The sequence below is a fragment of the Anthonomus grandis genome, chromosome 2 (assembly GCF_022605725.1).
Source record: "Anthonomus grandis grandis chromosome 2, icAntGran1.3, whole genome shotgun sequence".
NCBI lineage: Eukaryota > Metazoa > Arthropoda > Insecta > Coleoptera > Curculionidae > Anthonomus > Anthonomus grandis.
Window position 1 is genome coordinate 21,901,686 of NC_065547.1, and position 67,301 is coordinate 21,968,986.

Consider the following 67,301-nt stretch of genomic DNA (forward strand, 5'->3'; position numbering starts at 1 on the left):
GAGCAAACACTTCATCGTAATCTACGCCGAATTTTTGGCTAAAATCCCTTGCTACCAGTCGTGCCTTGTACTTCTTCGAGTTCTGATCCTCACCGGTTTTTAACTTGAATACCCATTTACATGACACTATATTCTTTCCCTTCGGTGCTTGTATTAAATCCCAAGTTTTATTATTTTTGAATGACGTGATCTCTTCTTCCATAGCTTGCCTCTAGAATTTTCTATATCCTCTGTGTTTTCAAAATCTGCTACCTCTTTTTCTTCTACTGTTTCTGTCTCCTCCTGTTCCATCATAAACTCGATGGATTCTTCACTTTCTCTTTCTTTTTCTCGACACATATTTTCCTATCAGAAAACACTACACTACGGCTAATTGTAATACGCCCTGTATCTACGTTTAACAACCTATATGCTTTATATTCCTGAGAATAACCTACAAATATTAATAACTCAGTTTTTTGATCAAATTTATTTTTACATCTTTCCTTTGGGATGTGACTATACACTTTAGATCCAAATATTTGCAAAGTCGACACATCTGGTTTTACTTTATGCCATAACTCAAACGGTGTTTTTTCTTTTGACTTCGTAGGTAGGTGATTTTGCAAATAGTTGGCTGTCACTATTGCTTCCCCCCAATATTTCTTTGGTAAATCCGTATCGATTAGCATGCACCTAGCCATCTCGACTTAGCGACCTATTTTTTCTCTCTGCAACCCCATTTTGTTCTGGAGAGTACCCCGCTGTATATTGAATTTTTATACCTTTACCCTTTAAAAATTCCCTTAAATTATTATTAACGTACTCGCCACCCCTGTCTAACCTAATTACTTTCGGAACCCTGCCTAACTGATTACTCGTAAATTCTATAAACTCTTTTATACATTTTACAGTTTCATTTTTATGATTTAATAAATATATAGTTGTATACCTTGAAAAATCATCAATTAGTGTTAAAATGTATCGTTTACCCCCTGAAGTAACAGTCTTCATGGGACCGCAAACATCTGTATGTATTAAGTCAAGAATATTAAATGTATTGCTTTGAGAAAATGTCGGGAAACTCTTACGAATAATTTTACCTTTTACACAGCAGCCACAAGTTTCCCTAATCCTACAATCCTTAATATTAATCCCGATTTTCCTTTCCATTAAGTGTTTAACTGCATCCATGACACAGGGGTGTCCAAACCGTCGATGCCATGTATGCTGACAATCACTGGAATGCTCAAAAACACTCAGTGCATGGTCAAAAAGTCTCATGGTCTCGAAAGCTTGTATAAGTCGGGTGATGGCATCGCACTCGCAATCACTTTTCCGCGTAAAGCGATTTTGCACTCATTTTTATCGAACTGCACATCATATCCCGCACTTGGTAGCTTTTTCACAGATAGTAAATTTGAATCAAATCTCGGCACATACAAAATATTATCTATTTTTAAATTTTCTACTCCCGCACCAGTCGCACACTTAATGAGTCCTGTTCCTATACCCTGAACCTCGGAGTGCTGTCCTTTCCCCGCTAACCTCACAACGCCCTTTCTGCTACCGTCAAATTGGGTATAAAATCCTTTGTAGTTAACCATGTGGCTCGAAGCTCCCGAGTCCACATACCACGAAGCAGAATTCATTTTTTCGTCATTTGAGCTATCATTAACCATAAAACATGCATCATCAGTATTACTTTCAGTGACCTTATTGGCCTTTTCCTTTTTAAACGCTTTGTACTTAAAACAATCTCGTTTAAAATGGCCTTTCCTGTTACAAAAATAACACTGCTTTACTTCTGTGCTTGCAGTACCATTATTTCTGTTACCCTTATATACTGATTTCATAACTGACTCATCCTGGTTTCCTCCTGAAGCTCCCTGACGCCTCCTGTACTCATCGATTAATTTACTCTTTACGAATTCCAGTGTAAACTCATTCGACGACTTACTTTCCAGCGCTGTAATTAAAAAACTGTACGAGTCTGGAAGACTTCCCAGCAAAATTCCTGCTGCGAATCTGTCCTTAATTTCTTCCCCTAAGGCGGCCAATTTATTTAACAACTCTAGGAATAAACTGATATGTCCTTCCATATCACCTATCTATCTCCACAAACTCATATCTCCTTCTCCACTACCGTTCGCCTTGCCCGATCACCTCTTTCGTAACGCATTCGCCAGCTTACTCCTCAACTCAACCGTGCGTAAAGTTTTTCTTCAATAAAACGACTGAATATTATTTTTACACTTTTATTCGACAAAATTGAGGTATCAATTGATAATGATGGGTGGTGTTTATTACTCACAAATTGGCTTAATTCCCTTCTTTATTCTCTGTTTGTTCTTTTGTTAACTTTCTTGTCATAGAGTTTAAAATTTAATAGGTCAATATAATTACAAAAATCCATCAATTATGTTGCATTTTCCGATCGATCGGGTAAATTAAAATCACCACGGTTAAAATTTTACTACTGACAAAATCTTCAATTTAATTATTAACTAGACTATTAGGAGGAAAGTAAATTAAAGATAAAAGTATAAACTCGTCTTTGAACCTAATGTTAGCAAATAAACATTCAAGGCGTGACAGTCTGGATTTGAAATTTTAAAATAGGGTGCTATGAATGCTTTGAAAGTTTTAATTTTTTAATTATTTAAGTCACATAAATAAACGCATTTAATTAATAAAAATAGCATAGAAGGCTTTGATTCCTTGAATAGGCTGCGTTTTCACGCGTTCTTCAATTAGTTGTCAATTGACATAATACATGACATCTTGTTAAGCGCAATTATTATTTGTTATTTAAATATATTTGCTAATATTTTAAATGTATACCAATGAAGAAAAAGTTGATATGCCGTACGCTATATTCCCGCGCATACGTACTTTCATTAGATATGAAGGTGGTTATTTCTAACAATACATGTAAAAAGTTTATATTAAAATAATGTATAAACCTCATATTTTTTCTGTTTATTTACCGCTGGTGTGTACCTATGTTATGTTAGGTAAATGTTAAATAAAATATGTAGTATCAAGTATTGTATCAAGATACTGAAAAAAATATTGCATTGAAAAATTTGTTCTTTTGTACTCGAATAGTAATATGACGTTTGACAAAATATGATGTGTTATGTCAGTTGCAAAAAATAAGCAGGCGTGTCATTACGATGCTTCCTGTTCGTTCATTTTTGTTAATTAGTTTTTTTCTTATGGGCTTATTTATCAACCGATTTAAAAAATAATCATATCAAATTATTGGGAAAAAGAAATCGCATTTCAAAAGTGGTTGTTCCCAATAATGTGCTATTTAAAAAAATAAAGTAAATGCCAAAATTAATAGTTCGAACATTTTAAATAGGCATGTAAACGATTTAAGTCATAAAATGCAATAAAAAATATTTTTCCGTGATTACTTGATTAAAAACTAAAACTTTCAACGCATTCATGGCACCCTATTTTCAAATTTAAAAAAATGATTTTTTCTATGAGTATAAAATAAAAAGTAGCAAATAGAGTATCATTGTTTTCAGAACATCATTTTCTATCGAAATACGTAATAAAAATAAGAAAGTTAGTCTCTTCCTGTTAAACCGGAAGTGATGAAAAACAATAGAATATGTCAAAAGATGCTCTTATCATTATTCTATCAATATACCAAATTTCATTTGTTTATCTTGAAAAGTAAAAAAGTTATTAAGTGTTCCCTTTTTTCTGTGTCACTCGGTATATCAAACTCATTTGATAGGTTACTGATATAAAATTCCTGCTTTTATCCTTATTTTCTTAAAAAAAAAACTAGAATTTAAGTTTATTATGTCTTTACATTTTAATGAGGATCCCTTTCTTCTGCGAGCTGCAATGGCACCCTCTTCCTTATGAAAACTCTGGATACAACAGCACCCGCTGGCCAGATTTCACTTTCCTAAGCCATTCTAAACTGATTGAAAAAAAACAAGTCAATATTTTTTTAAATTAATCTATTGAATACAATTTTTTAAGGAACTCATCTATAACAATAAATTCGATAGACCATCCCCTGAACGATAAACTTTCAGAAGAACCTTCCACATTTTTCTCAAAAAAAAAATAAATAAAGCTTCTGTTTAACTATTTAACAAATGTCAGTCTACTTGCATTTTTTCACTAACCGATTTTGTTACCATCGTTTCATTTTGCTGGTCGATTTCATCATTTTTTTCGGTTTCCGATTTTTGTGACTCTTCTGGCATAAACGCCTCCGTAGTAATCGTTATAGTATCTTCAAGAGTGTCCTCTTCATTAAACAAATGCACCTCTTCGTGTGTTTTTTTCGGCTCTACACCTGTATTTTCTTCTTCTTCTTTTGGATTAACATCTGAGGGCTCATTCTCACTGGGAGTTACAGACTTTTCTAGATTATCAGTCACGTTTACTTCGACTTCATCACAGTGAGGTGTTTTGGGCACCTCAACTGAATTATCAGCAAAAGTTTCAGTAAATTCTGAAGTAGAATACTGCAAATAAGAAACATACTTTACTAAATAAACTGGTGAGATTTTGATTATATTTACATGTAAGCTTTCAACACTGTCCTCGAATAAAATTGACGGTAAAGTTTCCATTTTTGTGAGAGCCGGTATAGAGTAGTCGATCATTTCGGTTTTGACGCTGTCGTTTTCTGTCATCAATGGCATGTCTAGAACATCTTCCGGTTCAGATTCTGATTCCTTCTGTGAAAAAATATTAAAACTTATTATTTGGTTCAGAACACTCTGGCATTGAATATACAGTGCTGCTCTTAATTGTACCCCTCTTATCTGTTCAATGCGTTTATATAAAAATGTGAAATTTGGCACACATCATTAGCAGACTAAATATTACTTTCTGGTCCCTAGCTTATTTTGCAAAACTTCAAGATCGTTTGACAGCTTCCACTGAATGCTTTATGATCCTAGAATATTATAATAATAGTGTTGTTGTTTGTAGAGTTTGTATTTTTTGTGAATGTCATATTATTAGCATAAAAGTTACTGTTCCACGCAAAAGTTTATTTGGTTTGCCAATACCTTTAAGCGAATAATACCGTAAGGAGAGAATTTTTTTGCTATTTCGTTCAGTGCAATTTTATTTGTACCTTGATTTAATCGAGAATGCACAAGAATGAAAATCGTAATGTACAAGAGACGGAAAGCATTTTAAATATTCGCTTTCCTGACCGTCCAGTATGTCGAAAGTATATTCGCGAACTAATTCAGAAATTTACCGAGATGGGAAGTGTTGCCAGTAGGAAGAATCCAGGGCGTCCCAGCTAACTAGAAGAAAAACAGGTGGATATTATAGCAGGTATGCTAAGAAATCACAACAGCCAACTTCAACAGTTAATGACACAATACACAGAAAAAATAAATGTGTGGGCTGGCATATTAGGAAATCACATTGTTGGCTCGTTTTTTAGACCAAAATTTGATAGGGGATCTTTAAACAGGTTGAAAAATGTAGTAGAACCACTGATCTGTGAGATTAAGACAATCCTCATGAATTTCAGTTGGAAACAGTTTTTTAACAAGATGGAGCACCGCCTCACTTTAGCAGAAATATTAGAGAATATAGGGCCTACCGAGTGGCCAGCCAGTTCGCCCGATCTTACACCTCTGGATTGTTTTTTTATTAGAAACAAAAAGTCTTTGTCACCCAGCCAGAATCTATCTTCGATCTACGTCAAAGAATAATTGATTCATGCCGCAATAATGTTGTAGCCACTTTCCAAAATGTTCGTGAAGAGTTATCCAATAGATCATTTTATTGTATTGTAGTTAATATTGCAAATTTTCGACATCTTTTGTAGTGAAATAGTTAAATTTTTGTGTTACCCAAAGTTTAATTATTTTAAATAGAAATAAAAATGCCAAAAATAAGATTTTGAAAGGCTGCCATCTTACTATGAGTAGAAGTAATGACTTAATATTCAACTTTCAAATGTGTTTCATATTAAAATTTTGCTAAATGAGCTAGGGTCCAAAAAGTATATAATAATGTGTACCAAATTTCAAATTTTTATATAAATGCATTCAAAAGATAAGTAGGGGTGTGAGCAACAAATACAACAGACCAAGCAACAAACATGGTAGAACAAATCAAATACAAAAACACCCGAGAAAACTTTCTAAATCTAAAGGAGGGCGCCCACTGAATCGGATCGGCTCGGTCAGTTCGGCATGTTCGGTCCGTTCAGTCGGTAACTAGCACTCATAAAATCGGCAGAATAAAGACACGACGACGTTTAAAAGTGGTTCGACTATTCGAGCATATTGAAGTATTATGATTAAGCTCCCGTTTAAGCGTTTTTAAAAAAAAATTAGCAGTTCCTCAGATTCTGAAGAGGATGTTATGATTGCAGTAGCCTGTGCTGAAGTATAAGCGGTAGAAAAGCGTAGGAGATTTTGGATTTTTTTAAAGAGGATGGTTGTATCATTAAGACAACTGGTTTTTGCGCCATCTCAAAATTATTTTAGCTGAATTGCGCCTCAACGTTGGTATACTGTAAAATTTTAAAAATTTCTGAAATCTACTTTACGAGATATAGATAGCCGGCATTCGTTGTGGGACACCCTGTATAGAGTCAAATAAAATAAATTATAATATAACATTCCAACGTGCATTTGAAACTATGTAATAAGCTGTTTTTTGTGTATCTTTATAAAAACATAAATTATATTCAAAGCAAGAGTTGTACACCACTTAACATCAAAACAAGAACTTTCACACTCACACATTTCGCCGACCAAGTTGGCATCCTCAGATAATTAAAACTGAGTTTTAAAATCTTCTGATGATGCCAACTTAACAAACAGTAAGTAACGGAAACACCGATTTAAGATATAATAAATGACCAGAACATCCAGTTAATTTGGATATCTCCTCCGAAGCGATTTGTTTATGATACAATATTCTAAAACTGCGAACAGCTTCGATTAAAATTTCGTTTGACATATTTATCAAATGAACGGTTTTTAAAATTCTTTGAAACAGTTCTTCACTCTATGTGAAAAAATGCTAAAATAGTCGCAGGCTTTCGGTGCAATCGGCAAAAGTTGCGCTCTCCACAATATGAGATCGTCGCCGGAGAAAACCGAACCGACCGAACGTACCGAACCGATTCAGTGCATGCTTCTATTTACATTGATTGAGAAGTAAAATGCTGGTGTTTTGACGGGTGACCATTCTAATATATCGTTGCACTAGATTTTACACATAATGCATTGGAAATTTTAGAGACGTATATCTCTAAAACTATTAACTTTAGATACTTCTAACAGGTCCACCTGTTTTGTTACGGAAATACGAGAAAATAAGATTTTTCGGTCAGTCGTATATATGATAGCACAAAAGAGTTATCATAAGATTTTTACTGAAATAGTGCTGTAAGTGCTTTTGCAGACACCCTATATAGGCAAAACAATGTGGCAGGGCAACGATTGCAAAGAACAAGTGGCAAGTAAAAGGAGGTCTTTATGAATTATAAAGAGTCTTCAGACGAAAACGAGCCGTAACTTAATGACGTAATCTATGAAAGAAAGAGACATTATAACTATTCTGGCAAGGATGAGAGCCAGCCAGTACCTGACACCAATAAATAGTAAGGGACACACTTAACTACATTGTCCCCAGATGAAGGAAAACTCAACCCTATCCTATTTGACTGTTTGAGGGGTAAATAAAATTGCAATAGGAGATACAAGATAGCCAGAAGTTAAATAAAATCCAGAGTGACGCGAGTTCATTGAAGCTAAGAGAAAAAGAAAATAAATTAAAGGATACATTAATGATGAGCCAAGAAAATATAATTGATTCTAAGAATGTGTAAATGAAATAAAAAAATAATTTTAACCTTAAGACTATTTCAACATATAGTTCTTCTGATTTGAGACCTATTATCAAAGTCTGTATGTTTCAATTAATGTATAGACTTGCTTTTGAAATGTCTAGCCTTTGCTAATACTCTACTGTGACCAGATTCACTGCACTGACCTTAAAAATTAATGAGTCTTTATTCGCCGAAATATTTATTAAAAAGACTTATCACTCAACCCTGTCAATTTCATCGCGTTGTGTCCTTTTGTGGAAGAATGTAACTATTAGAAATTTTTAAATAATTATGTAGGTTTAGTACTTATATATATTTGGATAGTGTTGAGAGTGCAAACACTGTGGTTGATAAATCATGATTCTCGTTCTGTAAAAGCGGATAATGAAGCGCATAGTATGAATCATTGTAAGTCCTAGCAAAGTTTTACACCTTTTGGGACAGCATTTGAATTTAGTTATTGTATTATTATTATTATTTTTAGGAACATACATACGTAATACATTCATGTATTAAAATCATCATTTACTTATAAAGAAATAATCTCTGATGTTTATTTGTTTTCTCTATATTGGTTCATTAACTTATTATTAATTGTCTTCTTATTAAATCTATAATGTACTTAATATAACTTGTGAAAATTTCATAAAATTGGCCTACCTGCTTGTATTTACTTCCTAATGATGTCTATAATATATAAAAATATATAATAACACTAACATTTAACCAAAATATATAAAAAATCATTAAAACTTACCCTTGGGTGAGTATAAGACCTTATCAAAGGAATCTCCATGTGCAGCTTACAAGTACTATCATCAAATAAGGCTTCCACCGGAGTATTACACTCCACATCGCCGTTTAGTTTGCCGCAAGCCTTAAATAACACTTGATGAGGGTCCTAAAATTCATTTGGTAAAACTAGTTCCTCATTTAAAATAAGTAAAAAATCACCTCTAAAATGTGCTTCCGACAATGTTTGGTTAATGGAAGGGTTCTTTCACCGCATTTAACACCGCCTTGAGTAAACTGGCATTTTGAATAGTTGCTGGATTTTACCGGAAGTCCATCTGTTATCTGGAAAAATGATGAAAATACCAATTTGATAAGCATTAAATTTAAGTTGATTTTAAAAAATTAATTAGGGTGATAAGATTTAATATAAAAACGAGTTGTGGAATAAATTAGAACAATCGAGTGTCAAAATGCGTCTGGATCAGGGTGATATCATTTTTAAATATTTAGTAAGTAATACAGTGTACTCCGTCTATAACGTACATGGGATGTAACGTACTTCCGGTTATTACGTACTTATAATTCGGAACCCGCCCAAATAGTCTTGTCATTTTACTGGATATAACGTACTAACTAAAATTTTAACTCCGGCTATAACGTTCAATATTTTTGCCCGATTGACAGTAATTTTCCGGTTGTAACGTACAAAGGTACGTTATAAGCAGAGTAATTTTCCACCTCTAAATTTAAAAGAAAAAATAGACATCATTAAAAGTATTGAAAGTGGCATTAACAAATCGGAAATTGCGAGAAGGAAAAATATGGCAAAAACAACAGTTTCTACAATTTGGAGCAGTCGTGAAAAAATCAAGCAAGCAAGTGAAAATAAATCGCAAAGAATTAAGAAAATTAGGAATCCCGTACGCCCAGATGTGGATCAAGCTCTTATTCGATGGTTTGAGGTGAGAAGAACCGAAAATATTCCTATAAGTGGACCACTTTTAAAAGCAAAAGCGGAAGATTTATCTAAGGGATTACACGGTGGAGATTTTAAGTGCTCTACGGGTTGGCTCGAGCGTTTTAAAGTTCGTCACATCAATGTCGGCAAAGTGTCCGGTGAAGCAGGAGATGTTAGCAGGGAAGCTGTGGTGAACTGGTTAACCGAGAAATGGCCAGGTATTGCACAAAATTACAGCTGTGAAGATATTTTTAATGGGGATGAGACCGGACTATTTTACAAGATGATTCCAGACCGTACACTGAAATTTAGAGGAGAAAAGTGTGTGGGAGGCAAACAATCAAAGCTAAGATCAAGGCATAATAAAATGCCTGAAAACCTATTACCGTAGATATGTTATGTATCGCCTAATTCAAGCATTGGATAGTGAGGAAACGTTCAATCTAACAATTCTAGACTCGATAAAAATAATTGCGAAATCTTGGAATGAGGTTTCACAAAAAACGATTCAAAACTGCTTTCGACATGCTGGTCTAGTGAAATCAATCGAGGAGTTTGATTCAGATGATGACTTGCCCCTGAGTCAGTGGTACGAGAAATATAAAGGTGTTGATGATGATGATGATGACTGGGATATTCCGCTAAGTTATTGGTTGCAAAATCACTGCCAAGACGTAACTACTGTAGAAAAATATCTTTCTGAACTAGATAATTTTACGACCATCGACGACCATAGATAATCTGGTAGCAACGGAGACCTTAACGGATTGCGGTATTATTGCCGAAGTTATAGAATCAAACTGTTCAACGAATGATTTAAGTTCCGATAACGAAAGCGGCGATGATGATGGACCAGTGAACGAACCCATTCGAAGTTATTGTGAAGCACTTTGTGCAATTAAAACTGTTACGAATTTCTTACAATATACTGATTACGACATCGAGAATTTAAAATTGTGTAAAAAAAAATCAGCAAACAAAAATAACACGTTATTTTCTTGAAAAATCGTAACTAATAAATAGTACAGACTTATTTTGATTACATATGTATAAGGATACATATACATATGTAATGTAATAATACATATGTAATTTCAATGTTATATGTGACATATATATCTTTATCATATTATATCTTTTTTTGTATTCAATACTTAGAATTTATTTTTTGTTAATTTAGTCCTTTAATTAAAACAAATAAATCTTTACATATTTATTTTTATGAGTTTCTTTTATAGCGTACCTCCGGTTATAAAGTACTAATTTTATTCACCCTAGAGGGTACGTTATAACCGGAGTTCACTGTATATGCTCCATACTCTTTATTCATCTTACTTACATATACAGAGTGACTCAGGAGAAACTCCTGAGAAAAGATGAATTTGTGCGTTCCAGTGCGTAAGAATCATAATTGTCATTTGGTCTCAAAATATAATGATGACTCATTTGTTAATGAGTCACTGGTTATGAGTCAAGTTTTATTTATATGTTTATTCATTAATGAGTCAAGTTACGTTAGTACTGGGCATTAATTCCGGCCTCGCAAAGTTTGTTAATCTCTGACAAATCCGTTTTGTTCAGATTTTTCTGGTGTGGAAATCGTCGGCGATATTGTTGAACCACAGCTGTAGCATTTCCATTTACAAAAGCCGTAAACAAAAACTATATTTGTATATTTTAAATTTGGATAGATATGTGGCATTGTATTGCACGTGTTCAATACTAACCTGGAATTCGGTACATTCGCTTAATGAATTAAACAAATTTTTTTTCAAAAGGTTTTGGTCAAGTTCTCTAGTTGCACTTGGAATGCAATAAAAAAGTTTAGTCCAGTTTGGCATCGTTTAAGCCTCCAATATGTGGGAATTATGCCATGTCTGTTTATGTTTTCATAACAATGAAAATGTTCGTGAGTTTTAAATAGGTGAATATTTTTCTTGGAGAATTTCAAAATTGTTACATGGGACAGGGTGTTCTATTTTGGGTACTTCCGGTTTTTGTAACTCTAACTGGATGCGGTTTTCTACTTTTTTGTGAAGCTAAAGATGCCATTAACAAATTTTTACCAAATTTTACCATTTTTTAAAATGGTAAAATTTGTAGCTTCTCTCGTTATCCTTCTTTTTATCGAAAACGTAAAAAAATATTCTTATGGAATTTTTTCCGTAGAATGCAGTGGTGTAGATAATTTTTGTTACATATTCACTATTTTTGAGTCATCAAACTAAACTTATGTTTTTTAAATGGAACACCCTATATATTTATAGACTATAAAATTTGTCTTTTGTTTACCGTTTCAAAAACATATAATAAATCGCACTTTTTTTATAATCTAGCAAATAAATGTTAATGTTCTTAAAATTAAAGCATAATTTGATAGTACGTAGTTTATAACAATACCCAAAAATAAATGTCAAATATTTGTGTATCTTATCGATTTTTTGATCGACTTTTGGTCTATCCAGAACCAGTTTGTTTTCGTTCTTTTTAAAGTTTGTTTTTTTTTCGAAAATTATGGAAATATGATGCGTTGGCATATTTTATACAGAGTAATCAAAGTAATCAAAATTCTGTAGAAGCTTCAGAAATGTATTTCCAAAAGTAAGTGAGGTTTTATGACTAAAACATACAACAAAGAGAACAGCGGAAGAAAAGATATAGATCTTTTGGAATAAGTATAAGCAACATCTTCTTCATCATGTAGAAAAATTAAGAAATAAATTAGTGTGCAAATAACTGACGTTCAGTGGATCTCGAAGAAATATAATTATCATCCATACAAATTTCATAAGGCACAATTATATCAAACTGTTTTGCCAGTGGTATTTGCAGCAAATCGATGCTAGCGATTTATTTCGGACACTTATCTGGTCAGTCGAATGTTTTTAGTATTACAGACAAATAGTTTATAGGATTTTTGAAGCAGGTCTTACAGCATGTAGATAATTATATAGATATCCTTGAGAAAGTTATTCCAGAACTGCTCGAAAATATTTATTAAATTTAACTCTAGGCTCTTAAGGGCATTAGATGGCCTTCACGATCGCCAGATCACTCAATTCTAAAGTATAGCCCATAAAAAGTGAGTAGATAGTATACTCACTTTTTATGGGCTATACAAAATGAAGTATTTAAATTACGATACGATGCGCAGTGGGACAGAATTATATTGAAAAGTATTTAGTAATAAAAAAAGGTTGTTAAACGAAAAATTTAAATATTTGAAAGTAAATTCTCCAAAAAAAAATTATTTTTTAACAGTTGGTCTATTATACAGGGCATTTTATATAGCGTCTTTCAGAATGGGTCCTCTGGATACAAATATGTGAAAAACCAACCTGATTATATATTATTAATATACAGGTTGATTCAAAATTGAGTGCAAAGGTTTCAAGGGCTTATTTACCAACCAAAAATAAGAACTTTTTCTCATATAAACGTATGTCCTAACTTGCTTCGTTTTTTCGGTAAAAGTTTTTTAATAAAATCAGTATTTTATCAATTATTCAAAATCCTTTCAGCCGATTTAAATAAAATTTGGTAAGCTTATTTGTCGTCATAAAGGCCCTTTTTTGGTGGGAATAAAATAAATGTATTAATTCCAGTGGCATTTCAGGGGGCTACCTACTTGATACTTATAGGTAAAATTATGGTACGCCACCGCTTTTATAACAATTTAACTTTTTTTTAAAATTAAGCGGTCAATAATGTAACTTTCTTGCCTCTTGAGCCTTACTCGTATCTAGCTTTGTTTCCAGGAAAAAAATCAGAATCTGTGCCTGGCCCTACTAAAACAAATAATAAATTTGCATCGATTATTGAGATTCATTTAATTTCTTTTCAAAATGTAACTTAGCCTAAGTAACAGATCCATACAAAAGCAGATTTTCATAACAAAAAAAATAAATTTTATTAAAAAACTTTTACACTCTGTATCTAGAAAACGAAAGAAGTTAGGACATACGTTTTTACGAAAAACACTTCTTATTTTTGGCTGGTATAAATACGCCCTTGAAATCTTTGCAGTCAATTCTGAATCACCCTGTATCGCAAGAGAAAATCTAGAAATTTCTTTTAAAAAATATTTTCAAAAATGCAACGTTTTCCAAAATGATGAAGCTATGAAAAATCTGTACTACGAAAAAATTGTACACTGTCAAGAAAACCGCATCCCCCTAAGGTTAAAAATAATGGAGATACTTTTGCGGGCTAAAGTACCCAAAATGGGACACCCTGTACTGGGCTGGGACAGTCAGTATTTTCAAATTTGCTAAGGTTTGTCGACAAACATTCCGGAAATCAAGATGCCCCAAGATTCGAATGGCTTTGCGTTGAAAGGCATAAATACGTCGTACATCTGTGGTGTGTCCCCATGTCGGAAAGATGAGAGTGGAATAGAGAAAGTAAGCATATATCTTTAATTTTAATTATTTAGCATATAATTTGAGGAGACACAGTTTCATGTGAAGGTTTCTTAGAAGCAAGGTTTTTGCTTAGCTTTCAGCTCAATTGAGTTATGTGGGGTCGCCAAAGGAGTCGTGGATCCAAATTAACACCCAAGAATCATATCATTTTCATCCCCACCATTTTTCAATTTTGAGAACTCCTTTAGTCAAGTACTTAAACTAGTTCTTTCGGAACCCCAATAGGACTTTAAATAGGACTTAATGAGGGAGATATGATGAGGATGTGATCAGAAACATTATGTTATAATAGTTTTTAAAGGAGAATTATGTGCTTGACACAATCAAGTGCCTTGCTTAAATCGCAGAGAAGAACTGAATTATATTTCTTATGAATTATATATCTTATGAAAGGATTCAATAATTTGAGAGACCGAAACTTAATTAATTTTATATTAATTTATTATAATAATTGCTTAATTTAAATAATTACTTATAATTTCACCCCTTTTTAGTGTTCATATTGAAATAAATTATTATGTTTATAAATATTAATAATTTATTAATTACATATTACAAAAAAATATACGGATTAATAATTATTATCACCAGAATGAACATAATTACTATAATAATGTATGAATGGTTAGATGTTGATATGAGATGGAGTGATATGAGTGAATGATATGAGTGAAGATGGAGATATGATGGGTTAGAAAGACGTAGGTCTGTTTGAGCATTTTATTTAAAGAATTAATTTTTGTTCAGTTTTTAATAGTTTTAATTTTATTTCTGTATAGTGTTTAAATTTTTCTACTTTTATCAGAGCTTATAATTTATTATAGATATTTTATAATATTTTATTATAGAAGTATTAGAATAACACTTTAATTTTCATTATGCAATAGAGAGCATAATAAACATTTTGAGATTACCATTCTATATGGGTCGTATACTGAAGTATGTAAATGTATGCCTGCATCAACAAAATATTGTTTCACTATTTTTTATGCTACAAGTTTTCTCTAATATTATATTGAATCGACTTGTTATGTAAATAACTTACTTTCATTCATCCTATTTTAGAAGCCTTTATAAATACAAATAAAGTGTATTGAGGACTATTTATTTTCTTGGATCCGACATGTTATGCAATATTACAATAAATCGCTCATTATAAATGATGCACCATAAACACAACATTTTAACTTAGGATCTAGCACTTCTTCCACTCCCCTTTTTTACACTTTTTTTATATCCAATAGGTTCTGATCTTTGGGCTTGAGGATTTGACTTTTCTGGTTGAGGGCCTTTGGGACTTAAAAAAGGACAACTGGTAACTTCTGATTTCTGCTTTTCTTTTGGAGAATAGCGTTGTAATGAATTTTCAACCATCAATTAACTTACCGTTTCTAATGTTTGTCTCAACGGTTTGTTTCGGTAGCAAGGCAGTTCCGACGATTGTAAAATGTCTCTATGGCCCGGATCAACATAGTAATGGCAATTTTTGCTTTCTTCAGTAGTATTTTCTTTGGTTTATTTAGTGTAAAGTTGTTTCCCTGTATTCTGTCTCTTGCATAAATTGAGTAGTCGAATTCTTAGGCATGGTAAAGAGATAAAGCAGACTGCATGTCACCTTAATTTAGCATGCACGTCCGGTTTAAGCAGATAGACCGTAAGAGTCTAAATGACCGGTGGAAGTGTATGATTTTAGTCCGCTTGCCTTTTTGATGGTCGATAGTCGGCCCTCAACTGAGTCAGGAAAAGTGGATCTGTGACTCCGGACGCTTAATGACCATATTTGAAAACGCATTTTCGTTTGTAGAAAATTTTTAAGTTTATGTATCATCCGCTTGCCATTGTTAATACACGCTCATTTACACTCAATGGAGCTTGAATAATGAAATGCAAGCGATTACAAGTGACCTGTTTAGTCCAAAAGGTCACAAAAAACCGAAAACAAAAGTTTCATGTTTTTAAACTGCTTGTCAATTAGAAACATGAAAGTTCATATCAAAATATGAACTTTCTAACGCTATAAAAATTGGCAAGTATCGCATATTAGATTAATGGTACGAAATTTCAGGGACTTCTTGTATTTTGTAAAATTTTTGCACATAATTTGCATAATCCGAAGCTGCTTCTAACAAAGAGAAACATTAATGTGGTAATAAAATAATGTCACAACCTGAAAGACAAGCATGTATATTGAAACCATCTTATTATAAATAATAAATAAGGGTGTAAAATAATCGCAAATTTTGAACAATTTAAAACTGCTTGCCATTTCGCATTTAATTAAAGGGCGATCAGATAAGTACGTAATAAAAAAGGCAAGCATTGATGTGTAGCACAAAATTTGAATTTTTTCCTGCGTATATGACGAGTTGATGCGTATATGTCGATTTGATGTAAATAGAAAGTTTAGGATAAATGTGACTGCTTGCCTCGGCAAGCGTTTCAGCGTTGGATTCCTTCCCTAAACATTAATTAAGGTGGAGACAAAGTGTCACACCATATGATGCATCGAAAGGGAAATATCGATCGGTCTGTAAATTCGAATAACACAATATTTTCAAAACAAAATATATTGATTGTAAACAACCCATCTGCTCCTGAACTTTGTTTGCTTTTCCACGAGTGTCGTCAATAAAAGACAATGAACATATTCGTGACAATTTCATTGAAGATATGTGAAAAATGTATTAATGACGATCATATATTCAATTTTGTAATGTAATGAATATTTTTTTAGGACCAGACCAAAAGCGTTCTGCAGATGTGTCGGCTAAACTGAAAAATGTAAGCTTAAAGAAAGTCTTTATTTCTTTTTCAATGGATTTTTGGGTCTCTGTACCAGAAGTTTAGAGTATATTGACAGACAAACATGTGTTCGTCTCATTCTACAGATTCTTAAGATATACAGCTAATGAATCGGCAGTTGTGTGTGAATTGGTGCCCAATTTAAAATGTGAAGGTCACAAGGAAGCCGATACTAAAATAGTATTTTTTCTGTCCCGGCATGTTTGACATCGGTAATCATCGACGTTATTTAAATGTGGAAAATATTTAATGCATTGGGAGAAAAATATGCCGTGGCTTGCGGGCAATCCACGCACTAACCGGTTGCGATTATAACCCGGCGGTTTATCGAAAAGGAAAAACATAACCATGGCAGTTGTACTGCGCTAACGAATCCTTCCAGGAAGCATTTTCAACCTATAAAAACCTGCCCGTTAACATTTTGAACAGGCGCTTAAAATAATGCAGGAATTCGTTTGTAGATTATACTGCACAGCTAAAAATGGCTTGAGAGGCTGCAAAAGTGCAGATGAGACGCGTCTTTTTTTCCACGACCTACGGTTACAACATTGAGCCAAATGGTGAATTCCGGCAAAAGCTGAGGGACATTGACGCTTGCACTCTGCCCCTTCGCAAGCGTGAACTTCTGCAGCAGCTTTTAGCGAACTTCGTACATTAGCCATTTATCGAAAAATTCATCGGAACCAATTCCGAATAATAGTCTAGTACCAGAAAACTTTGGATGGAAAATTGAAGAAAACAACTATAGTTTCATATGATTTACAGGGGATGAATTACCTCCAATTGTCGAACACATAATTGCAGGTGAACATTTTTGTACTATTTTTAATATCATGACATTTGCATTATTAAAAAACTTATGTTTCAATAAAGGAATACGCCAGTGAAAATGAGGAGGAAGAAGAAGCAATAGACTTCCAGGCTGACGAGGAGGAAAAAGATGATTGTGATTCCGGTTCGGATCACGAATTGATCGATGCAATGGATGATAGTGAAAATTAATATAATAAAATTTAGATTTTGCTTGATTAATGTAAATTTTTTTTTGTAAGAAAACCCTTTTTATAGCAAACATACTTAACCAAATAAATTTTATATTGAAACATACTGAAAAAACAAAAGCTTGCTAAAAAAGTCCATAACACAATAATAAGTCAGTAACACCTCGATGCATGCCTTTTTTTATTACATATTTATCTTATTGCCCTTTATGTAAATGCAAAATGGCAAGCAGTTTCGAATCGTACAAAACTTGCGAATCATCTCTAAAAATAATTGCAAGGGTGATGCAAAAACTTAAAAAGGTTTATGCAAAAAACTTATTTGACGGCCGACGATCGACCATCAAAAAGACGGAAATAAAAAGCGGAATAAAATCATACACTTCCACCTGTCATGCTCTTACGGTCTAAAAGCCTAATCCGAGGTTGCGTTAACCTTGTCGCCAAGTTCTGTTTTCCTTTTTTGTTCTTGACTCTCCAGATCACATTTTGGTTATCAACCAATCAGATATAAGTTTTTAATTTTTTTAAAATTGCTGCTAACTGTCTATTAAATACGGTCTGTCAAATTCAATGCTCTCCAATCTGGTGTTAACGTTTGAAGTCTACGGTTCCTAAATTTATATCTATCATCCGCCTGCTTCTAACATAAATTGGTGATTTGTAGAGAAACTGAGAATTTGAATCGTCCTAATTTGTAGCTTTTATTAAGTTAGTAAAACACATTGTGCTTGATTTGTGTTTTTGTATTCTGGTGATACAACTAATTTGATACCGCCACCAGTTAACTACTCTTCGTCGTTTTTTCATCAAATATTTAAACCCAGGCACTCATTCATCTTTTTCCAATGAGAAGCAGCAAGCTCAGTCCTTGATGCCTGAGTTTTTTTTTCTTTTTTTTATTATTTATAGTTTTTTTAGAGTCCTAATTAATTTATCCAAATTTAAAGTTAATTTAGGTGTAACAATTTTATTTAATCATTAACTTAACTGTTTTCTTGGCCTTTTTACATGCATAAAAGACCCCGGTTTATTTAAAGTGGTCACCAGTTAACGACAAACGCAAATAATTTTTTGTCATGTTTAATAATTACGCATTCATTTTTTTGGTAGTTTTTTTCCATCATTTTTTTGTAATGAATATTCAAAGAAATATTTATCAGTCAGTCAATTAATCATCAGTGCTAATTGTCGGTTAAGCACAGGAGTTCCATGTAGTGGGAAAAAAATTGTCACAAATTAAAATAATTTTAAAAACATTTAAGATTACATATAACACACCAAGTGCAGGAGAGCGTACAATATTTAAAAAGGGAGGACGTTAGTATCCTTCCACATTTATGTTTGAGTTGTATTGTGTCATCACATATTTTTTTGTATCATCATTATTCAATTTTTTTTATATAAGCTAAAACATTAAAACTTTAACTTTTAATAACTTAAAATAGCTTTTTATCCTATTAATTGACATGTAAATCATCAATCTGATCCATCTATATATATACTATTATTACTGAAATTGATTTTTTTCTTCTCAAGAAACCTAGACTTTTCAAATCATCAATTTTCTTTATTAAAGGAAACTCATGACACCACCTTAGAACCTTAACTCTCTTTCAGCCTCCCAGATCATCAAAATATTAAAATTATAAAGTAACATGTTTCATAGTTCCAAAAAAAAACTGTGGCGCCCTTATATTTAATGGTTAAGTAGAGTAGCTATGTAAAGCTAAACTTCGCCTTTTTTTGTCAAACATATATGTTTACAAGAATAAAGACATTTATTATTATTATTATTATTATTATTATTATTATTAGCAGTGAACTTAGAGATACTTTCGCATTTTAAATTTAAGAGAGAGAATAAAGTAAAACTTGAATAAAATTCAACTCAAATTTCACCCCGACCCCATAGGCCTACTAGATTTTAAAAATACCTGAACTTTCGCGTACTAATTTGCGAAATTTTAATTGCATGCATGCGAGCTTCCATTTTTCGCCTTTGATCACCGCTTATGCAAAATTATTGATTCCCCAACCTGTATGTACAAGTCTGAGAGAAGTGACTTATTAGTAATGAAAAACAACTTACCTTTGTCCTTAAGTCGTGCAGTCGCTTTTCCAATATCGCATCTTCACCAAACGCCTTATGATACTTATTATAGTGCTTTAATTTTTCATACAACCTTTGCTCCTTGGGATTGTCACGAACCTGGTTGCAAATATTACCTAAAAATAATTATTGACAAGAATGTAAGTAAATTCTATTCCAAAACTAGCTTACAGCAAGTTTCCTTTTCTCTCTTAAGAGCATGTAAATATTTCCTTCTTCTCTCTTTCAATAAATATCTTAAATGCTTATACTCTTCAATGTACAAGGACTGAAGTCTTACAAGTTTATCTCTTGTAATAAGTGAGATTTCTTCTGCGGTATATACATTAGCATGTCTAAAATAACACTATCATAATTTAATTTTTATTTTAAATATAAAAACATACTTTAAAGGGTCTTCATCTTCAGAATCAATACTTTCATTATCAGAACTGTCAAAATTTGAATCATGCCAGACAGTAGCGTATGTTGATGGTTCCACATCACTTTCAGATTCGCTACACATGTCAAGGATCTCATTACATTGCTCATTATAAACTGAGTTTGCATCAATATCAACTAAAAAAAAACACTGTTTATTATCTTTATTTTCCAAAGTCATAATAATAAATTTACCAAATGGGTCGATGATCCGTACAGATTTCGGATCCCCATCCTCCCCATATCCTCTATCCTCATCAGAGATAAAACTTGAAGAGGAAATGCTTCTATTCCTGGGTTTTTTAACATAATGTGACAAATTGGTTAACAACGATTCAGCCGACAACGGAGGTGGATTTTTTCCATTTTGTCTGTTTCGCACTAGGGTCGCCTTTAGAGCATGCTCATTACAGTAGCTATAATAAAAAAATATAGAATAAAATATGTTCTATATTATAAGACCAAAATATAGAAAACATAATCAAGACTTTAAAATTGTAATTTTTTTATTAGACTTTAAAACTAATTAAAAGGGCAAATTTGCGGCGTTTATTCGAATGCTTTAACGAAAAAACTTAAATTATTAGATTAATGATGCAAGATGCATCTGATTGGTGGGTAACCTTATTAAGCTCTTCCTTTAACTAATAACAATTGAATTAAATAAGAAATAATTCGTACATTTAGTGGTTCTTGATCATTCTGAATTGAACAAAATGACTTATTTTTTATATTATTATGAACGGATGCATATAAAGAAGGAATTGTACTAGGATCAATCTTTAGTAACTTTTAATACTAACATTGTATTTTACCTTTATTTTATGTTTTTCAAATATCATTTACTCTTTTAAGTGTTGCTAGTAAGTAGGGATTATTTACTGTTCTTCTTATCATCAATTCTGGTTAGTTACATTATTAAATATTATTTCATATGAATTTGGTTTTAAGATTATATATATCCTCTGTAGTATTCATTGCAAGAAGAGTACCGACAATATCCAAATTTTCAGCACCATAAAAAATGTTAAATTTCTTTATGAGGAACACCAATTTGTAAAGACCAACAATAAGCCTAGTGACTCAAAAGTGCTTGTTAAAACCATCAAGGTTGAGGGTAGTTATTGTAAAAATGCTAGAAACATAAAACACGACGAACTTATACGAACATCAAAGAATATCATGTCTTTTTCGTCCCTCATTTTCTAATACAAAAAAAAGAAAAACTAAATAAATAAAGCAAATAATTATCCCAAGATCCCAAAGCTTGATTTATCAAAATACAAAGAATGTAAAACATAGTATCACAAGCATAACCTCAATGCACATTTAAGTTCGCATATTCATAAACGCGAAATATTAAAAAACTATAACACTATTAAAAGTAGAATTAATTCGTATATCTTACTTCCATAAAAAAGGTATAATGGATATAATTGATTTTTTTGATGAGATGAGATATGATGAGAAAAGATAATTTTATAAATCTTATTTCAGATCAACTGAATATTCATACCTCTGTAAAAATTAATTTAGAGTTGTTTGGTCAATATATTTTGCAAAAAATTAGAATAGAGTGGTTTCTTGAACACAATTACAAAAATACTGATTTTTCAAATAAATAAACTGGTTTTAGAAAAGGTAGAGGTATATATGATAATGTATGTATGTATAGCTGATTTTATATATTGTTGACGGAGATCACTCTTCAGAATCAGCACTGGTAGTTTTTTTGGGCATTAAGTCAGCATATGACAAAGTAAATATATGGACTCTATATTCTAGGCTTAAAGGCATGAAAATTCATTTATAGCTTTGTAACATAATTTACAGACTACTTAAAAATAGGCTCTTATACAATATAGATAACGGTGGTTCATTTTTGGGACTAACTTTGGCAACAACAGGTTTGCCACAAAAATCTTTACTTTGGATTTGAGAGATACAATAATTAATGGGTATGCAGATAATTTGGCTATTATAGTAAAGGCAAAATACAATGATTAGTAAACTGAATTCTAACCTTAAAAGAGTCAATATATTTCTAAAGTAAAATCATCTTACTCTTTCTAGTGATAAATGTGAAACAATGTGGTTTACCAGAGGTACAAGAAGGGCATCTCGAATTCAAGTAAATAATGTAGTAATACCGTTTAAATCTCAAATAACATACCTTGGCATCATATTGCAAGAAAACTTAAACACATAGAGAAGATTGTTAATAAGGCCAAAAAAGCTCACAATGATTTAGGAGCAATAGAAGAAGAAAGAAAGAAAGAAAGAAAATGTGCTATATTACGTAAGACAACAAAATCTTGTGTACAAGCATCCTAAAAACTAAAAAATTCCAAATTCACTTTAAATTTCAAACAAACATAACATCTACATCTAAAACACTTTACCATAAAATGTACACACATTACCAAAATTAATCATAACAAAACAGATTGAGAAAAAAAAAAGCATCTTTTTGATAAATTTCATTAAAAAATAAGTAAAGCTGTCAATAAAACAGAATTTAGAAGAAGTAAATTAAATTATTTAACAGGAAACAAAACTAAAACACTAAAATGATGTCAGAGCACAGGTTAAAAGGTATCATTAAAAAAATCGTCAAGGCTATAATATGCCCTGGATAATAAAAGTGATTTTAATTCCTTTTTGAATCTCTTAACTTCTAAAATTTGTCTGATACATAGAGGAACATGGTTGTAAATTTTTTTGCTAAGGTATATAAGTGAGTTCTTGGTGAGGGAGGATGTAGGGATTGGTAAGGGAAAATCGTTAACCTGGCGAGTCATATGACCAGTGTTAGAGGGAGGTTTAGGACATTTATGAATAAGAGTAGCTGTTTCTAAGATAAAAAGAGAAAAAAGAGTTAGGATTTTTTGAGATATAAAGAGAGGTTTACAAGAATCTCTTAACCCAGCGGAACATAGGTATTAATAGTATATAACTGCCTTTTTTTGAATCACAAAAATTATGTTTAATAATCCCTTGTTGCTTAAACCCCAAAAAGGCAAGTCATAACGAAGGTGGGACACAATAAGAGAAAAGTACATTGAACGTGCAACTACCCCTCCCAGCTCATGCCCCGCCATTCTTACTGCAAAGCATCCAGAGGATAATTTTGATGCAAGATTTAGGATATGATCTTCGAAGCGAAGGCGACCATCAATGGTAATACCAAGGAACTTACAGCTTTCTTTGTTTTGCAAGGGGGAGTTTTCACTAAACATAAGGCCCTGAACATCACACTTAAATCCCATAATAAAGGTTTTGCCCACATTAAATACAAGCCTGTTTGCAGCACACCACTCCGATAAAATCTTAAGATCCTTAAAAACCTGGGCTCTAACATTATCAGAATCTCTATGATTCCATAAAATGGTGGTATCATCAGCAAACTGAACCACTTTGCCCTGCAGTTTTAATGAACCCAAATCATTTACATAGAGCAAAAATAATAGTGGTCTTAACACTGAACCCTGAGGTACTCCAGTTTTAAGGGATCTGGAATCGGATAAACATCCAGATACTGTAACTCTTTGGGTACGATTAGACAGATAGGATTCCAGCCATTGCAATGCCACACCTCTAAAGCCATAATTATTGAGCTTAGACAGCAGTATTCCATGATCTACACAATCAAATGCCTTGGATAAATCGCAAAACACTGCCGCCGCGGACTCTCCAGAATTCAAGGACACATAGACACTCTCCAAAAAGCCGAAAATAGCGTCATGAGTCCCTTTTCCCGTTTGAAATCTAAACTGATTTGCAGATAAAATGCAATTATGTTGCAAAAAAGATAAAATTCTGATTTTTGCAAGTTTTTCAACTATCTTGGAGAGGGTAGATAATATAGAAATTGGACGGAAATTACAAGGCTCACTCACATCTCCACCCTTATAAAGAGGGATAACCACTGCCTCCTTCAAACATATGAAGAGTCTAGTGGGGCGCACACACTTCTGATTTTTTTTTGCAATAGTTAAATTGAGACAAAATCCTAGAATTTATAATAATTATTTTAATCATATTGTATCTATGATTCCATTATCAGAGAATGAAAACCTGAAATTTAAAAAGTGAAGAATGTCATATATGTAACCAACAATTTAAACCAGAAGATAAAAAAGTGTGTGATCATGACCATTTAACCGCACAATTTCGAGGCACAGCTCACAGTTCTGTAACTCATGTACCTTAAATTTTAAAATACCATATTCTATAGTCCTTTATATAGAAAACAATTAGATAGTGAAGGTGATAAAATTAATGTTATTCTTCAAACAAAAGAAAAATATGTATCATTTACAAAATCAGTTTTAGTTCACAAAATTGAACAAAACTATGAAAAACTGAAAAATGAGATTGGTACGCTCCACCCCATATTATAAGCATATACCTAAGTAATGATTATATTAATGATTTATATACTTCTATAAGTAATATTCTGCCTAAAAAATCTTAAAGAATATAGATTTCTTTAAATGTTACTTGTCAAATAATCTACCTGTTCTGTCCACTTCAGATTTTGGTGAATGATGCTCCCGAGATATTTCAAATTTGACACAGCTTTAATTTCAAGGTCTGGGCTTATTTGGGTAAGCAAGTAAAATTTGGCCTGTTGGTTTTTTTTATAGTAAAAAGAATGAAATTGGGTTCAAGACTTATTGACAAATTATTTAAAATCTAGCCATTGTTTTACCACATCCATTCCAATTGAATTAATATGTTATAAACCAGATTAAGTCCTAAAATTGTGCCCTGTGGAATACCTATTTTAATATTTAGTGAACTTATTTGATCATTGATCTTCATATATTATTTTCCATTACTTGAGCAAATTTCAAAAACCTCAAGGGCTGGACCTCTCACACCATATTGTTTCAAAGAGTTAATCAATCAGTTATGAGAAACAGTGACAAACGCCTTCGAGAAGTCGAGGAAAATAGCCAAGCATTTTCTGTTTTCATATAGATTATTAATAATCTCAGAAAACAAGCTGTATATCATCAATTGTACTGCAATTCACAATAAATTCAAACTGTTTATCCGAAAAGATTTTAAACCTTTCAAAAAATGTAGTAGTCTGCCTTTTAACATTTTTCTATTTTGCAAAAAAATTATTGATTAGATTAATTGGTCTAAAGCGTTCTATCACCTTTTTTGAGCCTGATTTATGGACTGGAACTATTAAAGACTGTTTGTATAAATCCAGAACTATACCTGTTTTAAAAGTTAATTTACAATATTAGTTATGGGAAATAAAATATTTGGTTTTCATATTTTAATTAATTTTGTGGAGATATCATCCAGTCCACATGCCCATTTTTCAAAGAATCCATGTATCCGACAATCTCTCCCTTTTTGATAGACTTAAATACATAGATGCGACACTTGATTTACCCTCATATATTTTAATATTCTTTGGTTGTATCCTTTTGGCCACTTCAATTCCAATGTATTAATTGCAATAGTAGCCATTTTTAAATTGTCATCAACAGGAATCTTATCCGCGTCATTTATGGAGAAATTTGTCACTTTTTTGTTTTTCCAAAGATTAGTAACATCATTAATTATTTTATATATTTTAATTATTTATTAAGGTTGTTTTTGTTACTTTCTATTTGGCATTTATATATTTATTATACATAGGCACATATATATTTGTTATTTGTTTGTTCAAATTTCTGTAGTGTTTGTACTTAGTTTCTAATGCAGGCGTATGATTTTTTAAAAATGCTTTTTTTCTCTATGTTTAATGGAATTTATCAACCCATTACTAATGCAATTTTTATTTTTTTTTATTATTTTTAAACTTTTATGCTCTTTAATTTTGTAGCTGTTAATGTTAATATTACCGGTATAAACTTCAATGTTTTTTTCTTCAAAATAGGGACTTCTTATTCCGTATGTGATACCTTCAAGAGCAAACTCTATCCTACTAATATTGGTCCCTGACTGAAGGGTAATTTAATGTGGTTAACATCGGCTATTATTGTTGATTTTATAAAAATAACAACCCCATCATTTCTACCATTATCACCTTCATTATAAGTGTTAGAGCTGGGAAGTTGATAAATGTCTCCTTGCATTTGGAAACATTCTCCCAAGATTATATACACTGCTCATAAAAAATCAAAAATTGATCTAAATTCTTTCTGATCTTCATAATATGTTTGTGGTAATTGTAGTGTATACTGTGTATAGTGACAATAAAATATTATGTAGTTATTTTATATTAAAATTATATATTAATTTTGAGGGTCTGTTTTTGTTTTATGTGTCTCAAAATGCTTTTTTTATAGAAGACAATGATCTTTTCAAAAATATTTTCAAAACTACCCCTAACATTTTTTTTTGAGACAAAGTTAAAACAGACGACTTAATAATTTTGTAAAAATGCCTACATATTAAGTTTTTTTTTAGTATTTTGTAAGAGCCAAAGTGTTTTGTTCTTTTAATTTTCATGATAAATTTATATGATGACAACTTTTTTCTTTGGATTTTATTTTTAAAAGTTTGTTGCCAAGAGAGTCAATTTTTTCACAAGTTTTTTCTTTTGTTTTCTTGCATGTTTCAAAAATGGTTTGTTAATTAAATTAAATTGGAAATTTCACAATGAAACTTTTTACAAAGTTTTCCTTAATTTTCCAACAATTTAAAAAAATGGAGTTGACTGCACAAGACCATCAATTAAGAATATTATTATTAGGTCAACAGGTGAATATAGTTATCATTATGTTATTTACTCACTGTGTAATTTGTTTAAGCATTAATATTAAAATTCATTATACTTGAACCACCAAGTTGCACGTAAATCCTGTAACTTGCTATAATGAACCTATAGATATCATAGATAGGTTCATCATAGATAGGTCCATCATAGATATAAAAAAATACTTAAATGATTTAAAGGGAAAATGGTGTCATAATTGGTCTTGGTTTGAAAAACTTTACATAGGGTTTTCAATCTAGTTTTTTTTGTGTATTTCTATTGCATGTGTTGGCTGAATTTTGTCCCCAATTTACATGTTTTTTTTTTCTCTCATGTAACATTGAAGAACTCTTTTCGAATATGTTATAATTTAATATACAGTGTGGTGACTTTAACTGGAATAAATTCAGTTAAAACTAATCAAATTTTATCTCGCAAAGTTCCTGAGACCCGTCGATTTTTGTTTATTTTTTTCACATTTCAAGATAGTTTTTGTATTTTTTCACCTACAGGGGGGGGAGGGGCCAAATTAACCCAAACTTTTTTTTTCAAATGAAGCCACTTTTTTTAAACTCTCATTGAAAAGAGGCCTTTTTCCTGATTAAATTGCCCTATTTACTTTTGTGATTATCTAAAGGAGAAATACGAAAAAAAAAATAAAAACCATTAAATTATTAAGTCTCGAAATATTTTGTGTTGGTAAATTTTTGGCGTTTTTGTTTATTTTATTGGTATCGGGACATTTCCTGACATTGTTGTAGTGTCACTGTTAAAGTGAATTTCAACCAGTTGTTAAATAAGTTAACTTATATTGAAAAAATGCCTTATTTATCCGAATCCCACAAGATTGAAATCTTACTAATGATTGGTTATGGGGACAGAAGTCGTACTTAGCTAGAGGTTGTCCACTTATTCAGGCAGAAATATCCAGATTTGCCACCTATTAACCAAGGTACGGTTAGTAAAATCGAAAGCAGATTTCGAGAAGTTGGGCACGTGAGGGATTTTTCAAGACAAAGGTCTTCTAAAATCGATGAAAACACCCAATTAAATGTATTGTTAGCGATGGAAGAAAATCCGGTAACTGCAGTCAGAAGAGTAGCTCGCGAAAACTCTATTCATCGTAAATCTGTGCTAAAAATTTTAAAAAGTGCAAACAAACGACCTTATAAAATGCAACCCGTTCAAGAGTTATTGGAAGACGATCCAGATCGCAGAGTTCAGTTCTGTGAATTAATGATGAACGCCATTGACGAAAATCGCATATCTTCGGAGTGGATCCTTTTTTCTGATGAGGCTACATTCACCCTAAATGGCCATGTTAATAAGCAGAACTGTCGCTACTGGTCTGATGAGAACCCACACTGGGTAAGGGAAACTAATACACAATATCCCCAGAAAACTAATGTTTGGGCTGGCATAATTGGCAGGCAAGTTATAGAGCCCATATTCTTCAATGATACTTTAACTGGGGAAAGATATCTAGAATTTCTTGAACATGAACTAGTTCCAGTCTTACGTGCCTTATATCCGAGTCAGTTCGATCCAGATTTGTATGATGAAAAAATCTGGATGCAACAAGATGGTGCTCCCCCACATTATGCCCGTAATGTACGCCAGTATTTTCTGGACATATTTTATTGGACAATTTTTCAAACAGATGGATTGGTAGAAGGGGTGCAATCGAGTGGCCGGCACGTTCTCCCGATCTCACCCCACTTGATTTTTTTCTGTGGGGACATTTGAAAGGTCAAATTTATATGAGCAAACCAGGAAACCTAGACGAACTCAATGAACGTATTAGGCAAGTATTAAGGCAATCCGATAAATATCTCCAGAAGTGTTAGAAATTTTTTTTTTATTTATTTATTTAATAGACAGGATGGGGTTGATCCATTACAAAAAAAACAATATTACAAAGTTCAATAGTTACACCTAACCATAACTTAAAATAGCTAAAATACAAATATGTTTTTACAGGCAAACCAACATAAAATCAACAGAAGAGTTTACACAATCTCTCTAATTTGATTCCTAAAACTAGACAAGCCAATGCCCACAACTTCAATATCCTCATGGTTGATAATATTTAAGGGTCTTTCGATAGGAGAGTGGCATAGTTGGTACTGTGAAAAGGCAAAGCAAATAGTCGGTTTCGTCTCAAGAGTCTTGAGGGGAAAATATTGCTGGATTGCATTTTGTCGCGAACAACCTGCCGACATTGCTGCACATCCGGTGCGGACTTCACAAGCCCATTCTCACATTAAAAAAAGGGTTAATCGGATGGAACAATTGCTTCTTTCAAAAAAAGGATGCCTTAAGCACACTGTAACACACACGACATTGCTTGCAAAAGAACATAACTCCCAGAGAGGCTGTTTCCCTTATGCTGAATCACGCAGTACCGACGACAATTTCGGGATAAACAACGCATATTTTGGCGTATTAAAGAACCATTTTGTAATGTTTGTAATAAATCAGGATCTTCGGCAGAAATCACTTGCATTAATTGAAAAATATTAGACGCTTGATCCATAATTAAAATTAACGAATTATAAAAAAACAAACCAAAATTAACGAAAGTCAAATCAAAATTAAATTAACGAAAGTACTAGAAATATTTAAGTAAAATTAACCAAAGAATTACAGAATTATAAATTATAACTGACACTAAATTTCTAGAAAAAAAATGCCTACAATAATACCTTTGGATGCAAATTGAATCGCGCTAAGCTCGTTGTCTAGGCGACTAACAAACAACAACAGGCTTGATCCTGCAAAAATGATAACACTGTTGTCACATTATACTGGCGAACGGGTTTCACTATTTATACACATGCTAATACACAACACTAAAAAATTCATACTTTATGCAGATATTTGTACAATATATCACTACATATAAAAATTATACAAAAAACTTGTAAATGTCGAGTCCCAACCCAAGCCAACCTGTCCCATCCAATCTCATCCCAGCCCCTCATATGCTTGAAGAAATCCTAACTCAAAACAATTTATCCAAACTTAATCCAACCCTACCCAACCCATTTCAACCCATCCCATTCTATCCCAACCCAACACACAACAACACTAACCCACACAAATACACATGTATTTGTGTCCAATCCAATCCAATCCAATCCAACCCAACCCAACCCAATCCAATCCAACCCAACCCAACCCAACCCCATCCCATCCCATCCCATCCCATCCCATCCCATCTCATCCCATCCATCCCATCCAATCCAATCCAATCCAATCCACATTGGATGGACACATAGGTTGGGTTGGACACAAATACATGTGTATTCATAAATACATATACACAAATACATGTGTATTTGTGTCCAATCCAATCCAATCCAATCCAACCCAACCCAACCCAACCCAACCCAACCCAACCCAACCCAACCCAACCCCATCCCATCCCATCCCATCCCATCCATCCCATCCAATCCAATCCAATCCAATCCAATCCAATCCAATCCAATCCAATCCAATCCAATCCAATCCAACCCATTCCATCCCAACAGCACATGGGGCGCTTACGCCCCCTGTGTGCATTGCGTTTCCACACAGGGGGCGTAAGTGTGCAAACGCAACGCAAAATCAACCCAATGCAATTCAGCCAAGCCGAAACACTAAAAAAATTCATATGGAAGAAATAAAAAACTCTTTCATCAAAGAACATGTACCTTGCGGCGTTATGTCAAACGTGAATTAAAAAGAATAATAAAGGAAGGTGGAAGGGAATTTTGTTTTTGTTATTTATATGAAAAATAAATATTCTTTAGACTTAATTTTAAATAAAATATGCTTTGTTTCATATTATTTTTAATTCAGATCGATATCTAAAAAGTACCAAAACAGTAAATAATACATTATGGGTGTCTTCAGCATGTTTTTTACATGAAAATAAAGGGACTAAAGGGACAGGAAAAAGTAAAATCAATTTTTTTTTATGTTATATAAAGCATTTCGTCTTTTTGGTAATTTTTTATGCATAATTTCATTTAAATTAAATAATTTTTCCAAAACTACAAAATTCTTTGTTGCAAAAAAATAAAAAAAGTAAAATTGGCACAGTTGAAATCTGAACCCAAGCCGACCGGCTCATAGTTTACTCTCATTACTGTTAAATGAGGAAGTGCTTGTGGAGAATATTCAAAAACATGTTTATATTGTACATAGGTACACATTGTCATGATTTTTTTGTTGTTTTTATTATTTTATTAAAGAAAATGTTATATATCCTCCAATTTTTTTTGCTTAAAATAGTCCAAAGAAGATTAGCTTACTATTTCATATTCAAAAATGTTAAAATTCAGAGATACCTAAAGTCGACTAGAACCCATAAAAGTAAATAGAGCAATTTAATCAAGAAAAAGGGCTCTTTTGAATGAGAGTTTAAAAAAAGTGGCTATCTGTTTGAAAAAAAAAAGTTGGGGTTAATTTGAACCCCCCTGTAGGTGAAAAGATACAAAAACTATCTTGAACTGTGAAAAAAATAAACAAAAATCGATGGGTCTCAGGAATTTTGCGAGATAAATTTTGATTAGTTTTAACTGAATTTATTCCAGTTAAAGTCACCACACTGTATAATGGTTTGTACTTTATCTTATTGTTGGGTAATAAACGAAATTGTTATTAATTCATTTCAATAATTAAAGTAAAACTTTCTAAAAATACCATACGAAATTATTAAACAATGCTAGTAAGTTATAAAACTCAATTACATAATTGATTAATTTAGATGTGTAGCAGGTTAGTGAACTATTTGTATTTTTGTATAAGGAACAATGTAAAACTCCAACAGGCTTACCCATAATCCTTCTTGTCACCTTTGGGTGCAGGTAAATGGCACCTCTTGCCATTATGTTGATAAACATAATTGCACTGCTTGAATTGGGCACTTTTATCATTTAAAATATGTTTCATGCAAAACTTGGAGTTTTCCGCAGCCAACTGGGAACATTGGTAAGCCTCATAGGAGCATTTTTTCTTGCTGTGTACCTCTCGCTCCATCTGAGCCCGAAGCAATGTTTGGGAGTCTTTTGGCCGAGTTTTTTCCATTGCGACCTGATATATCTTATTAATAGATTGCGATGATAGTAATATTTAACTATTATTATTCGTAATACTCAAACACAAGAAACTTACTTTTGTTTGTACTGGAAACACAACAAACTTAAAATAAAATTTCAATGCAATTTGGTTTACAGAAAACAAACTTATGGGTCGTTACGTCTTCTCTCTTAGTAAGAGACTCTTACAGGGGGTTATGGCCTAAGCTACTATCGAGAACGCAGCTTATGTCGTTTGTCAGTAACCTATTTATAGTCCGCGCCCGCTGTGTTTTTTTTACTTATGCCACCGCTGAAATTTAAATGGGATTTTAATAATTTTTTTTCTATATGCAGTGAGTTCAAGATATGGATGTCTACCATAAGGATCTTGGAAAGCAAAAGAGATTCGGACATGATTAAATTACAGAAAAGTTGCGCATTTTCAAGCCTAACAATCAGGGACGGACATACGGACCCCCCTTCAATAATTTGAGCTGTTGGCATGTTGGCAAAAATTACATTTAGAACATTTTTGGTTTTGCCAACTTCTAAAAAATTGAATTCATCGGATCTCGTTTATTATTTGTTTTAATAGCGCAACCAGAAAATGTAATTCAATTTAAAAAAAAAAAAACTATTAGGCAATAATAAGTGTTGTTTCAGTGTATTATTAATTTTATCTACTGTAGGTAACTTATTTCTAAAAAAAGTGTTTAATGTTCTTCTAATTGCGGCTTTATCAAAGTCAGCAACAAATACTTTTTTCCGTTTCGGATATAGTTTAATAGTTTAAGAATTTTTTTTCATTTAAAGTAAAATTACTGTTTTACCGTTTTTTTAGGTTGAGTATAAATAATATCTACTACCGGGTCTGCAGGCTGTCTCCGTGTCAGAACTGTAAAAGATTTTAAAAAGGAATAAAAATCACAAATCATATTAAAAAAAATACAGGAAAGCTATCCTCTAAAGCCACCGATATAAAATTCGGCAAACTATTGTCAATATTACCGACCATTTACTTAAAATTATAAGACCGGCTCTGTGCAAGACCTACGTATCAATTTCAACCCAGATGATAGCAGCGTGCAGGGCGGTCCGCGCTTGTGTCTATCGATTTTCTCTCGAACAATGGTTTTTGACCAATAATATGCACGGGGTTTCCCCGATCGACTCCGTTTAGGATAGGCTGTTAGGGTGTTAGACACGTGGTGTATCGCGCGGTGATCTGTGGTCTGATCATTGAGTTTTGAGTTCACTTCGCGCTTTGCCCTTATTCTGAGTTATTCTGTTTGTTTCCAGTTGCCATATTAGTCTGATTCGTCTGATACTTAAATAATAAAAAATACTGTTACAATTGCTAATTGCTAGTGGTAATATGATGCCGTGCCAGTCCCGCCGATATAAAGTCAAATGTGATTTGTGCGGAGATGTGTTTAACAACGACTATAAAACCATACATGGAAATAAACATCACCCGGGCAAAATAGTGAGAGTTCGCATTGTTGGAGCTCCAGAAAATCCTTTTGAGGCGGCAAAGAGGAAAAATATATACACAGATTCACGTTTAGAAGGTACGAAATTTCATGGTTGGTGGTTGATTTTATAGAAATATAAAATTACTATTGCGTTGGTTATTTTAGAAAATGACTCAAGAGACGTAGCCCTAGAAATTAATGAACCATCAACCTCTTCTAAATGTATTTCTGCTGTTCAGCCTGTTCTCATGGAAGTCGTTGAAAGTAAGTATATGTTAAGAAGTTTTAAGCTACCTATGATTTTAATTGTATATAGTTTAAAAAAGTAATAATAATAATGATATAAGGTAGTAGATTTAAAAAGAAAAAATAATTCAATTATTTACATAACCATAAGAAAACTAAAATTTATCTTACTGATTTTAAGTCAGTTGTACTTTATTAATCATATTTTAATTTTTAACTAAGATTCGATAAATTCCGGTAATGATGAATGTAATAACCCTGCAATGAAAATGAAAACTGTCGGCGCCTTGGTTGTGTCACTTCCTGAGAGAATTTCGGAAGGATCTGATGAAGGTATGGTAGTGAATATTTCTCAAATATTATTATTTTTGATTTGGTATAATTTCATTTTAGCCATATCCCAAAATAAAAACATCGAATCTGACTCAATTGGTAAAAACTCTGTCTCAGATGTCAGGGAAGATGATGATGCATCTGACCATAATTTAGTATTAAATAATGGCGGCTACAACTTTTGAAATTTGTTGATTTTTGACTTTGAAGATTTGTTTCCTCTGCTAAAAGAAGTGTCAAAAGGTGTTGAAAATACTGATGTTGTAGATCAATATTTAGTTGCATTAAATATCAAAGAAAAAGTGACGGTGTTACAAGATGCGTGTAAGGATGTTATAGAATCATGTAATAATTCCATTTTAATAACCGAAGCAAATCGAAAAAACACAAAAATTGACGAAAAGAAATAGGAAAATAATATAGTTCCGCATGATCCTGGTTTAAGAGAACGGAATATAACTGATTCGCAAAGATCTTACTTAATAGAATTAGGTCCTCGTCAACCAGTCTTATCAAAATTCCCAAGTGATGGAAAGAATAGCTTTAATTCACAGTGCTACAAACAATTTCCATTTTTAGAATACAGCACCGTGAAAGATGCGGCTTATTGTTTTGTATATTATCTTTATGCAGCGGGGATAGGAAGAGAGAAATCGGATTTGGCCTGGATCAGTACGGGTGTCAAAAATTGGGGAAAGATGAAAAGTGCAGGTTCTATAAAAGAGGGTAAACTGCCTCAACATTTCAACTCCACTTCTCACAAAAGTGCTTTATATGATTATGGTAATTTTTTGGTAAAGTCTAAACATATTGATGTACTCATCGATAAAAATAAAAGAAACCTCTTAACAGAAGAAAACCGCATACTTTCACATAATATGATTATAGTAAAAATCTTACTTGATGTAGCGAGAACCCTTTCAAGGCAAGGTGTTGCATTTCGAGGAAATGAATCAGAAAATGATACCTTCTATCAGGTTGTATGCCTTATTGCTCGTCATAACAGTATTATGCAGAAATGGTTAGAAAACCAACATTTTTGTTCCTCGTACTACGCATATAAGTTACCGATCTCAAAATGAATTTATTCAACTATTAGGTGATAAGGTGAGAGCAGAAATTGTCAAGGAGATCAACAATTCTAATTTTTTCACCATAATGGCAGATCATACCCCCGACTGTTCAAATAAAGACCTTCTTTCTGTAGCGGTAAGAATGGTTGGTATCAACGGACTTTTAAAGGAAAGACTTCTTTCGATAAGCGAGGCAGATGATAAGACTGGAATTGGCATAGCCAATGAAATTTTAAATATTTTACAGAATTTAAAAATAGACACTTCGAAATTAGCATTCCAGTCCTATGACTTTGCGTCAGCGATGTCGGGTAAATTTAATGGATGCCAGCAGAGAATGTCTGAACTAGTAGGTCATAATATACCATACATACCCTGCCAAGCACATAGAGTAAACACTGCTGTTGAACACTCTTGCAAGGCAAGTCCACTAGTGTCAGATATGTTTAACATATTGGAAGAAATCTATGTGTTTTTTACATCCAGTGTAAAAAGATGCCAGATATTAAAATCACAACTGGAGCAAGTGGATAACGCCCTTTTTTTGAAAAATCTTTCAAGAACTCGATGGACAGCTAGAGCAGAAAGCTTACAAGCAATAAATAGATTATACGAAATTATTTTAGAGACTCTGGAAGACATATCTATAAACGTCAAAGTTGATAATAAAACCAAAGGCAAAGCACAGGGTCTCTATAAACGTAGGCTATCTTTTGATTTTATCTCGTATTTAATATTTTTAAAAACAATATTTTACAAACTGAAAATAGTTACAGAATTGCTTGAATCGGAAAGGCTTAACGTTGTAGATGCTGTAGAAGAAATTAAAAGCACTGCCAATATTCCCGAAAGAATCCGGAACAATGATAAAGAATTACGTGACCCGATTGACGCAGCAAAACAATTCGCATTTAAAGCGAACATTTCACCCGAAGATGATTTCAAAAAACATCATAGGCGGCGAATTATACCAAAAAAAAATCGATGAAAACAATCAAAACACGACGTTTTTTACTTTTTTGTACATATCAAAGGATATTTTAAAAAAGAATTTATTTGTGTTTTGGATGTTTTATTCACATTTTTACAAACAAATTTAAATGATGTCATAGAAAACCTTCGTCCAATAATAAAACTATTTTCTTTGCCATTGTCTAATGAAAATCTTTCTAGGGAACACATAAATCTAGTTCTAGCAATGTATCCTTGCAACAAGCCAGACCCTTATGCACTGCAGGGCGAGCTCGAAATTTTTTTTGAGTTATGCAGACAAAAAAATGTAAACTCTATGTCAATTTATTTATACTGCTGGATTTTCAGTTGCAAAAAATGAACGTTCCAATAGTTCATTAAAATTTGTAAAAAATGCTCTACGGACTCAAATGAGAAACGAACGGCTTAACTCTTTGATGGCCCTTAAATGGGAAAAAGATATTACAGACAATATCAATATATCTAAAATTATGTCAGCATAGTGCAAGCTCAAAAACCGTAGAATAAGAGTTACGCAAACTAATGCTTAAAGTATTATAATTTTAATTTCTATTTGTATTTTGTATAATAACTAGGCAAGACGTTTATTTTAGTATAAACGATTACATTATCCTATTTTTTAAATTTTTGTTACTAATCCTATATTTTAAAACGTAATGTCCAATAAATGACTTAAGACATTTTTTTTTTATTGGCAACATTTTATTATATCCCCCCCCCCCCCCAATTATTTCACTTCGGTCCGTCCCTGCTAACAATATGTCGTCGTTTTCCGATTTCGTTTTTATTTTTTTTGACATTATTTAAAGAGATATGAAAAAACAAAACATACGTCCTCATGGCCACAGTTCTACCTAATAGCGTTGATAATTTTTTTGTATGACATTTCGTTTCGGAGAAATCATCATCAACTTTATTTTTTTATATGTCTCAAGGGCATATAAAAAACCCGGGTAGGGGTACGACATACATGAGGGGGCACTTAGAACATTGAAAGGCCTTTCAATGTTCTAAGAGGGGGCAGCTGCCCCCCTAGAAGATAAAATAAACGTCAATTTTCCTGCCAAGTGGCAATTGAAAACGTGTTCCCTACTCTGCGCAAAATGAAGTGTTAGAAACAAAATATCTTTTCAGTCAGATATTTTGATTTAATATTTTTTTATCTATAATTAATTATTCTACAACATTCGATATAGTATATTGTTAGCGACTCAGACTATATCTAGACTTATACGGTCAATAGCGACATCTTCTGTTGAATAGCAATACCACGAAGAACGTTCTAGCTGGAAAGGAAAAGCAATGATAGCAAGTATGAGAAAACAACGGAAATAGAGTCGAGAGTCGAATATTTTCTACGTATTTCGGGAGCAGGAATATTTGAATATACAGTGCATCCCAAAAGTTATGTCTAAATTCATTTAAAATTCAGGGGTGTGTTCGAAAAAAAAAAAACGCTCAGACCCGTCAATTTTTATTTTAAGTTGCGCATTTTTGTACGTGAAGTATATACAGGGTTGCTCAAAAATGAATTACGAGCATTAACATAATTTTTTCAAATGAAAGCACCATTTTTGAATTTCGCGTGGAATTCTACGTATATTTCATGCATAATGTCCTATACCTAAAGTCAACAGTTATCGAAAAAAAGACGACCAAACATTATTATTAAAGTTCACCTTACGAGTCACCTTATCTCTGAGAATTTTTATACAGAGCAAAATTCCATTCATTCGTGTTTTTTTATTGTTGGCTGGTGACCGTGTATTTTCATAGAAACTGTATGACAGTTGTACGCCAAACAGATATTGTCAAGTGTCAAGTGTGCGAGCAAAGTTGCGGTTTTCACAATGGTAAAGTTAACGGAACGAGAAAAAATAGAAATTCTGTGCATGGTTGGGTTTGGTGATAGAACGTGTACTCAAAGAGAAGCTGCTCAATTATTCAATGAAATCCATTCTGATCGTCCTCCGATATGTTAAAAGGTGGAGAGTAGAATAGAGCCTAAATTTAGAGAATTCGGTCATGTTAGAGATCTGCCGAAATCTGGTCGTCCTGCTCGAAATGAAAATGAACAACTTGACGTTTTGCTTTCTTTGGAACAAAAACCATGCACTCCTCTGTCGCAGATTGGGGCAAATTTACACATGGCGAAATCTATAGTTCACCGAATAGTTAAAAAGCACAAATATCACCGCTACAAAGTTATTCCTGCGCAAGAGTTATTTGGTGACGATTTCGATAGGCGAAATGAGTTTTGTGAACGCTTAGAAAACATGTGCAATCTAAATAATAATTTAGTAACAAATATTTTTTCCGATAAAGCCACATTCTGTTTGAATGGTAGTGTGAACAGACAAAATTGTCGATATTGAGCAACAGAAAATCCGCATTGGATGATGGAGGTAAACACCCAGTACCCTGAAAAGTAATAGGAAGAGTAATAGGTCCCTTTTTTTTGAACAGACTTTAACGGGACAAGTGTATCTCAATTTTCTCCAGTCTGAATTAGTTCCAACATTACTAGCTTTATTTTCAAGTCCATTGGACCTAGACTATACTGACGAAGAACTAATTTTCCAGCAAGATCGCGCTCCTACGCACTATGCTGCCACTGTGCGTACATTTTTGGATGAAACCTTTCCCAATCGGTGGATAGAAAGGAGAGGACCCATCGAATGGCCTGCTAGGTCGCCTCACCTAACACCAATGGACTTTTTTTTGTGGGGATACCTTAAGTCGAAGGTATTTGTTAATAGGCCAAATAATCTAGACGACTTGAAAGAGAGAATTCGTAGAGAAGTGCGCGTTATAACTCCGGAAATAATTGGAAATGTGCAACGAGACGTTATTGATCGCCTTGGATATTGTCAAGCCATGAATGGTAACCATTTTGATTATGTAACTTAATTTTTGTTCTTTTTTATTTGTTACATAAATCGTCTTTTTTTCGATAACTGTTGACTTTAGCTATAAGACATGATGCATGAAACATATGTAGAATTCCTAGCGAAATTCAAAGATGAACAAAAAAAGATGCTTTTATCTGAAAAAATTAAGTTGATGGTCGTAATTTATTTTTGATCAACCCTGTATATACAAACTTCACGTACAAAAATGCGCAACTTGAAATAAAAATCGACGGGTCCTAGCGTTTTTTTTCGAACAAACCCCAGAATTTTAAATGAATTTAGACATAACTTTTGGGATGCACTGTATAAGCGGGATCGTGAGGCAGAAGGCAATTCAGTTCCACGAGACGACGAGTCAACGAATACAATTCAATTCAGTTTGGAGTTTAATACGAGCGAATATTTCATGCGCCATAGTGTCTTATAGTTTAGTTGCGGCGACACGAGATTTAATTTACGTTTACTGCGCAACAATTGGAGACTGGAAATATTACTGTGTCAAATGGATATCAGGAAATTCTTTGAAAGAGGTTAGTCAAAACAAAACAAAACCTAATATTTGATTTCTTTGTTCAAACCACAAAGTTAACGAATTTTGAATATCGCAATTTTACTTTTACTGATAGAAGTCCGAAGTAAATGATATTTGACTGTGATGTTATTATATATATTTTTAGGCACAACACGCGAAAAAAAAAGGTCGGGAAAGTAGCAGTGGAAGCGGAAGCGATGAAAATGACAACCGTGATAAAACTACTCATGTAATGCCAAGATCATTGCATGCTAACATTGGACAACCGTCACATTCTCCAGCAGAACCTGTAAATATATCGGTTGCTGACTATTCTTCTCTATCGACGTCCCAACAAACTAGTGACATCAACGTCGATCCTGAAATTATAGTAGACGATGATATAATGAAAATGATCTAGGTCGTTATGTTGGGTTGGCTACCCAGCTATCGACAGAAAAGAAGAGGGAGTTGTTGGATCAAAACTGGAACAAAATCCTTGGATCCCTCCCAGAAATTTGAAGAGAAAATGTAATCATGCTTTGTTGGATCAATATGCACCATGACTGGTGTATTCCAAGTGACTAAAAGGTGCTTTTTGTGAGCATTGTATTTTGTTTCCTCCGCTCGTCAGCACTGTAAGAGGAATTTTGGGATCATTTATGGTCAGGCCATATATAAAGTTCAAAAATAATATGCATGAAGACTGCCGAAAGCATCCAACGACCAACCTTCACCTAACAGCGACAAATCCTGCAAAAAATTTTATTGAAAATGTTCCTGTAGACAAACAAAGTGCCGTCGCAATGCAGTTTACACCTCGCCAAAAATACAAAACGAATTGATAAATTTATGTGGCGAAGTTATTAAGGAGAATATAATAAGTTAGGTTCAGAAGACCATGGCTTACGCAGTGTTAGCTGATGAAACAGCAGACGTAGCTGGGAAAGAACAGCTGTCAATAGGCGTGCGATTCTACGACGGAAGTAAAAGGAAAATCAGAGAAGAATTTTTAGGGTTCGTTTAACTAAAAGCCAAAATGCTTCAGCAATTGACAATTTCTTGATTAGCTCTAACCTCCCAACCGAAGATTACGTAGGGTGTTTGGATTCCGATGGCTGTTCTACAAGGGCAGGGAAAGAGGAGGGTGGCGTACAAGCCATTTTGAGAAAAAAATATCCTCGTGCTTTATATTTTTATTGTTCGAGACACAAACTCAACCTTGTTGTGAATGATGCGAACGCAGTGCTAGAAATTAGAAATACTGTCGCCACTGTGAAGGATGTTCTAACGTTATTCAGAGAATAGACTACACGTCAAAACCACGCTTCAAACATATCACGATTGTGTGAGACAAGATGGTCCGAAAAATATAATTCAACCAGAAAGTTTTCTCAAAATTTCCCAGAGCTTGTGAAATCTCTAGAAACGTTATCCGTAGAGGGAAATCATTTCATCATTGAATATTCGATTCTCCCAAGAAAATACTCCGGCGTTTGCTTTAAGTAAGCTACATCCCTTGTATATGACCAAGACCAAAACCAGCATTACAGACTTACACAAGAACGCAGAATCATTCCAAGAATTTTATAGCCTGGATATCACCGGAGAGAACTGAACCTTTGGCATAATTTATGGGTGAAGAAGGCTTTAGCAGATGATCAATTAAGCGACAAAGAAATAGTTGATCTGTTCAACGAAGCCAACATTTTTTATCCTGCTGTGAGAAAGGCATTGATTATTTTAAGCACTATCCTTTGTACCATGTTTTTGAAAATGTCCGTCAGGAATTTGAACATCGCCTATATTATTGTTTGGCCAAAAACGGGCAACATTTTGAACACTTATTGAAATAAAAACTGATATTTTCATGTTTTTGTTTTCTATCTGAACAAATTAAGATAAACAAAGATTTTTCTAATTTTCTCGAAAACGAATCGACCGATTTAAAAAAATCAAACGTCAAAATAAAAGACTTCGAAAGACCTTTTAAACAAGCTATTACTCGATACCCCTTGCCATTTAAAATTTTTAAGGGGATGACCCTGGGGGGCAACTTGACAAACCTTTTGACGTGTTTCGGCGTTTTTTTTTTTAAACTGTGGTTTTCGATAAATCCATGGTGGGAAGTTTTCAAATGAGCACCCTGTATAATATTTTGTTTTGTGTCAATAAAACTAATTAATGAAAGTCAATTTTCATGATTTTTTGTTTTAATATACCCAACCGACCATCTTCTTGAAACGGGTTTGAGCTGCCCTCCCCCCCCCCCCTAGGTGAAATCCTGGGTACGCGTACGCCCTTGGCGTGTGAATAGTATATTTTTATTACGAATAGGACGACGTATGTGACAATATGATTCTGCAATATTTAAATCGGAAAAAATGGGTTTTGTGTTAAATTCCTAATGCTTTCGTGTTTCAAAATTTTAAATAAAAATCAGGTTATTGACGATTTAAAAACTTTATTCATTATAAATTCTTTAAAATCTACGAACAACAAATAGAGCCATAAATATAGAAAGCACAAGGCGCGAAGCCTTTAACATGTGTTTCGCATTAGGTGGGTATTCGGTATTTTCTACATAGAATCCCTGAAACTACAAGAAGCAGAGAGTGAACTGATAGTACTGCATAGCTTGATAGGTAAAAAAAGGCTTAAATTGATTATTGTATTTTACAGCTAATATTGTAAATTATCTGAATCATTATCTAATATTATCACTTTAATATTATCACAAACAGCTAAAAGATAATTACATGCAAAGGTTGCAAAAAAAATATATTAAGAAGAAATAAACATAAGTAGAACATTGGAATTATGTAAAAACGGAAATAAGAGTTTCACCCTGTTATATAATCGTTTGGGAGATTTAGTCAGGCAAATTTGTAAACATCCAAAAATTTAATAATTTTTTACCGAAAAACTTTCATTGTAGAGGTTTGCAACTAACTCAAATTGACTAAATTGGCTATATAATAATCAACATATATCATTATTCATACTAAAAAAGGTTTATTTAAATCCTTTGGTAGTTATAATTTATAGCCGGTCAACATTTTTACAAAAAAAAATTTCTTTTGTAGATGTTTGCAACTCTCTTAAATAGACACATATATTTAATATTAATGTCAGGACGAAGTTTTAACTAAATTTTTTAAGAGTTTCGAGAGATAGCCACTAGCTTCACACTTAAACCGATTCCAAGCGACCTATCGATGTTAACCGCGGTTAAGCCCTTGGTTCACCTTGAACAGTAGTGTTGTAAAAATCCGGATTAATTCAATATCCGGACAGCATTGATTCGGATGAATTGAAAATTCGGTTTTTTCATCCGGATTAATTCATCCGCTCGCTGTCTCGCCCGTTCGGCAAATTATGCCATGTTTCGGGCTCGATGCTCGACCGTCCGATAAACGTTTTTTATAGCTGTTTTTCGAATATAAGGTATGCATTATGCAATTCGTTTTTACGCATTTCTACATGATGTTAAAACTAAAATAGCTAATTATGTATGTAATAAATCAAGTGTATTTTAAACGATGCAAAATATCACTACAAAAATGCTTTGTTTACAAAAAAACTTCTGAAGGTCAGGCGACCCTTAAAAAGTTTGAGCGTTCTCATATTGTCTCTTATGTTTTTAAATGAGTACAATAAGGATAGATAAAGCAATAGGTTTAGACAAGGCGACGCGACGATATTGCCGATTGCCGGGTTATTTGTCCGGACGATTTAATTCGGATTCTCTTAGCCGGTGGAACGTGGAACTTCTTGTCACTTCGTGCAAGCTTTTATTTCATTGTCGGTCGAACGGGCGGCGTGTATCCGGACGATTTAGATATCCGGATTGATTCGGAATAATTTGATATTCGGATTGAACGGACGATTAATCCGGACTCTTCGCATCACTATTGAACAGTCCCTTTATAACATCGTGTCCGCTTGGAGGTGTTTGGTTGAAGTAACTTCGTAACTTGTCAGCTGTCACTATCATCATTTTGTTTGTTTTTAAATAATACCCCAGACGCCAGTAATATTATATGTAATTAGTTCTTAAACATAAATATCAAAAAAGAAAACTTATTAGCCATAATAAATTTTGTGTCATTTTTAAAAAGGAAATAATTTGTTGTTTGTTTTTATTTTTTCCCGCACTTATTTCAATATCTTTGACATTTGACGTTTAGAAAACAGCTCCGGCCGTGGGTAATTACTGTTCCAAATTGATAACGTATAAAGGGCTAATTGGTGACGTCACGTATCTCAAACGGTTATAACTATAACAGCTTGGACGTGTTTGGTTAATACCATTTAGGAACGGTAATTACCGATAGACCGCTTGGAATTGATATTACCATACATATAACGAAGAAACTTTCGTGTGTAGAAGTTTAAAACATCTGTAAGTTGTTGAATGAAATTTCCACCAACGAATAAATAAAAACGTAACTATAAATAAAAACAAAACATGCACTGAGCTCCGGTGACAAATAAGTCTAAGAGTACTGCGGTATTATAAGCCCAGCAACTGCAGGTAAAGAGAGACAGTCATAAAGAGCTCCGAAATCTCGATGATGAATGTTTTGTTAAGCCATGCACCCGCAATCGAAGATCCAGACGATTCCTGATTGGCAGTAATAAGACATTCAAGTTCAGTTCATCAGACAGTTTTCGAAGATGCATATGTTTAGACGCTTAGCATACCCGCTGTTTAACAGCTCTCCAAAAAGTGTTTCCGAAATAGGTGATACGTTTACCTCTAATCTAAAGATAGCAAAAAGCTTTATTTCCAAGAAATTCGTTTTCTTTGATTATTACTCCTTAAATTTTCTAACCTCAGTTTTATTTGATATTAAAAAAACTATAGATATTTTATTAATGTTTGGCCTACAATATTATATAATTTAATTAGGTAGCGTTATTTAAAAATTGAAAAGTACCTAAAGTTACAATATAATAATAATAATAATAATAATAAATATCTTTGATTATTCAAATTCATTACAAACATACAAAAAAAATAAACAAAGTACCTGAACCTGGCGCAATATAGCTTTATATAGCTACTCCACTAAAGCAGATGTATTCGAAATTTATAAACCAACATTATAACAACATGTTATACAGTGCTTTCATTTCAAAACAATCCACCCTTAATAACTTTAAAAAAAAAAAAAAAAAAAAAAAAAAAAACGCTTCAAATTAGATATACAGGGGGACGTTTAATTATGCATTTACTGAAGTTCTGTCAATCACCTCCTCACCTCCAGCTAACCTCACTTTAATATGTCAAATGGGAACCCCCATCGTGTGATACATCATAGTAAGGAGCGTAAAATTGTCTATTCAACGGTGCCAAAAAAAATGAAATCGGTAAATATGTAAGCAAATAGTTAGCGAAAATGTCTAGAACTAATAAATATTTTATTTACGCCAAACTTTGGTATGTCAAATGGTTACCCCATGGTGTGATACATTATTTTAAAGGGCATTCATTATGCTATCAATGGTTGTAAAAAAATAAAATTGATTGACCAAGAAGCAATTAAAGTGTAAATCGGTAGGGTAGAAAAACAAATTTAATTAGTTTAACAAATTTATTTTATTAAATATTCAAAATGCGCGCCGTTATTAGCAAAACAATAAAAAGGCCTTTTTTTTCAAACTCCTTACGAACATTGGCAAGGGTCTGCCCGCTAATTTCTCTGCATTCTTGAAATATTCTATTTTTTAAATTCTCAATACTCTCAGGTGGGGTTTTATAAACTTTGCTTTTTAAGTAGCCCCAAAGAAAAAAGTCTAGTGGGGTTAGGTTCGGAGACCGCGCAGGCCATTCGATTACACCACGTCTGCCAATCCACTTTTCTCGAAATTTCATGTTGATCTACTTGATTTTCCATAGATCCATTGGGGATATTGGGTATGGCCTTCCCGAAAAACATGCGGATTTTCATTATCCCAGTATCTACAGTTATGTCTGTTCACCAGGCCATTTAAAAAAAAGGTCGATTCGTCACTGAAGCAAATGTTCTTCAATAAATGGGGATCGTCGTCAATTCGCTGGCACATCACTTCACAAAATTGAATTCCTCTATCAAAATTATCTTCTCCGAGTTCACGAAGAATATGAATTTTATAAGGAAAGCACTTATTTTTTTTTAAACTTTATGTACGGAACCAGTGGAAATATTTGTTAGTTTTGCGGCCTTTGGTATAGACAAAGCTGGATCCATAGCAAATTGTCCTAGTACTTCAACTTGGCATGCTTCATCGTATATTCATACGTATTTATGGCTCACGTTTTTATCTTGATACCTTTCATTAAATGCTCTCGCGGTTCTGCGAGCACACCGATCTTGAGCTCCATAAAGGGAAATTATTTCTATTCTTTCGGCTAGTGTATACACCATTTTATTAACTCACTGTTTTAACTAAAATTGAAAAATTGCACGCGTCAAACTGACAGTTTTAACATTAATAAATCGCCTGCTTTTTAAACGCCTTAAAAATGTAAGGTATTGCAGTGTTTTTTTTGTACCTATTAGGTAGGTTTCGCAAAAAATATAAGTGAAATAAATACACATACAAAGTTATAAGACTGCAAAGATTTTTGTAAAAAATTTGAAGACACTTTTTTTTCTCGCAAATAACGGTACACATTCTTTACTTAAAAAAATTAAATAATTTGCTTGAAGTAAATGTACTGTTTGTTACCACACATTTTAACTTCTAAATTGCTTGTATTTTTTTTTGATTATCTATTATAAAAAATGTAAGAATTTTAAAATGATGTAGGTACCACACTAAAAGTATTCATTTAAAATACCAAAGTTTGGCGTCAATAAAATATTCATTATTTCTAGACATTTTCGCTAACTATTTGCTTACACATTTATCGATTTCATTTTTTTTGGTACCGTTGAATAGAGAATTTTACGCTGCTTACTATGATGTATCACACGATGGGGGTTCCCATTTGACATATTAAAGTGAGGTTAGCTGGAGGTGAGGAGGTGATTGACAGAACTTCAGTAAATGCATAATTAAACGTCCCCCTGTATATCTAATTTGACGTGTTTTTTTTTTCTTTTTTTTTTTTTTTAAGAAAGTTATTAAGGGTGGATCGTTTTGAAATGAAAGCACTGTATGTAAAGAATATGATTGAGGATTTTGCAGCTCTAGAATTAGATAAAAATTCAATATAGGGATTATTTGCTAGCATGTCCATTAGAAGTATTTGGTCATCTTCATCATTAAATCTGACCCTACTTCTCTTGAATTTTGTCAAGACACTGGAATTTAGATTTGGGTTGTCGTGGTCATTAAAAAAAATCTTTTTACTGTTTCCTATTTAAAGGATACTCTATTAGTATTCAATATTTATCATGTAAATATTTTTGACGACGTCACTGGTAGTAATTCCTTGCATCGGAAGCATCAACAATGGGATCGAAAGGCCACCCTTTTTTCTTTAGAACATATTATTTATATTCAGTTATCGGTGAATATCGACTTTATTAAAAAGTATCAGTTTATTGAAAAAAAAATTGGGTATTTTATTGAGCCGGAACAGCATTATTGTTTTGTGTCTGTCAAATTAAGTGACAAATGTTTATGATATTAAAAAGTGTTTTTTTTTTTGTAATTTCTCCACAAGTATTTGGAATCATTGCAAGTAAATAAAAATTTAATCTAACACAAGAGATGGCAATTTAGGTGGCCAATTATATGGACTAGTTCAACCAATCCATCGGTTTGCAAAGCTGTGGTTGAAAAAATTTTTCAGACGTAAACTGTAGTGTGTAGTGTGCTGTAAATATGTAATGCTGAATGAAGGAGTGATGCTCTCTTCTAACAGCGTCAGCTTCCCCTCTCAGATTTTCAGACCACAGATGTAAATAGCTCCGTGCGGAGCTATTTACATTTGTGGTTTCAATCATAGGACTTGATTTAAAACTCGATTATTAAGCCAGGTCTCTGAAATACCCAAAATATCCAAATTTAAATCTAACATTAAATTTTTAACGGCATTTAGGCGCGGTACGAAAGATCGAATATTTACATGGCGAACATGGTTTGTAAAGTCATGATGAGTTTGATTGTTACCAAACAAATTTATATACAATATATAAAAAAAATAAAATAAAATCGAATACATTTAGGTTTCCATTAACTCTTTTAGAGCCCAGTGGTCAATCTTTGGAAATTAGTAAGAAAAAAAGATTTTTGAGGATTATTTGGCATAAAATAATAATACCTGATGGCAACAGCTTTTATACGATAACTTAATAAAAATTAACACCAAATAATGAAAAAATCCTTAACAGGATGTTTTAAAAAATAAAGCAAAAAATAAAGTGTTTAAGTTTTTATTTTCACAAAATTAGTTTTTTTAGTTTCAAATTCCTATAATTAAAATAATTAACCTAAAGTCATATACACAAGTACATAATATATACAGGGTGATTGATGGTTGATGGTACCTTAGACGTTTACGGAGAACGGAAAATAATTTTTTTTTGAAAATTTGGCAACATGGGTTTTAGCTGATGATTTAACGATTAAAAATATTGTTAGCGATGCAGCGTTGCCGCTTATACCAAAAAGTAGTAGCAACTTTGTTATTGTAAATGGAATACCCTGTATATTTTTTTATTTTCCGATCCGCTATCACTTTATGATTGGTTCTGTATAAGGTTTTCCTATACCTATCTTTAGTGGTTTTCGAGAAATTAATTATTTTCTTTATTTTTTGACGAAAACATAGATCCAAATAAATTTGTATTACTACGGCACTGGAACGCGCAGAACCTTGAAATTATAAACGTAATTTATGGAAGTATTGTACAATATGTTTCACTATGAAAATTTGTTCTACATTATACAGAGTTGCTCAAAATTAGTGATTTTACCGCTAGATACAAAAATGGCAAAAAGTGCATTTTTTTAAATAGAACACCCTGTATATTATAACATATTCTAAAAGGAAATTAAAATCCCTGTCTAAAGAGGTATTATGTTTCTATATCGAAGTAGTTCGGTTTCGGAAATAAAAGCAATTTTCTGTAAAAATCGGAATATTTTGACATATTTGCTTTAGTTGGCCATGAAAGGTCATGATGAAACAATGCTATGCTATTGATGTTTGACAGTGACATTTGGTTGATTAATAGTAAATACGCTTGGGTGTTTTTTTAAAATAGTGACCTCAAAATTCATTATGGAAAGAAATAGTTATTCAAATGAAGTTTTGATAAATCTATTTATTATTCATGGACAATGTGACAAAATTGTAGCAAGAACATGCAGAAAGTTCAAAGAAATGTACCCGAATTTACAAAAAATGGATAAAAGAAAATTTGTGCGAATACAAAATAACAATATATGTTTGTAATACTTGTACAAAATCCAACATAAAAGTTCCAAATTCAAACAATACGTATATTAGTATAGTACCTACATAAATAGTGCTTTTCATATTGAAATATTATATCTATAATATTCTACTGACATTAATTTACTTGACAATTAACATAAATTAAAAACGGTATCACAAAGGAGAAGCCTAATAAGGACTTATAATTTTGTCAAAACTCTAAACACGTATCACATTCTAGAACAAACGGACAACTGAACTTATACTTAAAATTCACATTCTATATTTGAATAAAAAGCAGCCATTTTCAATGCGCCATATTGATTTTGTATTGAAAATTCTAAATTAAAAATTCAGAATTTTCATTCAAAATTAAAAATTTCTCATCCTCCAAAATACCAATTTTTAACAAAATCTTACCAAGTTAAGAAGTACCCTCTACCCTTATAATGAATGGAGGGGAAAACTCAAAAACATCAAAATATTGCATTATCATCTTAACCCTAAACACGTACCAAAACAATCGGTCCGGTAGAACTTAGTTAAAATCGAATTCTTAGGGTTATTATATACACATATACAGTGTGCCCAAGATAAGGATGTCTATCATGGAATCTCGGCAGCTATAGGAGATACAAGGTTAATTAAATTAGAGAAAAGTTGCGCATTTTAGAGCCTAACAATACGCCGTTTAGAAAGTTTTAGAGTTTTGAGTAGTTCCGAGTATTTGCCGTAGTTTTTAGTAGTAGTTTGAGTATTTGCCGATTTCGTTTTTCTTTTTTTCTGGTGTTATTTAAAGAGATATGGAAAAACAAAAATCACTTTCTAATGGCCACTTTTTAAGCTTTAAAAAATAACATTGCGAGATTTTTCGTACGACGTTTCGTTCGAAGAAACCATCATCAACTTAATTTTTTTTATATGGCAAGTAAAAAAAGTACACCCTGTATAAAATAGCATATTTTATTACGATTATAACGATGTATGACACAATATGTTCCTACAATATTTAAATGTTAAAAATTGGATTTTTATTAAATTCCGATGATTTTGATGTAGTAGGCGGTGAAATGATGACGCTGAGTATGGTGTAGTACGCTGCTATTACTCATAATTTGAAATACGAAATAAAAATCACGTTATTGACAACTTAAAAACTTTATTCACATACCGTCACGTAGCTAGGTCACGTGATTATTTTAAAGAATTAAGCACATTATTAAATTTAAAAAACTACCTACTAGAAACCCAAAAATATTAATTTAAATCATAATAATAAATGTTCAAACAAATTACCATTATTCTCCAAACGCAGATAATATCTTTTAACAGTCAAGTTTAAAACACTTCTTGTGTTCTCCACACTGTAAACATTATTTTTTATGCAATAGCCGCAGAGTAAAAAGTCAAGCGGAGTTATGTCTGGGGACCGATGAGGCAACGGAACTGTTCAACAACGGAATGTGTTCCTATCCATTTTTCCAGAAATCTGTTCGATAGATACTCTCGCACGATTAGGGCATTGTGTCCGGCGCACCATCCTGCTGAAACCAACAGTTTCTAACCTTGGCAAGCGGTAAGTTGTCCAGGGATTCTTCCAAATCGCGTTCCAGTAAGTTGCAATACCGCTCCGAGGTAAGGGAATGTTTTAAAAAAAGAGGTCTATTAAATCTGTTCCAAAAAATGCCAACCCACATATTAAAACCGAAACGGTGCTGATGTCTAGCCATTCGGTGTACTCGGGGATTATCTCTTGACCAATAATGGGTGTTCTTCCGGTTAAAAATTCCATTATTTGTAACCATGCTCTCGTCGGACCAGATAATCTATGGGGAAATGTTTCATCCTCCTGACATTTTCTGGTGTACCATTCACAAAATGTTCTGCGCCTTTCTTCGTCACCAGGTCTGAGGCCTTGACAGATTCTGCATTTAAACTGGTGGTATTTATGTTTTTTTCAAAATGAAATGGGCAGTAGATTATGGTATTCCAGTGGTATTTTCAATTTTTCTAACAGATATTTCCGGATTTTCAGTTACAGCTAATACCACATTATTTTCTTTTTCTTCATTGCAGGGCTTATTTCTTGACACTACTGGCTTCTTAAACGCACCATAATGCTTAAGATTGAAAACCAATCGTCCGAAAATTTTTGTACTAGGTTATTTCCTATCTGGATAGTTATTTAAATACATAGGACCAGCTTCAACGGCGTTGCTGTAGCATAGGATATAACATTTCAACATATCAAACTTTTCCTCAGGTAAAAAAGCGTCTTCCATTTTGTAACAAAAAAAACTAGCAACAAGACGCAAAAACAGAGTTGAAAAAGACAATGTCAACTAAATTTATTAAATAATTAAAACTATTTTCATCAATTGAAAAGAAGAAGAAAATAGACTTATTCACGTATTTAAAAGAAATATGAACTTAAATCTGTAACGATACCGTTCGATATACTTAATTTAATTTAAGTTCAATAAGTTTTAAATACAATAATTTACTTGAGGTATAATAGATTTTTTATATACCTAGGAGCTGAGGTTCAATCTATTAATCTCTGAGCTCGTTTCTTCTTTTCAATATCCTACCTAACTTTGTTATGAATATTATAATTAAAAAACGATAAAAAAAAAACAACAAGAAGACCTACTTTTTTTAAAAATACCTAATTTGAACCAACGTTTCGGTAGTTATATCTACTACCGTTATCAAGGTAATTAAAGTAAAATTAAATTAAATTAAAAATAAAATATACTTATCTTTCAAATTTTCAGTAATGCAGTCTCATCAAAATTTCTTCCTAATTCGAAAATACTTTATATACTTTTTTATATGATTTGACGGTTTATTAATAGTTTGACAAACTATATCGTTTTTTAATTATAATATTCATAACAAAGTTAGGTAGGATATTGAAAAGAAGAAACGAGCTCAGAGATTAATAGATTGAACCTCAGCTCCTAGGTATATAAAAAATCTATTATACCTCAAGTAAATTATTGTATTTAAAACTTATTGAACTTAAATTAAATTAAGTATATCGAACGGTATCGTTACAGATTTAAGTTCATATTTCTTTTAAATACGTGAATAAGCCTATTTTCTTCTTCTTTTCAATTGTTGAGCGTGTGAGATAAAAATTTCTAAATTGATTTTTGCTATAAGTGACGTAATACCCAATATAATAAGTAACTCATCTTGACCAAGTCCGCAAATCCTTCCAAATCAATCCAGTCGGGGACCATTTTCTGGGTTAAGATGCTGAACTGTGTAAAATCTTCAGAATTAGTATCAACCTTGACAGATGTGCAAAGCTTAACTAGATCGGCAGGGGTCGTTTTAGTGATATTTTCAGAAAGCGATCCAGAGATGATGATTTGTGGCCGATAAGTATTCGTTTATTCGTTTATATTCTTATAATTCAATTACATATACGAAATGTTTATAATATACGAAATAAGCATTTAAGTAACTTAATACTTGTGCATGCTTATGTTCGAATTACAATATCAGAAAAACCAAATTATACTCTTACAAAAAATGCTTGGATTCCAACTATTTCCTTAACAATCAAAATAAACTTATTAACAGAATAATATACATATTATACACAAAAATAAACTAGTAAGAAATATAACAGAATACATGTTTTAAATCAATGCAATATCAATAATCAAAAACAAAATTGAACCTAAATGAAAATAACGTAATTTCAGATAAATCTGTTACATTTAAAAATATACACTATTTACATTAAAACCACGAAAACAAAAGATCAAACATAATACGCTGTTGAACCAGTAAATTCAATTAATCATTGGTCTAAATTTATTAAAATTAATATATATGTAGTTTTTTATTTCTCTATTGAATATTCTATGGTTTTTTATATTTTTAATATCAGGAGGAAGTAAGTTATAAAATTTTGGCCCTAAATAATCTATAAAATTAAGGTTTATTTGCTTATGATTTTGTGGTAAACTCAAATTGTTGTACATATTACTTCTGGTACATTGGGAATGCGTGATTTGTCTCTTTGTTATCAGTTTTATGTACCAAAGGACCTACGTTTTGTACATACAGATGACTTATATCACTAATATTTTCATTATAAAGTAACTCGGTAGAGCAGAGCTTATTTTTCCTATAAATGACCCTAAGAATGTAGTTTTGTACTACTTTTAAAGGAGATACTAACATCACACTTAATTTTATTTGAGTTTTCAGCGTTAATGGCCTTTTAAAGCGCACCAAATCTAATTTTTAATAATTTTTCATTTATAAAATCTATAGACTTCCTTACATCTCTAACCTCGCTTTGGAGTTTCCCAATCATGCACTTTAATGCCGCCAAACCAGCATCCATAGCGCAAGGGCAATGGCGAAGAATCGAAGAGCGTCACGTATTTTCTTGGTATTCAGACCAAATCCACGAAAGAGTTCTGTATTTCCCGCACACTCCAAATGGTAATAAACGCTGCAGCGTCCACATTGTAGTTTAAATCCCTGCCCAATGCTTTTAATAGACGATTTACAGAATCAGTTGACCATTTTTATCTTTGTACCTACAGAAACTTAAGTAGTCTAGGCAACGATGTACTAGGTTAAACTGCAAAGACACAGTACTACCGTTGTAATCCAAAGGATCCAAAGTCCAAAAACCACATACCGGTTATAAGGAATATGATAAAAATAAGGTACAATGGCCCATTTTATGGAATAAAAACTCACCAGTCAGCTGCCCTGATGAGTCAATAGTTCCTTGAGAACCACCTTTTTATTTGATTTTCTATTTATACTCAGAAAAGCCGGTTTTATAGGAACCTTACAGTGTAAACTATGTATTCGATTCGACTTAGATCTAATCTTCCTTAACTGAAAAGATAATAAAAGTTATGAACAGAATTTGACAGTAACAAAATTTGATGTTATTTATTATAACTCATGTTGATACTGCTAAGTAACAGAACAAAAGATATACAACGCCAATGGTATAGATTTTTATGTATGTTATGTGTTTATTTTTGAGTACTGAATACGTATTTGAAGTTTATAATGTTAATGTTTAAATTCGTGCTCTTTTAAGGCAGGGGCATTACTATTTCGCTTCTTTTATCGTCTATATTTTAGCAATTTATTTTGAATAAGTGTTTATTCGAAAAAGCAAAATTGCCATTAGAAGAGACTAAAACATACCTCAATACCAATAACGGACCATAACGTTATGACTGCAATAAATTATCATGTTGCTCTTAAATAAAAGAATCCAAAAATATTTGCCATCTCCAATCTCTGCATAACAGAAAATTCGTTCGAAAAATAATTTTAAAAGTATATACCTACGCAAAACAAGTCATAAAACTCAGGTAGGTAATTACAGTATTCGATTCGTACTACTATAATAATAACTATAAGAGCGTAATACCCATCCAGGTTCAAGCCACATAAACACAATTTACAAGGAGAAACTATATTTTAATACCTTCTTATTTATATAGTCAGTGTAGGGTTTCGAAACGAAAAAAAGATGGTTTACTGCCTTGTTACGCCCAAATTACTTATATTGTTATTGTGCGTTTGTTTTAAAATGCTAAATATTTTCGACAGATAAGATTTCAGACGATATATTAATTATTTATTTATTTATTAACGGCATTCAGCAATTTTACAAAAGTAAAATAAGACAAAAGATACTAATATGAATACAATTTAAGCTAGATAGTACTAAGACATGAATCAAAGTTACAAATTAATTTAATAAAAAAACATGTTAAAGAGTCACTAATGAATTTAAGAGAGCTCCTAAAACTGCTAAAAGAAACGTGCAAATCAAGACTTCGCCTATCGAAAGAACGTTGCATTCTAGTTATAGGATTGTGCTGTCCATAAGAACTACTAACAAAATCTAAATAGAAAATGTTTTTTAAGTCTAGTCAATTTTTGCGCCCGAAAACTCAGCCTATTTAAAAGATAATCACAACCAGTCATTACCTTTTCAATGCTTTCACATTACACTCCAGATATTAATTTAAAAATAAAACAAAAGTCTGAATTATTATGCCTTAACTCAAGTGGGTCCAAAGAGAGAACTGACATGACCGATTTGTAATCAGTGTGACCAGTAGCTAATGGAACCTTAAGTTTAAAGGAACAATTTCTTAAGAATTTATTTTGAACTTTCTCAATATTTTCAATATGCGATTTCTAAAATGAAGATCATACGGAACTAGCAGACTCCAAACTAGAACGGACTAACAAACACTACAGAACTTTATAGATAGAGCATGAGAAGTCTTAACTGCATCTAGTTATAAAATCTAGATTTCTATACGCTTTCAGAACTAACTTTTCAATATGAGACACAAAAGTCAACTAAGAATCGAAAATTACTCCAAGATTCCTTCTGCTACCATTTTTTAAAATAATGGAAGCTATTGTAAGATTAATTTATATTAAAACGCCAAAATAAACTTTCAACATTAAGTAAACCACCAAAATTTTATAAATAAGACACAAGTGCTCACAACAAATATATATTCCAGACTACCAGGCTTTTCTTTTTAAAATACATTCTAGCAGATCTAAAGTTTGTCCAAACAGTTGGATAACAGATGTGGGTAGATTCCCACCATAGTTCGAAGGCTCATTAGTATTCTTATCACGTCCCAGCCTAGGGTTGCTTTTTCATGTGGTCTCATTTTGGGCCCGGTACTTTTCCGTAGATTACACAATGGAAGGGTCCATTTTTCCGTCCATTCATCTGTCTTTGTAAAATCTGCCCATCGATACCTGTATTTTATTATTTTTGCTACACTATAGAATAATCAAACAAGTAAGACTGCGAATCCTTCCAAAAGTTATTGAATAGCATTTCGGCACAGTTAAATCTAAATCATTATGCAAGTCATCTTGTATTAATTAACATTGAACATTTGAATCATTTGACAAACACAAATAGATAGAGTAGCCCCAGGCTAGATCTCGCCGCATTTTTGGATAATAACTTTTGTAACTATTTTCGTAATATAAAGGCATTTACTGCTTATTTACGTTTAAAAAAACTTTTTAAGTTTAAGCGAAATTTATCGGCAAAACAAAAGTACTTATTGTGCGATAGTCTTATTTTGTCATTGTTTGATTATGGTGACGTAGTCTATGGAAATTCTTTATCTTCACAAAATAAAAAAATTATACAAAAAGTCCAAAATTCCTGTATGAAATTCTCTTATAGTATCCCCTACAGAAACCATTTATCGCCTTATCTCAATAATAATAAAATATTAAATATGAACAATAGAAGAAAGCTACATATGTATAATTTTGTATATCGCATAGTAAATAATAATCAACCATTTAATTTAAGAAGTCAGTTTCAAGAATTCGAACATGCGCATGCCACACGAAATAACGTTTTTATCGTACCATTGCATAGAAGCGCAGCATTTCAACGTTCTTTTAAGTATGTAGCTGTTCAAATGTGGAATGGCTTAAACAATGACATAAAGCAAATGCCCTTGGGAGCTTTCTCTGGTCAAATAAAATCTAAACTACTTATGGAACAAATAATTGGCAATTAATTCAAGTAGGGTGATATATAAAATGGGATAATGCGTATAATAACATAATACAAGAAATAGTAACATGTAACAGAAGATATACATGTGTATATAATATGCTAATTTTCAGTGGAATGTTCGGAGATTATATTTTAAAATCCCGCTTTTAGTTTTATTCTTTCTTTTTCCGTAACATACATACGTATATTTTTTAATAGCCTAGGCCGATGCACGCATCTTGGGGTTATTTTTTGGGGTCTTTTTTCGCCTCGTCTGTCCTCTCTCCTTGCGCTCGTCCGTTGTCGCACTGCCGCTGCCTGTCTTAAAATCTTAGGTTAATTAATTCTATATCTTACTTTGCATTCCTATATAAAAACGTTATTTTTATTTTTGTAAAATTGTTTCTGTAAATTGTAAAGGGCTTTTTCATCCCTTCTTTGCTTGTGCTAACTAGGGAAAACGGTTTTATAATCGAGAGAATAGTCCTATTTGTCAATGTAATTTTTTTTTCTCTTTGTAATTTTTATTGACCTATAAAACTGTACATTTTGACAAATAAACCATTTTTGATTTGATTTGATTTGATTATTATTATTATTATAAATTTAAATCGTCAGCCAATAATAAAAATTCACAATTTCTTACAAATAATCCTATATTATTAACAAAGATTGTATAATGCAACGGACCTACATGCGACTCTTAGTGAACGCCAGATGGCACAGAAAAGATGCTAGATAAGAAGTTATTAAGGCGTATACATTGCGATGTATCCCAATAAATAGTCCCTTAGCCAACAAATAATATTTGATCCAAAACCCAAAGCTTGGAGCTTTGCCAGTAGAAGCACCTGATTAATTCTGTCCAACGCTTTTGAAAAATCCCTATAAACAGCGTCAACTTGTGAACCTTTACCAAAACCATTAAACAGATAATCTTCAATAATAAGGCTTTTACATTGACATGATAATTGCTTGGTTACAAGTGCATCCAAAAGTTTAGGCAAGGTTGACTGGATACAAATTCCCGGAATCTGAGAACAGTATACATACAACTAGTGACATCACTAGTATAACCAGGATTAATATCGGCGTAATATACAAATTCTTCCAAAAAGAAGGAAATACTCCCGACTTTAAAGATAGATTGAATAGTATGCAAATAGGCTTTGACAGAGTACACACGCATTTACGAAGTAGCAAGCTGGGTATGCCATCTGGTCCTGCAGAAGTCTTGCATTGTAAGCCAAGAATCTCGTCAAAAACCTCTACCAAAGATAACTGAACTGACTTATTAACAAATTTGCCATCAAATTGATCTAAAAACCCTGTCATGTAACATTCAGGTATTTGAAATGCTTTATCAGAATATATGTTTGAGAAATATTTGGAAAATAAATTAACTGTATCTCCACCCTCATCACTAGTTTCATCATTTAAAAACCTATGTTTAGGAACAGTATTTGAGTCTTTAACATTGCTTACATGTTTTCAGAATAACCTAGGATTTAACAATATATTATTCTCGGTACGAAAAATAAAGTCAATCAAATGCTTTATTGTCAGAAAATTTACATTTTGTCGACAAAGCTAAAGGAAAAAAAATTACAAATATAAACAAATAAACAAAAAAAAATAGTCAGACAAAATACACACAAAGTAAATAGGTACATAACAAAACAAAAATACTGTACAAATTATCAAATTGTACAATTTGGTCGAAATATATAAATAAAATAATTTGTATATACAAATATACACACAATTAAATGTATAAAATGGTCAAAAACCTTAGTCTCAAAAAAAAAACATACAATAAAATAAAACATACAATAAAAAGCAGGCAAACATTTTGCAAATAAATAGGTAGCTAATAACGCCAGTGTGTGTGCTTTAAAAGGAAATATTAAAAAAGTCTTCTACTGTATATAGGGCTTTTTGCAGTAGTAAAGATTTTAGGGCATTGCGAAAACAACTAAAAGTAGTCATCGATTTTATTACGGAAGGCAGATGGTTGTGCATTTTTATTGCTGCATAAAGTATAGAGTTCTTTACTAATGGACGACCGTGGAATTGGCAGATGAAGATGATGATCAACGTTCCTTAGTGAATAGCTGTGGGATGGTCTTTCTGGAATCTGCGACACATGTTTGCGGATAAGGCAGATAGCTTCAAATATAAATAACGAGGGAAGAGTAAGGATCTTATATTTTATAAAATTTACTTGGCAGTGAGCTCTACTATCAAGTCCTAATACGTAGCGAAGCGCTCTCTTTTGAAGTTTAAATATACGCTCAAATTGGGTCTTGCAGCATGTACGCCAGAATGGCAGGCCGTAACGAAGATGTGACTCAAAAAGAGCATAATAAACGGTTTTGGCCGTGAAAAAGCCTAATTCTCTTGAGATTGATCTTATGGCAAAAATTCAAAGAGCCGTCCACAACAAGACCCAAGAACTTGACAGACTCAACAACTTCCAAACTGGTATTATTTAGAATAAATGGAGGAATGGTCGTTTTATATGATAAGACTTTAGTTTTTGAGAGATTTAGGCATAAAAGATTGGAATCGCACCACGATTTAATGAAGACCAAGTCGTTGGAAATTGTTGTATGTAGTGCCATTGCATTCGGATTGCTCCAAGTGAAGCTAGTATCATCAGCAAAAAGACAGATTTTTCCGCTTATGTTCAGGCTGGCCAGGTCATTTATAAACAGCAGAAAGAGCATAGGACCCAAAACGGAACCTTGAGGTACCCCACATTCAATTGGTTTACAAGAAGATCTTGACGTATCGACCTTTACAAGTTGACTTCTGTTGCACAAATATGACTAAAACCATTGAAGGGATATACCTCTGAATCCATAGTGCTGCAATTTCTTAATTAAAATAATGTGGTTTACGCAATCGAAAGCCTTTGAAAAGTCACAGAAAATTGTTGCTGTTAAGTAATTTTTATAATATTTTTTTTTTGATATTTGAATAAACGCTGTTAAATAGGGAGAACATAGCATCGTTGGTGCATTTTTTGCTCAGAAATCCAAACTGATAAGGGGTTAAGATATTATATTTAAACAAAAATGACAAAAACCTTTTTTTAGCCAGGCGTTCTATGACCTTTGAGAGGGTTGGAAGAAGTGCAATTGGACGAAAGTTTGAGGCTTGATCTTTATCTCCTCCTTTATGTAATGAAATGATTATTGCAGTTTTAAGGCAGTTTGGAAATACCCCATTTTGAAATGACATGTTGATTAGGTCTACTAAATGGATTAGAGTACAATCGGGCATATTTGAAAAATTTTAAGAGTAAGCCCATCTGTACCAGCTGATGATTTGTTTTTTATTTCGTTAATTGTACTTTGAAGTTCTGTAAATGATACTGACGTAAAAAAGAAATTGTACAAATTTTCATTAGAGAGATATGACAGAGGATCATCAGAAGGTGTTATGGTGGCAATTACATTTTTTGCCACGTTTACAAAGTAATTGTTTAAGTCCTCGGGTGATGTAGAGATAGTGCTAGTTGAGGTAGACTTATTTCTTAGTTCGTTAACAATAGACCATGTTTCTTTAGCTACATCGGCAGATTTTGCCAGCCTTCCACTGTAATAGATTTCTTTTACAGCCTTAATTATTTTAAGATAAGTTTTCCTATACTGCTTGACGTAATTATGAAAAGCAATAGATTCTGAAAACTTTATTAGGTAGGAAAGTGAGCGCATGTTTTTTGCCGATACACGAAGACCTTTGGAGGACCAGGGCATTTGCTTTTTAGTTTTTATTGGCCTTAGAGGAAAAGATATATTTGCAATATCTGATAGCGAATTTAAGAATCTGAAGAACTCATTATCGACATCATTTGAAAGAAAGTTCCAGTTTTCCGTTAGACAATGATTCTTAAAATTTAGAAAATTATTTTTATTATAAACACGGCCTAATTTACGCAAAGTGCTATTGTTAATTGAATCCAAAGAGAAGCTGGTTAATATAGCTTCATGATCTGAAAAGCCCGAACTGAAAACAGTACAATTTAAGAGTTCTGGAGCAAAGGATGATACTACGTAATCGATGGTGGTGGAGCTATTTTTAGTTATTCTGGTGGGTGAATCTATGTGCATTATCAAGCCCATTTACTCGAATATAGACTGGAGTGATTCTTGGGCAGCACATACACTGGAATAGTCAATATTAAGGTCGCCACATAAAATTAGTTTGCTTTTTAAGGGCATGGATTCTAGCAAGCTTAGTAGTTTCTGGCTAAAACTTTGTATATCAGAATCGGGTGTTCTATATAGATAAACAATGTAGAGATCATGTAAATTATTATAAACAATGGAAAATTCAAACAATTTTTCAGATAATAAGTTATCAAACTTTGTCACTACTGAAAAGTCGCTGTTAGTGGACATTATCAATGTGTCTCCATGCGTTATGTTTGTTCTATGAACTCTCATTTTTACTGATCTCTAAAGCTTTCGATCGTGTAACCTTAATTTCTTAATTAATATTTAATATTATTTAGATTTAAACTTGACAATGTCTAGATCAGTCTATCATGCACTTTTTGAGTCGTATCTCCAATACGACCTTCTATACTGGGGTACATGTTGTGCGACTCAATTTGAGCGTATTTTTAAATTAAAAAAAAGTTGTTCTTTCTTCGCTGAGAGCTGAGACTAAGTAGCAGGGCTTCTTGTCAAGAATTCTTAAAAAAATATTAAATATTAACTCTTATTTATTTATTCGTAATTGAATGCGGTTGTTTATTCGGAATCAGTAATTCTGATTCTTTCTGATTCATCTCATAATTATCCACTTGGGACGTAATTATGAGGGTGCATCATTTCATTTTTATCTTACAACTCGACGTTTAATCACTTAGTTAAAAGATAATGTGCAATGCAAAAAAAAACTGATTATTTGCCATTCGAAATTCAATCCAAGTCTAATCATCTTTTTTCGCAATTCGTAAGGCTTTAAAGCCACACTTGCTAAAAAGAGCATTATATCGTTGATTGAATATTTGGGAAGATACGCAATCCTGTGTTAAAAAGTGTACCCGGTCGACTATCGGATTGCCGTTCAGTTTCGTGCACCGTGTGGTGCTGCCGCGAAGCGTCATATCTAGGAACGATTTATTTTAGCTGCGTGGACTTGGCTTTTGGCTTCTTTGAGTCAGGTTTTCAACGACGCTGGAATCTCCGGTTACGCGGCCGTGTTGGATATTTTTTTAAGATATGGGATGATGCTGCCAATTATGTTTTTATTATTTTTTTTGAACATACAACACGGTGTCATTTATGTGGTGGTCAAGTGATAAGTGATATACTTAAGGGTGGAGGCATATTGAAATTTCTTAAAAGTTAAATTTTATAAACAAATAATTACTTACCAAAATATGTTTTTGAGACAAAAATTAATACATAAATATATATAAAAAGCTATTTTTACAAAATTACCAACAAAGTTTAATACAAGTTATAATTCCAACAAACATTGTTTCCTTCATTTTGTGTTCAAGAGGGTCAAGTTTTTAAATAAAAAGCCCGTTGCACTTAATTAACTAAAAACTAATATACAAAAAATATGTGGAACAAATTTTAAGATATAAGTAGGTTTCACGTTAATATTATAAAGAATAATTGAAATAATTCATAAGACTTAATACCGATCATAATATAACTTCTTGATCAATAATTTTTTGTAAAAAGTAACCCATTTTGTCATGTGATTCAATATCTGAAAAATTGTGCAGCGTAGTGACATCTGTAAAGTAAGGGGTTGTGAGTGAGGATGTTAATAGAAATTGAAAATAGGCCACATTTTAAGTTTTAAGCGACACAGGAAAATTCTCAATTACCAGTTGTTACAACTATACTTAAAACTATAAAAAGATACCTAGTAACAAAAAAAAAACATTTTGTTTAAAGACCCCGCATCACGGTTATACAGGACGTCAATAGAGGTGGTATAATTAAAGGAAAGTTGAGCAATATAGTGTCCTTTTATAATAAAATCTAAATACTTCCTAAATTTTGCAGAAAACTGAAATTTGGCAAAATCATTTTATTTTTTTCTGGCGTTATTTCAAAATATATGACAAAAGTATTTATTAAATGAATAAATTATTGTGACCACTTTTTCTCGCCTATACGATGACACCTTTAAAATTTAAAATACGACGTTCTGTCTTTAAAGAGCCATCATCAACTTTGTTTTTCTTTGTCGGCGCTATATTGACCATTTGCAGTTTAACGACGCGGGAATCTTTGGGCGCCCGGCCGTTTTGTTATTTTTTTAAGACAAGGGCGATGATGATAACAGCGCTTTTATTTATTTTGTTATTGCCGATATTTAAATGCGCTGTGATCTCGCATAAATAACTAGATAAATGTGGTGGTTAAGTAATGTATGAATGTTTGAATAAGGGTTGAAATGTTTTGAATAAGGGTGTAACAACACTATAAAATATCGAAAATAGGCCACACTTTAATTTGCAATACAGGGAAACACTTAATTACTAATTCTTAAAACTAGAAAAAGTTAATAAGAAAAAAAAACAAATATTTTGTTTAACAGTATGAAGGGTCTCATCGCGATTATACAGGATGTCCAAAATAAGGATGAGCAGTAAATGGTTTAATTAGGCGAAAGTTGCGCAATATAAATGCAATGATTGAATAAATGCAATCTAAAAATTGGAAAAATGCCAAATACTTCCTAATATTCAGGAAAAAGGTGAAATTTGGCAAAATGGTTTTTTAATTTTTTTCTGGCGTTATTTGAAAATATAAAATAAAATCATTTATACATTGTTGTAAACGCTTTCTCTCATTTACAAGTTAATATCTTTAACTTTTAAATACGACGTTTAATAACTCTTAAATCCTTCTTTAGAGAGTCATAATCAACTTTTTTTCTTCTTGTCGACTCCATGTTGGCCACTTGCAGTTTTGAATAACCCTTTTACAACAAGAATTACTTTTTCAACGAGGTAATTTCTAGTGAGTAGTTGGAATCATCCCTATTAAATATTATATACCTCTCTCTCTTTTAAATACAATTTCGAATTTCAAAAAATTAAAAACATACTTTATTTATAAATAAATGGTACCTACTTGTTGACATGGTACTTCTATGATATAAAATAGGCACATTAATTGACATATTACTAACACATAATTTAAAAACAATACACAATAGTGGGTTCAACATACTAGTATAAACACAAAATGTATTTTCAATTTCAAAGCAAGACGACTTAAAATTTTTTTAGAGTAACATCACAAATTCTAACCTTTACATCTTTACTAAAAACTAATTATATACTATTGGCCTGTTCCTAACTATCTTAAAAAAATTCTAATGCTATAAAAATACTTGCTTTTAAGAAGTTTCGTTAAGAACCTTATTAAAGCGAGGAGAACTTCTAGAGACTTTTATGACATTTGGAAAATGCTCAAGTAAATAAGAGAATTCTTAGTTCACTTTTCGGGATGGGCATTGGAATATTGTATTCTTTTCTGATATTATAATGTTTTAAGGAGACATTATTTTGAAGATACAATTTATATTTTTTGTATATTAGGCAAGCAGACTCAACAATAAACAAGGAACACAAGGAAAGTATCTTTAAATAGGGGTCTGCATGTCCTGTGGAGATTTATGACACATATATTTAATGGCTCGTTTTTTAAAAACAAACATCGAGTCAAAAAGCCGTTTACTAATGCAACTCCAAAATGTTATTCTATACTGTAGGTATTTTTGTATGAAAGTAAGTTCCAACTTTCGACAAAAAAAATAGACCGTTTTTGCAGATATCAATCTCAGTTCATTTAAAACCACTCTAACAGCATAACATCGTCTAGCCAGTTTTTGCCTCCTGACATATCTCCATAAAACTTACGTTTATGATCGATAACAATTCGAAGAAATCTGTTAAAATTATTCACTTCCAATTCTTTCTTGTGAACATGAACTGCTCTGAACATAAAAACTTAACAATTTAGTCTTATCTATGTTTAAAGACAACAAATTAGCATCAAATCACTGTTTAATCATTAATAAATCTTTAGAAATTGTTTTTGTTAATGTGCTTGTATTATTGTCTGCCCATAAGATAGTGGTGTCATCTGCAAAAATAGTGAAGAATCCTCTTATCTGGAGAAACGCCAGGTCATTTATATACAATAGAAATAAAATAGGACCGAGAAACGAACCCTGCTTACTACACAAAGTTCAGACAAACTGCCATTTGGCCAAACAAACTTTTTTCTGTCTAACAAAACAAAATTTTAACCTTTCTAGAGCAACTCCCCTAAACCCATATCTAGAAAGCTTACCGAGCAATATTCCATGGTTGACACAGTCAAAGTCTTTAGAGAAGTCGCAGAATACCGCTGCAGCTCTTCAAGCTCAAATATAATCTCTCCAGGAATGAAAACATTACTCGACATTCATTTAATATGTTATTTTTTTTAATTAGGAAAGCTACCATTCGTACTATAACCAGTTTCTCAATAACTTTAAAGGCTTTTTAGGCTTTATTTTTATCTTTTTCATGAATGAATTTCATCATGAAAACAATTATTGAAAATACTTAAAACACTAAAGACATAATAATATAAACATAATATATTGATTTAAAATTTTCTTAAAGTAAAAAAAAGAAAAAGAGAAAATGGCTCTCATAGACATGAAGAGACAGTATTTTTAAGAGTTCGGATTGATTTTTGTAGATAAAATAGATCATTTTCTGTGAGGTTTATAATTAGATTTTTTTAAAGATTTTCTAATAAGATTTTGAGATTCCCATATTAGGTTGTTATAAATCAAAGTCTTAATTAATATACGCACACTGATTAATTTTGCCTAAAGGAGCCATCGTCTCACAAACTAAACACATTTACATATATCTATCTATTTGTGATTATGATATCCAAGAAAATTTTTTAACAACTACCAAATTGCAATACGGCAAACACGAACCTGTGCAAAAACTCCCCCACACGACTCGGATGATCGGCCGATTACTAATGAGAAGCGACGGACGAAATTATTTTCGCGCATACTGGAGAGAATCGCCATCTATTTTTCACGCATATTTGCGGTCACGCTTTAGCCCATAAGGTTGCGTATCTTCCCAAATATTCAATCAACGATTATATACAGTAAAGAAACCTCTTTATTTAGTAACGTTAATAATTTTAAAATATTCTTTCATTTTAATTTTCTTTTTCTACTGTACTACTACTATGTATTATTATTATATTTCCTTGTACAAAGATTCATAGTATGTATTTATGTGTATATTTTATGGTTTTATGTGTATTCTGTATTGTGTTTTGTTGTTTTTTATTTACTTACTTAAAGCAAATAATTTTTATCATTAATATTAAGTATTTAAATGTTAATTAACATAATTTGTTAATTTAGGTTCAGGTTGCGGTTAGGGAATATAGTTTCGGGAGGATATAGTATCAAGCTTTTAAAATTTGTTAAAACAAAAATTAAAATTCAGTAAAAGCAAAATAAAAATTACTATTTACCACTTTAAAACATTCTATATTGCTTGAGTAAAATAATTCTGTTTTTAATTTTTTTTAAATGTTTGTGTTATTCATATTTTAATAATAATAATTGTATAAAGGGTGATTTACGGCCCATTAGTTACGGTCCATATTTGAGAAATATAGTATACCAGTACATTCTGCTTTACCTACATTAGGTCTTTAATGGCTATTTAATGCTTTATAAATTAATTTGTTTTGAATAAAATACAGGATAAGTATTGTTTGAAAATTGATTTTACCAGAAGTAGTAAAAGTCCCCCAAATTGATTTTTATGATGTAAGGGAAAAGTAAAATTTATATATACATATAATCACTAGAATCATCGGTATCATTTTCTTATATCGATTTATGTTCTCTATAGCTAAAGATGTTATCAATTAGTAGTAATAATAATAAATTTATTGGCCAAACTTTCAAAATTCATCATAAATAAGTACTTAAAAATAACTTTCGTTTGTAGAAATAAACAGAAAGTTGTCCTTATTAGCAACATTTTACTGATGTTTTTTTTAAATTGTATTGTACTGCACTAAAACTAATTAATTTTAAATGACATTTAGACATTGATATTAACCTACACATAAAAAAAAATCGAAATAACAAACACAATATAATAGCGTCTAAATTTGGGATGTAGTTTCATAGTACGGGAAAAAGTCACAATCATAGAGGTCGAGTTTAGTGTATTTCAATCTCACTAAATCTACTTTGACCCTTTTTTCCGCGATTTCTTGTAGAATCGAGAGCTAATGACTCCAAAGTTATTTTATTTTTAGAAATCCTCTATTTCCTCCTATTTAAGGTTAATTTAAATAATTAACCTTAAATAATAAATAAGGTGGAAACGATTTACTTATTTTTTTAAATATAATTTTGAGTAGCCACTTTTGTATTATGTTTAGCGGTTTAATATGACAATCTTTAATTCTTTTCGAGCTGGTTATTCCTTAAGTAAGTCTATAATAAGTCTTTAGGTACTTACATTTGCATACCTGGTCGTGAGCTTTTCAGTTACGTATTTAATGTGAAAATTCCATTTAAGAATTTGATTTACAATAATTAGATATTAAATAAATAGATATTAAATGATGCCTGTTTCGAGAATTGACATTTTGGATTAATCACTAACGGTTCCATTCTAGGAAACGTATTATTGTAATATGTA

General features: G+C 32.2%; 2 protein-coding genes across 4 annotated transcripts; one reads left to right on the top strand and one right to left on the bottom strand.

Annotated features, from left to right (window-relative positions):
• Nucleotides 1-3,787: 3,787 nt before the first annotated feature.
• LOC126750398 (KAT8 regulatory NSL complex subunit 2) lies at nucleotides 3,788-32,323 on the bottom strand. Of its 3 annotated transcripts, XM_050460019.1 has the most exons (11): nucleotides 32,175-32,323; nucleotides 31,837-32,093; nucleotides 20,483-20,703; nucleotides 20,254-20,425; nucleotides 20,039-20,202; nucleotides 19,847-19,983; nucleotides 8,789-8,911; nucleotides 8,592-8,735; nucleotides 4,542-4,700; nucleotides 4,140-4,484; nucleotides 3,788-3,928 (listed from the first exon to the last, which is right to left on the bottom strand). In XM_050460019.1, the coding sequence occupies exons 2-11, from the start codon at nucleotides 32,085-32,087 to the stop codon at nucleotides 3,914-3,916; spliced, it is 1,731 nt and encodes a 576-aa protein (XP_050315976.1). In that variant the 5' UTR covers nucleotides 32,088-32,093; nucleotides 32,175-32,323; the 3' UTR covers nucleotides 3,788-3,913. The 3 variants fall into 3 exon arrangements, with proteins under 3 accessions (XP_050315976.1, XP_050315974.1, XP_050315975.1); XM_050460017.1 differs by lacking the exon at nucleotides 3,788-3,928 and having other exon boundaries at nucleotides 3,952-4,484; XM_050460018.1 differs by lacking the exon at nucleotides 3,788-3,928 and having other exon boundaries at nucleotides 3,952-4,484; nucleotides 31,837-32,102; nucleotides 32,175-32,313.
• A 1,008-nt stretch (nucleotides 32,324-33,331) lies between these two features.
• Nucleotides 33,332-36,708, top strand: LOC126750435 (uncharacterized). Its single transcript, XM_050460059.1, has 4 exons — nucleotides 33,332-33,651; nucleotides 33,721-33,819; nucleotides 34,024-34,134; nucleotides 34,195-36,708. Exon 4 carries the CDS (start codon nucleotides 35,293-35,295, stop codon nucleotides 36,193-36,195), a length of 903 nt encoding a protein of 300 aa, XP_050316016.1. The 5' UTR covers nucleotides 33,332-33,651; nucleotides 33,721-33,819; nucleotides 34,024-34,134; nucleotides 34,195-35,292; the 3' UTR covers nucleotides 36,196-36,708.
• Nucleotides 36,709-67,301: the final 30,593 nt, after the last annotated feature.

Excerpts from the sequence above, each read along its gene's own strand:
- LOC126750435 (XM_050460059.1), top strand. The coding sequence starts at position 35,293 with ATGGCAGATCATACCCCCGACTGTTCAAATAAAGACCTTCTTTCTGTA.
- LOC126750398 (XM_050460017.1), bottom strand. The coding sequence starts at position 32,087 with ATGGAAAAAACTCGGCCAAAAGACTCCCAAACATTGCTTCGGGCTCAG. Across the intron at positions 20,426-20,482 it reads ACGGATCATCGACCCATTTG|TTGATATTGATGCAAACTCA; the intron begins GTAAATTTATTA and ends GTTTTTTTTTAG. Across the intron at positions 19,984-20,038 it reads GAGAGAAAAGGAAACTTGCT|GTAATATTTGCAACCAGGTT; the intron begins GTAAGCTAGTTT and ends AATTATTTTTAG.